Source organism: Accipiter gentilis, chromosome 18 (assembly GCF_929443795.1).
Source record: "Accipiter gentilis chromosome 18, bAccGen1.1, whole genome shotgun sequence".
NCBI classification, from domain to species: Eukaryota; Metazoa; Chordata; class Aves; order Accipitriformes; family Accipitridae; genus Astur; species Astur gentilis.
The window spans coordinates 7,260,001-7,325,208 of NC_064897.1; the positions used below are offsets into that span (position 1 = coordinate 7,260,001).

General features: G+C 42.0%; 3 protein-coding genes across 5 annotated transcripts; 1 reads left to right on the forward strand and 2 right to left on the reverse strand.

Moving 5' to 3' along the window:
- Positions 1-7,229: 7,229 nt before the first annotated feature.
- Positions 7,230-20,014, forward strand: TIGAR (TP53 induced glycolysis regulatory phosphatase). 3 transcript variants are annotated; one of them, XM_049822191.1, is made up of 6 exons: positions 7,230-7,339; positions 9,439-9,476; positions 11,652-11,773; positions 15,453-15,530; positions 17,989-18,099; positions 18,525-20,014. In XM_049822191.1, the coding sequence occupies exons 1-6, from the start codon at positions 7,308-7,310 to the stop codon at positions 18,981-18,983; spliced, it is 840 nt and encodes a 279-aa protein (XP_049678148.1). In that variant the 5' UTR covers positions 7,230-7,307; the 3' UTR covers positions 18,984-20,014. The 3 variants fall into 3 exon arrangements, with proteins under 3 accessions (XP_049678148.1, XP_049678150.1, XP_049678149.1); XM_049822193.1 differs by having other exon boundaries at positions 17,989-18,104; positions 18,525-18,637; XM_049822192.1 differs by lacking the exons at positions 7,230-7,339; positions 9,439-9,476; positions 11,652-11,773 and adding an exon at positions 11,798-13,228.
- Positions 20,015-32,594: 12,580 nt separating this feature from the next.
- On the reverse strand, positions 32,595-36,042 carry FGF23 (fibroblast growth factor 23). The gene is made up of 3 exons (XM_049822114.1): positions 35,820-36,042; positions 33,738-33,841; positions 32,595-33,214 (listed from the first exon to the last, which is right to left on the reverse strand). Exons 1-3 carry the CDS (start codon positions 36,040-36,042, stop codon positions 32,777-32,779), a joined length of 765 nt encoding a protein of 254 aa, XP_049678071.1. The 3' UTR covers positions 32,595-32,776.
- Positions 36,043-58,614: 22,572 nt separating this feature from the next.
- On the reverse strand, positions 58,615-62,213 carry FGF6 (fibroblast growth factor 6). The gene is made up of 3 exons (XM_049821972.1): positions 61,874-62,213; positions 60,857-60,960; positions 58,615-58,791 (listed from the first exon to the last, which is right to left on the reverse strand). The coding sequence occupies exons 1-3, from the start codon at positions 62,211-62,213 to the stop codon at positions 58,615-58,617; spliced, it is 621 nt and encodes a 206-aa protein (XP_049677929.1).
- Positions 62,214-65,208: the final 2,995 nt, after the last annotated feature.

Genomic DNA, 65,208 nt, shown 5'->3' on the forward strand with positions numbered 1-65,208 from the left:
TCACACAACTTTGGGACCTGTGGCTTCAGGCAAAGTCTCTTAAGACTTCCCTGCAAAGTGACCCGTGAGCTTCGTATTTCACAGGTTTTCTGCACCAAAGATAGAGATTTTAAAGCATAATGAGTCTGAATGTTCCTCTGGCCACCATTTAACAACATGACCAGCAATCTGCAGCATTTTGTAGGCGTAACTTGGAGCCTGTGAAGAACTGGAACTTGTGAGGGTTGTTCTTATACCTTCCATTTGTGGTTTAAACCTCAAAGGGGTGCTCCCTGGCCTAATTTCACATTTTAGGGGATTAATTCCTTTCCCACTATAACATCACCAATAGTCCTGGATGTGCTCTGCGGCTTTGTGTTTTAAAAGGGTTTACTAAATCTAGATGTAGCAGAAGAGAGATTTTCTGTTGTGGTTTAAGTAAAGGTATGTTTTTAGAATTAGTGGATATAGGGTGCAGAAGCTAAAATTGAAATTAATTGGACACGAGCCTGTTCCCTTCCTTTAAAGAAAGCTGGCTGAGTGTTGAGAAGCCACATACAATAGGGTTAAGTTCCATTATTATGTGGCCTGTGAAACCATTTTGAATTGTTGTCATCTTACCATCTGCAAACGATCTCTGCCCACCACAATCCTATACTTTACATAAGGACAGCCTGAGGATTTTAAGGAGGGACAACATCGCAAAATCATGCTTTAAAACAACTGCATGCTGGACTTTTAAGAAAATTTCCAAAGCAAAGGAAAGAAAGCTTTAGCACTGAGATTCCAGGAGAAAAAAAAAAAAAAAAAAAAGAACCACACAATCGCTTAGTGTTTCCAATCTCAGTATACGAGATAGATTATGTTTTATTTTATATTTCCCCAAATCTTTCTGTAGGGACTAGAAGTGCAGTTTATCTTTCTAAGCAGGGGATTTTCCTTTGTGTTTCAAAGAAGGTATCCTTAATGCTCGTTTCAGGAGTCTTTTCAAACACTTCTATTGCAATTGCTATATTTTTTAATTTGTCCATGAACTATGTAGCCACTCTTCATTCTGTCCTGCTCTAAAAAAGCAAAATTCCCTACAATCTCATGCAACCAGCACAAGCAGAATGAAATTCTATCCCTACTAAAGACAGTGGGAACCCTGCTGCTGACTTAATAGATTTAATAATTTTCCCACCAAGTCCAGTTTGTTCTTGCCTCATACTGTAAATTACTAGTCACATCAATAAATGTAAAGCTGATGTAAAGGCAGGTAGAATTTCTGCTAAGTCTGGCCAAGTCATTTCCTTTTTTTCAGCAGGAAAAGTCAGGATTTAGCTGCCAAGAGGTATGAGAGGTGTGGGGTCTGTCTTTCTCAATATGGAGTTAACCCTTGAGCATTACATTGGTGCTTCATCCTATTAAAATCAGCACACAGGCCTCCCTAGGTCACCGAAGCTCGTTCTCTGCAGTCACAGCCCATCAGTCATCCATACTCTGCCTGGAAGGATGCATAAATGACGAGCACTTTCAAAGATACCGTAAATCGAATGTCCCGTGGGTAGGCAGGGGGACAAACAAAGCATGCACTATCACATGGACTGCTTAATGGTAACGTAGATAATAAGGTACAAAAAGGTGTATTTTAATCTTACATTTCATGGGGAGGAAACAGGCCAGGAAAGCATATGGCTTTCCTCATGCGGGAGACTCTATTGCTGATACACTTTCACAGCCTTCTGCAGCCCCTTGCAGGCATAAACATAAGAGTAGTTGCATTCAGTTTTTGGAGAATTGTATTAGAGCCTTCTCTGTGCTCTTTGCAAATCGAAGCCAGCCAGCTGGCACAAAGGGAAACAGGCTATGCTCTACTTCTTTGCCCCCCACAGCACACTGAATCATTTCTCCCAATTAAGGGAAAGTTTATTTTAAAAAGACTTTGGGGATCCCTTTAGATCTTTGGAGAAAGCTAGCTGTACCATGTTTACTTTGTACCTCCTTGAAATATTAAACCCCCACACACACACACACTCTGTCCTTTTTCTTAATATAATGATTTATTTAAAAGGATTCCCAAAGGTGATTTGTATTTCAGCTGTGTGCAGCCGCAGGGGCACAGGTACCACAATATTTTTATACCAGTAGGAGTGTGTGGCAGCTGATGTTACTGCTGATGCTGCCAGGGGACAACAGTGAAACTGGTGGGGGTCTCAGGACGGATACTTGTCAGGGGAAACGTCAGGCCAGCGCTCAGCATGGGCTTCAGGTGCACTGTGGGGAAGGGCACCCCTCGGTAGCAGATTCATTAAATCAAGACCTGTTAGGCTTACAAGTTCAGGTGAGTAAAACTGAGGTATGAGCTCCGTATGCAGTATGTCTGGCATGAAGGACTGCTCTGAGTTCTGCTGCAACCTGGTGGAGAGAGATAAAGGAGCTGATGGAAAGCACAGTAAGAAAAGAAAAGGAAAATAAAAAGGGGAAAATGTCTGTCTCCTTAAACATCTGTCCTTCTGTGGAAATGATGTGGTGCCTTGTTATTGAGTTTTCTCTAAAAATAAACTGGGATGTTATTTGAGCTCTTCCAAAATGTAACATGCAGAAAGTACAAGAAGAATTAGGACAGAGCAGTGAAGGAGAGAGAGAAAGGTCAGCAGACTGGCTGCGTTTGGGACTGCGGCTCCTCAGATTACTTGGTAATGCTTCTTAGAGCAAAAACTCTGGTTCATCTGGCAGCAGACTAGCAAGCATCCCTGAAGAGCATTAGATTGACCTTTCTGATGACTAGGGTTTTCAGAAGTTGAACAAAACTGCGAGTGGGACATAACCGGCTGGAGGATGAGGAATGAATTCAGGATTGTTACCCAGCACACCCAAATAAAAATTTCTCTCAATTTTTCCACCTTCGTCATGTTCAACCTCTTTGCTTCTCCAAGAAGTTATTTATTTCAATTTCTTTGGGTTTGCTTCTTACACGCGACAAAGTATTAATCTTTCTGGACTGCCCTGACAGCATTTAGTTTCCCAAGTTTACGTATTAAGGTTTGGCCTAATGTTATAGAACTTTGCAACAGAAACACATAAAATTCGGATGTGATTCTGCTTGATGGCTAGCAGCACCAGAACAAAAGATTAAATATGTAATCGAAGCGAAACGCAAAGCTTGTTGAATAGGAACTGACTAAAATTGGACTGTAAAACCCGAGGGTGCAGACTGCAGAAGGACCGCTAGATGGCGGTAATGTAATTCCTACAGCTGCAGCTACTCCTGGAGCTCCTCCAGGAGCTGCCTGGGGTTTCCTAACCTGTCGGAAAGTAAAATGTTTAACTGAACCTTCTCACTTCTCCCACAGCTCACCTGAATGCCTTCATCAACCAGAAAGCCTGCAGCCACGACTTGAACTTTTACACATGGGGGGGCTTGGCCAAATCGGTCCGAAGCTCCGTTGCAGGAGCAGGGAAGGTTTTCCATTCAGCCGGACAGTCACAAGGGGCTGGCTCTGCTCCTGTCTGCAGCTGGTATATCACCCTGAAAACCATCTTAAAAATAATTGAACACTTCCCTAAAGTTACTTTTCCATGAAGGCAATTGATGTAGTTGCCACAAAGGTATTGCACAACCGTGTTCTCCAGCCCGTTCAGTTTGATAACCAGACACGGCATAATCTCTGTGCTTGGATTTGACCAAGTTATTAATTTCTCCATGCCAGCACATCCTTTAGATGCATATTACGTGGGGAGAGAAGTGGGGGAGGAAAGAAACTGAATAAATTCATCCTAGGTTTCTGCTGGGCTGGTGTACTTGTAAGAGCAGGAAGGAAGGTCAGACCCTGAATGACAAGTGGGCTGCAGGGAATATAGTCCAGCTGATGATTCCAGTTTTGTGTCCCTAATTGCCAACTGCTGTTTCATGGAGACTAGATAACCTGCCCTGGACTGATGATATTGTCTGATGTTCGTGATATGCGATCCATATCATGATGAATTTACTAGATTCGAGTTTTATTTTTATTAGAATAAAATTTTCTCATTCGAAAATTTTTAATTTCCAGCTCCACAAAGGCTTTTTCTTCCTAAGACGATTTCCTCAAAATACTATTCCTCATCTGATGAGGACATCTACTTCAATATTCCTAATCTGATGAGGAATAGTGCTCGTGTTAGCAGTTGTGCTTTATAAACACTTTGTTTCAATGGGTCAGTTTAAAAAAACAGGCTTATGAACACAGACTGACATGATGTGCTACACCCAATGAGAGAAATTACTGAGGAGGGAGAAATAAAAAATCAGAATGTTAACGCTTAGGAAAAAATGTGCACACACTATGAAGATGAAGACAGGAGCAAAGGTAAGAGGACTAAACAATGGAAAAGGGAAAGATGACCTAGTAGCCAAACCACAAGGCTGTAAGTCAAAAGCTGCAGGCCTTTTGAGCTGTTTTCTCACGCACCCAAACTCTGTGACTTCAAAGTCCCTTTAAAACTTTGCCTGAAGGGCTGTCACTTTTGCAAAGGGACCTGTATCAAAACACACACTTAGAGGAATATAGACACACCAACAGTGCTTGCTCATATTTGTTTCTTGTCCTTCTAAAACATGCTTGAAACACAGCTGGGGTCTTATCATTGTAGCAAAACACAGTTGTTTTTAATGGTGATACAATAGAAATAGGTCAGAGCTGAGTCATTTGGCACTGGCTCGTTTAGAGGCTAGACGTGTCACTAGTCTCACCCTTTGAAAATGTCAGTTCTGAAAGCTGTGGAGGAGAGGCACTGCAGAAATACAAGGTTATGATGCCACACTGCCAAAGGAAGATAAACAGGGAATGAAACAGACCCACTGTTGCATTAAATATTTAATTTAGCATCTGTTTTAAACTGCTATCAAATGAAACAATTTACGTTTTCATCTTCATGTAGAATGTGTCTGGTGTTAAAGCACAAACCAGTTTCAAAGTTAGGTCAGACCTCTGGGCAACCCAGAAGAATTTCTCTGATTTTTAGATAACATTTATTCCATCTGGTTGTGAAATCCTAAAGGATATACACTCAGCTACCTGACCAACTAATATTTTGGTTAATCAGAATGTCTGTAATTCATAAAACTTCAGCTTTCTAAAGGGAAAAGGGTGATTTGCAGTCACTTCTGTTACTTTGTCCATTTTACCAGCAGTAATTTCATAATGCTATTATTTAATAATAGCAGTGGGGTCATTGCTCTTATTGTCTATTAGAAATCACCATTAGTAAAATGATTAAAATATTAATTTTAAATGCTATTTTCTCAGTTCCTGTGTACAATTATATCTCCTTGGATATTTTTGTTCACACTTAAGTGACTTTCCCATTTCTTTCATTGCCTTTTGCAACCATAAAATAGTATTACCTGTTATTGTATTCTACATCAATAAGATAGTGATGATTTGACCAAATTTTTATGATTAATTTCCTAAAATATCAATCATTTTGAATCCTTAGCATTTCTGGCCAGCAGGACCTCTCCTGAGGTGAATGTTGTACTTCTGTGTTGAGGAAAACATCTTCTATGCCATATCCTTGCAGCCTGCTGAGATCTACATGTGTTTTTTCACGAATCTGCAAAAACAGGAAGTAGGGAAGGAACAGCAAAATAAATTTCTACTTTTGTAAGACTTTTTTTTTCTTTTCTTTTTCACTTTCACTAGGGAAAGTAAGAGTCTGAATGTCAAATCCTAGCAACTGAAGGAAGAGTCCCCTTACTCACCCAGCAAGTAATGCATAGGCAACAAGAGTGTGAACAACAAAATGCAGATGTGTCTTGTATCTTCCCACAAATGCTGTCAGCTGGCCCAGGAAGAACACTGCCAGGCAAAAGAGGAGAGCGGATTTATTTTATCTAGCTCAGATGTCAGCTTTACTCCCGAGTTTGAAAACATCACTGTGATATAGAGAGCGTGTAGGTGCTAGGTTTGTTTTTCTCGCCCCCCCCCCCCCCCCCCCCAACTGCCCCTAACTTGTGTCTCTGTTATTTCCCAAGTACGATGGTGGCTGCGGAGCAAAATGTGGCCTCTGCCCAACGAGTCAATCTGCAGCAGTCTTAATACGAAGCTCACCCATCCCAGGACTATGGAACCCAAGACAGTATTCCACCCATCTCCCATCTAGATCCCAGAAGCTGAAATGATTTAGGTAAGTAGGACCTGATGAAGAAGATGACAATCAGTGCCATTTATCAGAAAATACATGGAGGTTCTGGACTTCTGCTGTGCAGGGCCAGCACGGCCCCCGCTGGCTGTGGATGCCTACAGCACGTGCTGCTTTGCCTCTGAAACCGTTGCTCCAAAACAGGTCCCATCTTTGCTGATGATTACTCAGGGGAGTGATTTGGCTTCCAAGACTTTTAATCGACTCATAATTAGTGTAATTTATCCAACTATTGATATTACTCTTAGCAAAGTCCTGTTACCGACCAGTGTTCTTACTTAATTTAGTTGACCTAATAAGACTGAATGTCATCAAATATTATGTCTTCTGCAATGTGGTAAACTTACTCAGGTCTCTGGTCATAGAATCATGAGATTATGTGAATACTAGAGTTTTAAGGTGAAAGCCATCTGATTATAATTGTAAGTTAAGAACATAGAACCATTTAGGTTGGAAAAGACCTTTAAGATCATTGAGTCCAGCTGTTAGCACTGCCAAGTCCACTGCTAAACCACGTCCCTAAGCGCCACATCTACAGGTCTTTTAAACACCTCCAGGGATGGTGACTCAACCACCTCCCTGGGCAGCCTGTTCCAATGCTTTGCAACTCTTTCGGTGAAGAAATTTTTCCCGATATCCAACCTAAACCTTCCCTGGCGCAACTTGAAGCCATTTCCTGTCATCCTATCGCTTGGGAAAAGAGACCAGCACCCCCCTCACTACGACCCCCTTTCAGGTAGCTGTAGAGCGATAAGGTCTCCCTCCCCTCAGCCTCCTTCTCTCCAGCCTAAACACCCCCAGTTCCCTCAGCCGCTCCTCACAGGACTTGTGCTCAACGTGAGCCTCGAGACCTTAAAAAACCGCTTTTTTTTGGGGGGGGGGGGGGGGGGGGGGTGTTGTGCGTGAAACACACCGGACCTGAACTTCCCGCCAACCCACCACAGCGACGCCTCCACGCGCACGAGACAAACCCCCTCCCACCTCAAGCGCTCCCCCCCCCCCCCGCCCTCCCCGCTCCGACAAACCGCCCCGCCCCGCCTTCTCCCGCCGCCGCGCGCCGGGGCGGGGCCGTGACGTCACCGGCGGGCGCGGGGCGGCCGGGACGCCGCAGTGCGGGCGGGAGGTTGAGCGGCTGGGCCCGCGCGCACCTGTGCGACCGCGCCATGGTTCGCTTCGGCCTGACCCTCGTCCGGCAGTGAGTACCGCGGCACCCCCCCCGCCGGTACCGGTGCCGGTGCTGGGCCTTCCCCTTCCCCCTCCCCCGTCTTCCCGCTGCCCGCCCCCCCCCCGCCTTCGCCGGTGCCGTCAGCGGAGTTCCGCCCCCCCCCCCCTCCACCCCCACCCCGGGGCTGTCCGTTAGGCGCGCGCGGCTCCCTCAGGGGTAACGGCTTCTGTCAGTCCGTCCGTTAGTCCGTCCGGCGTGGCGTGGCGTGGCGTGGCGGGCGGGGGTGCGCCGTGAGGGAGCCCGCGGGCGGGGGGGAAGCGCCGGGCTGGCCCTTGAGGGAGGCGGCCGCGCTGTGCGCCCCGGGGGTCTCGGTGCCGCCTGAGCCGGCGCGGCTGTCCGGTTACCGTAGGCTGGCCTCTGGTGTGGCCGGGTCCGGCTGGGTACGTGAGCAAACCGATACAGTTTGGCACTGAGGGAAGTACGGGGTGATACGTAACACTAGTAAGCGCTATTTGTGAGCTCTGGGGTGAGGGCTCGTAAGACCTTTCTCCTGCCAGAAGCTCTCTGGTGGGGCGAAGAGCTCGTTTAACATTTCTACTGTTAAATGTTAAAGCACTGGCGTTTGTGACTTAATTAAAGTTGTTAGGGTGAGGTTTTCTTTCAAGCTACAGTGGATATTGAGAAAGATTTGTCGTTAACTAGGCTAAGTAGATCCAGCTTCCTGCAATTGACAGGTATTAGTAGTACCTAAAGTACTTAAAAAGTAGTTAACTGTTTAAATTTTACGAAAGCTAAACTTTTTCCCCCTTTAGCATAATGCAGTTTAATACTTGATCAGTGCAGCTAGAGCAGTTACTTTATTTTTTTCCCCCTGATTTTCGTCCTGTTAAGAGTTACTCTTGTGTTCTCCTAAAGACCTGGATCTGCTGACTTGGTGCTGTAGTTGCAGCCTAACTTTTACATCTGGTAGAAGACATGAGCCTGAAACAATTTGTTGAACTTGAAATCTTCAGGTGGGACTCTTGCAGACACTTCAGAAAGATCCCCGTTCATTTACCAGCAAGTGGTTGGGAATTCATCCCTCAGGCTGTGCTTGCGTACACTGTGCTTATCTTAGTGCTAATTGGAAAACAGCACGTTCTGCTCTTCCCCCACCTGCACCCCAATTGATGACCAGCAGGATGGACTCCAGCCTGCTGCATTTTCCTCAGGAGGCTGGAAGTAGCTGTCAGGACATGGAGTGAGCCTGAAGAATTAAATTGCTGCCCCCTGTGCTGGGAAGAGTTTAAAGTGTACTAAAATACAGTGTTTTGTCTTAAAAGTACTGGCCTTCTGTGATCAGTTACTTAATTGGGGCTTACCTTGAGGACTTCTGCACAGCAGCGTTGATAGCTCTCTGTATAAAAGCCAAGCAGCACGCTTGGCCTTAGTACTGCAAAAACTTAAGCACGAGACATTTTGGCCAGGTGAGGAGTCTCAACAAAGTCATCATGCTTAACTTTGTTCGTGTCAAGTTTAGTTCTTAGATTTTTCCCTACTAAATAAATCAGCACATGGGTTTAGTTGCTCTTCTCCCGAAATACTGTCAGTTATGGTTTTCAAGGTAGAATATTCCAATTCCTAAAGAAGGTGATGTTCATTCTGCTAGTTTTTCTACAGCTCTGGCTTCTTATGCTCTGCTTCTTCAAGGAGTGCAGCCTGCTCTGCTGCTATCTTTGATAATCTCTTGAACTGGCTTCCTTTTAAGGTGAAGAGGTCCAATTGACTAGCACAGGCTTTTAATAACAGGGCTCCAGAGTCTTCCTGCAACTTCCCTTGCTCCAGCATGGAGAAATTATGCCGCATTTATGATAAATTTAGGAAATTACTTCCTTTCATTTTATCTCAGGTAGGTTTGTCTTAGTAAATATTGATGGCATGCTTGGGGCTGACCACTTGAAAATGTGGTTTTTGTTTTTTTTTTATTCTAAAGTCTTCAGATACATCTTTTTGAAAAGAAGCTGTGCTGTACTCGATCTTCATTTTTCATATTCAGACTCTGCTGTCTCCTGTTGGTATCTAATATAACAGTGTTTTTGAACATTCAGTAAAATTACTGTTAATTGGTTTTTGTTTATAATCTCTTTCAGTGGAGAAACAAGATACAACAAAGACAAGATATTGCAAGGTTAGTATCAGTTATTCTGCTCGCTTGTTAGAGATGGAAAATTATTCTTCCCTGGAAAATGTGAAATCCTGTAACCAACTGCTGAAATGTTAAGTATTGTTACGGAATAATATTGTAAACCTTAAAAGACTTTATTTGTAAGCCAGGATGTTAGCTTGAAAGCTTTACAGAACTATGAAGATTCTAAGTTGGTCTCCACAGAATATCAACAAATGGTGGTGTGTTTCTGGTATCAGCGGGAGTGTTAGGATAGCTCCTTTTTCTAAACAGGGGGAAAAAAAAATTAGCTGTAATCAAATAAAGCGATAGCAACACTCGTTACTAAGGATGCCAGAGTGTCCCATAGCACTGTGTTAAATCTCAGTGGTATGAGCCTGGGAAAAGGCCTTCTGGGGCTCAGATGAGAAGTGGGAGCTGCAGCTCTGGTGAAGAACCAGCCAGGTGCACACTTGCACGATGGAGTTGGTAAGGAGCTGCAGAAGGATGGATAAAGATCGTTTTGTGAAGGAGGCTATTGCCTTAGCAAGGTAATCTGTCACTTGCAAAAAAAGCAAACATTTGAGCAAGGAAGAATGAAAAGTAAAGATTCTGTAAATGCTTGGATTATTCAATCCCAGCTCTTTCTAGGAAGGCAGTCTTTAGACACGACATTTAAAACCAGACTTCTTAGTGACTACTGACTTGTACACCCAGAACTGAAAACACTGAGCTGCTTGGATGTCTGTTGTAGGAAAACCGAGGCTCGCCACTACAAGGAACCTAATGGGGCGGTTCTCTGAATAAATAAGCTTTATACAGTGTGATGTGCTGTGAGGAAGAATCATGCTTCCAGATTTTCCTACCTCTGTTTTGACATTGCAGTTTACAGTTCTTGCAACATGACTTTGTGCTTATGATAAAGTGAATAAAGAATATTCCCCTGCTTTATGTTCTTAAAAGTACTAATGATGTCTTTTAAATTCCTAGCCCTCTGTGTCAAATGACATGTAGTAGATTCCTCTCCCCTCTCCAGTGTAGAAAGTGAACATTGCCTTGTGTTTTGAGAGGTGTTAAGACCTATACCAGCATGGTGGGGTCTGAGGTCTCACATGGCTGAATTACAGATGAGGTGCTCAGAACTCAAGTTCGGGACTTCTGGTGTCCTGTCTTTTGCTGTTGGAAGCTTATAAATGGTTGTGCATTTGCTTGGTGAAAATTGCCATTTTTGTTGTTCTGGATCTGATGAGTATTGCACACTCTCTGCTTTGACTTCCTACAAAAGTAAAATAGGTGATAGAAGTGTGGACATAGCAATTTGTTACAGGTTTGTCCCTCTGCCACAGTTCTTGGTTCTCCTACAGACTCTCTGAGCTGTGGCAGGAGCACACCTATTTCATTCAAGTTGGATTACCAAAGTGCTGGTTCTCTCTACGCTGTCCTAGAGCTTTATGACCAGCTGGTTTCACAGACTACTCTGGCTGAAAATAATTTTTGGAAGGGTTGCTGCTTTTCAGCTAGGTTTGTTCCATCAACACGCTCGCCATGCAGCTGCATGAGGTATTAGTGTCAGTGTGCGAGGTGGAGTAGGGGAGAGGAAGAGACCACAACAGATTGTGGTTACACAACTGTAAAATTCTTGTGAAACTGTGTCTTTGGCAAAGAGTGTGTGCTGCTTTCTGCATTACACACAATCCCTTCTTGTTGCCTCATTTCTTCAAGGCATTGTCAACGTTAGGGGATGGGGAGGAGCAGGCATTTCATATTTGTCAGGACTTGACTCTCCTGATGTGCATGGGGTTTTTCCATATATGTAGTTTAGTATCAACAACTTTATCTCAATTGTATTGTCCTTTTTCTTATTTACAATCAACAGATCTGTTTACAGAGCTTCAGTTTCTGTTGTGAGATTCCTCTTGCAGGAAGCCTACCAGTGACCATTCTAAAAAGAACAAGTGATTTGAAATGACTACACGCGTTTAGAAAACATAGGCCTCTGTTTTACTTTTAAGTTTGTCATATGTATACAGTAATATAAATATAATCAATAATGATCCTTCTGTCTTCCTAGCCTGTACTCCCTTTTTTCATACTTTTCATATTACGACTGAGCAGATTCTTTATTGCTGCTGTGCTTGCTCAGCTGCTAAATGATCTAAAGTACACATGTCTTAATGTTCATGGGTTTTTATTCTGTAGGTCAAGGAGTGGATGAGCCGCTCTCTGCAACTGGTTTCAGACAAGCAGATGCTGCTGGTTTATTTCTCAGTAATGTGAAGTTTACTCATGTCTTTTCAAGTGACCTCCTTCGAGCAAAGCAGGCAAGTGCTTCTTGAGGCAACTGGAATGTAAATACTAGCTTCAGAATTTGGTATTTATTTGCTATTGATGATGAAAAAGTAATACAGTGATGGAGAGCCAAAAGCTATTTTGATGGTCTTAGAAGTGCAGTTTGAGTTGTGTAGAATTCAAGAAGGCCTGACGAGTAAGGAAATTTCAATGAGAACAGCTCAGTTAAGAAGCAGTGAAGGCCAGCTTGCTTTGCAGGATGTCATGCAGTGTTGTTCTTATGGATTTGCTGTTATTTTAAATGCGCATAGGTTCTTGCTAAAGAAGTAATCGGGACTTAGGGGTAACAGACTGAAGTCAGTTTTTCTTTGAAGAAACAAAACAAATTAGCTGTGATATTGTTGTACTGTCTTATGTGTTGCGGCTGTATGCTGTGTTTTCCTGAGGAATGCAGACCAATATAGGCAAGATCAAGTTTTGCTGTAAAGTCAGTACAAGGATCATGAGATGTGCAGAGAGGTTGGGTTTTGGCAGGAACATAATAACACACCTCTCGCCTCGATGCATTATTTTAATAGGTTCATTAAAGAGGAAAAAATGTTAATTACTGGGTGGGATTACCTGTGATTTTGTGTGCAGGATTACGAAATACTCAAAAAATTAGGGAAACAGAACTTTTAAAGGTAGAGGCATAGATCAGCTGCTCTAGGAAGGTCATATCTCCTGCGGAAGCTCTGTCCTTAATTCTCTCTTCTGTTACTGATGCTGTGATTTCAGGAGACATATAGGCTTCATGTGATTGAAACTACTAAACGATTCTCAATAGTGCTGCTGGTAGCTTGCTTTTTTGCTCTGTTGTCCTGCTACAAAAGTTTGTGAAGCCTTGCTGTAAACCAGATCAACAAAATCTGGCGTAAATCCCCTTTTTTTTCCTTAAAACATACATGATCAACATTGCTCATCTGTTTTGCAGCACTATCCCATAAACTGCTGTAGCAGCACAACTTAGGCAGAAAACAAGCGAGAGAGGGAGGGAGGAGTGTAATAATTAGGTATTTTTAAAATACATAATAACTGCCTGACAAGTCATTTCCTTTAAGTGTGCGAATGGCAGTGATTATATTTAAAAACATTAATAGTGCTTTGTAACGTTCATAAGACTGTCTGTGCTATATGCCTGCCTTACAGTAATTGTTTCTGAATGCTCAGCTGCTTGAGAGTGAGGTTGGTGATTTTTTTCTTTATGTTGGAGACAGCCTTTTCCATGAGAAGCATTTGCACTCTCATAATGTAGAAGACAGACCTGAATTTGTCCTTTGCAGAAAGGAAATGTGTTTTGCCATTTGTTTGACAAGCTATCCAGACTTTGTGGAAGCTTTTCCAAAGATGTGTAAAGCTGCAGTTTCCATTTGCTTGGAACTCCCTTTTTTGGCAGCTGCAAATCTATGAAGAAGTGTCCTTTACTACGCTGTCACTTCATAGCTCAGGTATGAGAGGAATGTACAAGTTTCCTTGCAAAAGAGGGCGGGGGGGGGGGGGGGAGGTTTTTAAAGAAACTGTTAGTGATGAAGTTTAGTTTTCCTTGCAATGTCTCCTGCATCAGCTGTAGTCAGGGTGTGTACTGGTTACTGGAACCAGGAGTGGTACGGGGTCCTCTGGCTACCGCCCATGGCTGACAGCTGAATGTTCGAGCCTGAGCAGGATAGGAGAAAACGGGGATGTGTGCAGAGAGTTGTACTAGCTGGGCAGGAATTCCAAGAGCTACAGGAGATGCAAAGTGAGCAGGTATAGGAAATGCAGAGAGAAGCTTTGCAGGGAAGCCTGTTTGAGAGAATAAGCCTAGGAGGCAGGGTCTGGAAATTAGCAGTGTAGAGGAGAGCAGGCAGACCAGCAATGTGAAAATAAAAAAAAAGACTAGTTGGGCAGACTGGGCTGTGGTGTGAGGCATAACTCCCTAAGACTTGTAAGCTTAACAGAGCATAACGCCAAAGTCTACAGGGGAATATGGGGCCTACTGTGAGATGCTCATGCCATTGGGACAAGAGTTCTGCAGCAGTGAAAGTAGGTTCAGAACTGAGACAGGCTGGGGCCTGAGAAGGATGAGAGGAAATCTCTGAGGCTTTTCCATGTGTAAAGTGGGGCTAATATCGCTTCTCTCACTGGTACTGTGAAGATTCAGGAACGTTTCTGAAACATGCTAGTATTCTAGTAATGGATGGTGTAGGAAAGGTGTGAGGAAGTTAATCTCTTCTTCAGAGCAGATTTTGGTTTCAGCACAGTAAATGAGTCACCAGCCCTGCAGGTATTTAAAAGCAGTGTAGATGTGATGCTTAGGGACCTGGTTTAGTGGTGGACTTGGCAGTGTTAGGTGAATGGTTGGACTCGATCTTCAGGGTCTTTTCCAACCTAAATGACTTTATGATTCTATGTTAGTATTTACAGTTCAGAGTATGAGTTAGTGCTGAGTAGGTGAATGTTGTCTATTCTATGTACTGAACAAGATCTTGGTCCTGGAGAAATTTCAGGGTGTAATCATTCAATTAACTGTACTATTTATATATACAAGGAAATTGATTTAACCCTATCTGCATTTTTACACTATTCTATGACAGATATTTAAAATTGCAACATAAAGCCTTTCCTAAGCAATATATATAATAGGTCATAAAGTCTTGTTAGTACAACAAGGCTGCTCATTATTTGCCAGAATCCAAGGAGCCTTTTCAAAATCAGTTGTTTGAATGTCAGTTTGATTGGATGTGGACATTTGCACAGGACTTCCAGCTGATACTACCAGTCACGACTGTATGTGAATCCAGTACAGCCTTCACACTTCGATGCATATAAGAACAGGAGCAGGTTAGCGGTCCTTTAGTTCCCATTGCTGGCTGTGGCAGCCAGACAGCTGTATAATACCCAATACGCCAGAACCTGTATTAGGCAATACTTTTTCCAAAGTGGTATCAGAATTTCCTCTTGATCAGTTGTCTTGCTCTCCCTGCACCCCTAAAATCACATGCTTCCTTGGAAGGAAAAAAAGATACATAGCACAAAACTCAAGACATGCAGACTGTTGTTAAAAGCAAACTAAGACCTTTGGATTTTCTCTGTCTCTTGGCCATGCTATCAAAAGACAGGTGAATACAATAAGCTAGATTATTTTTTTTCCCCAAGTGTATCATCCAGTGCATTTCTCCCTCGTAACATCGAGGCCGACACTTCAGTATGTTGGCAGCAAACACCCTCCTGCCTCTTAACTATTTCAAGAGTATTTGATTTCTGAGGTGCACTTGCCAGAAAGTAATTTAATTTTTACATGCTATGTTTTTCACAGTCAGTTTAACTGATCAATTTTTAGGAACGTACTGCTTGTGAGTCTGACTCGGGTACTACATATAAAGAATGTAGGTGGCATGATTGCTTTGTGAGTAGCAGTATAGTCAAGAGAAGATGTGGCTTTTATCTTGGTAAATTGGTAAATCCTGCTGCTGCTGTGCATCTTGCTGCCCACCTTTCATGGGTGCTAAGTGTCTTCAGCTTCAGGCCATATATCCAATTCTGACAGACACTACTAGCTGGAAAAGATTTATCTTGTTTGTTTGGGTTGTTGGGCGCTACTAATGTGATTCACATTGGCTGTGGTGTTGTAAGATGGTCTAGCTGTCCCATGAGAAAACAGCCCATTGACATGACTGTATATTCACCTTTTAGACTGCTGCCACAATTCTAGGAAAAAATAAGTTTTGCAAAGATTTGGAAATCAAGTATGATGCAAGACTTCGAGAGAGAGTAAGTGCCAAAAGAGCTTGTTTTAATATTGAACATTGACCCATTTGAAAATGTAACTTACTGCTGATGGATATCTTGGCTTATTAAATGGTAGATTTAACAGTGGAGAGCACTATTTGATGTGGTTTTAATCAGGTACTATAAATTGTTTGCCTGACTGCAGAATTGTGAAGCAAAGCCAAAATTCAGTGATTAGTGCTGTAACTGTGATGCTCTAATGATTTAATTCCCCCTACATGTAAATCTTGCCTTACTTATCTTAAACGTAATAAAAAGCTTAGCTCTGTTTGGTAACCCCATGTATAAAGTGTTAAAGATGCTCCCTCTGCCTACCTGCTCAAGCCTGATAGCACAACCTGATGTTGTCTTTTTAGGAGTTTATACCTTTTCATTTGCACAAAGACTACTGAAAAGCTTTCTGCTGCCCATGGAACAGTCTGATTTCCTGATTAGCCTCTCTGCCTGATAACAGGCATAATTGTACCTCCTGTCTGTTTTTAAGTATGTCTGATCAGAATAAACTCGGATGCTGGCTGTTTCTGCTAATATGAATCACCCTTCAGATGCTACACTGAGAGTGTCAGCTGAATTTTAAATAAGGAAATGCTACAAAACCAAAATTGGAATGGCATATTGCCAGCAGACAAATAAGTGTTTAAGGAACAGAACACAATTGTAGCATTTCCTATATGGATCTTCTTTTTCTGTCAGAAATTCCAGTTCTTCCCCTGAAACCAGCAAGTTAAATGCCTCCCCATCTTCTTTAGTTGCTTTACCACCTGATGTTTTTTTAAAATATTATGGGTCATGATACAGAATTTTAGAAAGAATAATCTTAAGTCTCTGTTACTTTTTTTTTTTTTTTACCCTTTCATGGCATTTGTATGGATGTATAGAAATGCCAGTACAGTGTCTGCGAGCCACAGCTTGTAAGTCACTACTCTGGATAACTGGAATTAAGTTTGAATTGCATGAAAAGAAGCAAAGTCCTTTAAAAGGACATATGTTGTTGATCCTATTAAGAAAGTATTATTCTCTAAGTCTGGAAAAATCTTTAAGATTAGGATTTAATTTTCAGTTGTTTCAGAGCACTTATTTCTTCGCGTCTGTCTTGGTGTTCTTAAATTGCCAATATTTTGCTTTAGAGAAGGGGTTGAGAGGCTGAAGTAAATGTGTTTCAGTACATTTAAATTCTGAAGACTGTAATAAATTAGTTATTATGGCAGCTAATTGCATATCCACAGCAAGCGGATAGTGACATAGAAGTCAAAAAAGCCTCAGTAATGAGTATGTGTCTGTATCCTCGTAATGAACATCTGGATTTCTGTAATGCATGTAACTGAGTGTTTGACAGTATAGCATCAGCTCTTACTTTCTCAAAAATACTCATCATAACTGCAGTGTTTTCACTGGTTTCAGATATTCCAAGGAAAGACCAAAGCTTTCCATTTGAATGCTTTTTTCATCTGTTAGTGATAGTGAAGTATTAATCTTAAGAGGGAGAAGGATTAATCTGTTTTACCATTGTTAGAGATGTGCCTTGGAAAGATCTTCAAGGTCAAAAATGGTAATGCACATCCAAGTGTATCTCTCTTGTAAAATACATTACAAGTGATAAAAACTATGTTTGATAATGTGACTTCTAGTGATCCAGAATAACTACCTGGTATATGTGGGTTCTTACTGCTGTTTATTGTACGGGCCTTGCTTTTGGAGGTCTCAGGAATAAGCATGTCATTGAAGATAGTTAATTGCATGTTCTCTGAGTCCATTAGCATATGTTTTTAAGGTCATTTTTTTTGCCACCTTGTTTTCTGAAAACACTGTCCACAGGAGTAATGTGTGTCCTGAAAAAATGGGGGGAGGCTTTACTGTGTGTTTCTAATAGGTAGAGTACTTGTGGTTTTTCATCTTTTTCTTGTCTTTTTCAAAAATTCTGATTTTAAAATGGACTCCTCATCTGTTGTGGAGATTTCAGAGGTCTGTAGAGAAATTACTTGTTTCTTACTTGTGAAAAGTAGTTCCCCGTAGTCTTTCTGCAAATGAAAAGTAAATGGGGTTTATCCTTGTACGAACAGCTACATACAGAGGTGTTTGCAGTGTAACCTCAGTTACAAAAACACTTGAATTTTGTATGCTAAGAATGAGTGTCAAGAATGTAGGAAAAAATCTCAGGGCAAAGATCAGGCTGAAGGTAGTGTTTTGAATGTTAGTACTTTAAATGAGATGCTGCTCTTAATGTATTCCTCTACCCATATATCTATGCTGTAACTTAAATAGCAAATAGAAAGATACCTCCTCCCCCAATATTGCAATAAAATGTAAAAGGTAATTAAGCCTGCACGTTATACTTGAGAATCCAAGAAAACAAAGCTGTTAAGAGATGTTTGCGTTGGAAGCGGTACTGGAGACTTGATCTATCTTTCTATACCCACTCTTTGTAACTTGCCTCTTACAGAAATACGGTGTTGCAGAAGGAAGGCCTTTGACTGACCTCAAGGCTATGGCAAAGACTGCTGGAGAGCAATGTCCTTCATTCACGCCTTCTGGAGGAGAAACACTGGATGAAGTATGGTATTTATTTATTTGTGCCCTACTTTCTAGGCCATTTTATCAGTGCAGATGCAGCTATTGCATACTTAGGAACATCTTATTGAGAGCTTAGCCCAACTGAAGGTAGATATTTTCTAAGCTAAAAACACTGCTTGACCTGATTACAGTGGCTGCCAAGTAGGGAATCTCTTTAGAACTAAAATATTGATTTTGAGATTGACTCCTCATGAAGCTGTCATTTGCAGAAGGATGATGGCAATTATTCTCAACCTCGGCTTTGGAGGGCAGCGGAGTTTTTACAGTGTTCAGTAACTTAGCATTGATTTCTGAGACTTGTCTGTGATAAATGTTTGCCTTTTAATTGAAGTAGTTATATCAGATTTCTGAAAGCTGAAGTGTCTTGCATTCTTCACAACGTACTCCTCTGACCTTTCTCTATAGGTAAGAGAACGTGCAAGGGATTTTTTTGAATTTCTGTGTCGGCTAGCTGTTGAATTGGAACAGAAGGAGCAAGACATGCATGGTGCAGCAAGCAGAAGCTCAGGAACAGCTGAAGAACAGTTAGTTTTCCCTTGGACAAACCACTGTAGTGAAGCAGAACTTAGCTCTGGTAGCGGTGGAACTTCTGAAATATTAGATGCCAATATACTAGTGGTGAGTCATGGAGCCTACATGAGGAACTGGATCGGTTATTTTGTTTCAGATCTCAACTGTACTTTACCAACAAATTTAACAAAGTCTCAGTTGTCTTCTGTCAGTCCCAATACAGGAGTTAGTCACTTCATTATAAAACTTGAAAATGGAAATTTGTTAAAACCTGAAATCACATGTGTTTGTCTTAATCAAGACTCTCACTTAGTGGATGTGGGAGCTGAATGTGTAGCTCCAAAAGTGTTTTAAGAGTCTTTGTAGGGGGAAGTGGTTTTAGGTCACCATTATACTAAGCTTGGGAAAGGTATCTGTAGTAATTACTGAGATTGACTGGAGTTATTGACACTAAACTGCAAAACTGAAGACAGGCAACTGCTTACCCTCTTAAAATAACACAATTTGCATGGTCCTAGTGCCTGATATAAGTTGGCACTAGAGAAATAACACAAATGTTCTTTATGAACAGAAACATACTTCAGTCACTTGCATATCTGCTCCTAGAGTGCATATTTTTAAAAACTTCTTTTTATTAGTCCATAGTTATTTTGGCTATCTACAGGTAAAAGAGTTGGGGAGGGGAGAGGGATGGTACCTCAAAGATGAGCTATACTGTATTCTTGTTTTATTACAAAATGCTATATTGTAATATTAAACATATATGTTGTCTTAAAATAACTTTTTTGAATGCAATAGTATAACCTGAAAAGGAGCATTGCCTAGTGGAAAAGGTTTGGTACAGAGTCAGGGGAGGTGTTCCTGGCTCTGATACTAAATAGCTGTGAGACTCTGGGCAAATCTCTTTTCCATTTGTAAAACAGGGATGATGATATACCTACCTCGCAGGAATGTTTTGTAAGAAACTCTTAGTGTTGTTCAGACCTCTGTTAAAGAGTACTGTACACAAACATAACGTATTTATTTCTAACTGTAAGCAGGATGAGGAACCTCATATTCACATAGCTGAAATAATGGTCTCTCTTATGAAAAGGAACCTTATCAATAGGGTGAGTTGTACCCAACTAGAATCCTGTTGTCAGTTGCAATTGTACACTTGATGGACGAATATTTTTGCCTAGAATTAGGCAAGTTTGATTGCTTTATGATTGCTTATAGTTGCTGTTAGTACTGTATTCCTTCCCCACTGGGGTGTTTGTAGTGTTACTGTAAAAGCTTATCTGATTTATGTTATTTATAATATCCACATATTTTTTCTTCATTTGCATATTTTAAGCCTGTTTAAAAAAATAAATTAAAAAAAATATTAAAGGCTCCTGAATAGAGCTCCATTTTGTTTGTGTTTCTTTTGAGGTAAAAATCTGTGTTAATATTACTCTATGAAGCTTTGTTCAGATCATATAACTTGCTTTTTTTTTTTCTTTTTTTTCTTTTTTTTTTTTTTTTTTTTTTTTTTTTTTTTTTTCCCCCTGAAAAACCCCAGGCTGGTCTTTTACTGTGAAAAAGAGCCCTTCTTAGGGCTGATGGATCAGTGCTATACTGACTTACCTGGAAGAACCACTGATGTTAAAATGTTAAGGACATAGTTAAATTGCTTGCAACTGTACAAAATTAACTGTTTGACTGAAGTTGTAGTTTTTTGTAATTTTTAAAAATATTCTGTCTTGTGTGCTTTAAACTACTTGGCTTCTTTGCCTTGAAGCAGCAACTTGAATTTTGAGGAGGAACTTAACTGTGGCCCTACTGAAAAACAGCAACAGAATTACTTAATCTGGCTGTAGTGACTTTGCTTTTTTCTATTCGCATGGCTGTCATTCAGTAGGGAAGTTTTCTTGATTCCTACCTGCACACAGAACAGGGATCTGCTTCCGTTCTCTGTGCTGTTCGCCCCGTGCTGGTACTGCAAAAATGCAGAGGGTGAAGCAGGGAGTGTTCAGCCGTGCAGTGACTGGAGGTGCACCTCTGAGGTAGTGTTCTCCAGAAGCTGGAAATGAACCTAAGGCTGTTTACTTGCAGCAAGGCTTGTTTATCTAGCAAATACGTGTGAAACCGTCTGCTGCTGTGTCTGAAAACTAAATTCCATGGAGAGGAAAGCGGCTTACCTGATGTGTTAAAAAAAAAAAAAAGGATACTAGAAACTGGTGTCAGCAAGGATTCAACTTCTGACACATTCTATAATGTGAATGACTGGACACCCTTAAGTTGGGTTACCAAATTTAAATTAGAGTTTTGTACTGAACTTCGGCATCGATAGGCTAAACTTTTTACTTACTGATCAGCTGTCTTCCATTTCTTTACAGAAACAGAGGAAAGCCGCTTCATTATGGCTCCTCTTTCCCCATATGAGGCAGTTCATAAATGTACAGGTGTTATCTGGGCAAAGTTTTGTGGCTAGGGGTTTTCCAGCAAACACGAAAACTTCATAATATAGAATCCTGGGAAACTTAAGATATCTCAGTAACATAAAAACAAGCTTTGGTCAAAATGGCTCTATTTCAAGTTTCAATTTTCTGTAAGCAGCCTTTGTTCAAAACAAAGGTATTCTTAAGCAAAATGTTTCAGTGTTACTCAGAAATAAAAATTTCTGAATTCAAATAGTAACAATAAAATATTTAGAAAATGAGTAAAAATTTTTTCTGAGAAAGCCAGCCAACTGGAAAAAACCTTGGTTGGCTAACCATTAGTGACATTATGCACAATTACCACCCAAACAGTAAGTTTGGTTTTGTGACATTAAAAAGGGCCTGTTTCAAATCAAAAGCACAGAGATGACAGTGGTAGCTTGAGGAACTGCTCAAGACTCGTTTAAAAGTGTCCATAGCTCTTTTTCACAGATAAAAGAATTCATTCTTAATACACTAAAGGAAATAAGTTGTGTACACAGGAAAGAAAAATTTGCACAGACTCCTCGAGCTTCTTGTGAAATGCATCTTCCTAGAGGGCTCTGGAATACTAAATTGATGATCACAGCCAAAGAAGGTAGAAAAGTTTTAATTATGACTACTAACAGAATTAATGGCAGAGGGTGGGAGGGGAGTTCATTTTTAATTTGCCTGTCCCTGGTAGTGCCTGTTTATTTCAGGAAGGCTAGTTATGTAGCAGGAGACTATCCTGTTGGTGCTTTAAATAGCTTGAACTTTCCTGTAATTGCCATGTCCTGAATTTGGTCAGTCATTTCATTAATACTTCTTGGAACCAGATTAACCAAGTTGGAGGTGTGCATCCTTCATCAGCTAGAAAACTAGTGGAGACCTAACACGTTTTCCTCCCTAAGTCAGTAACTTTTGTCAAATGTTTCACAACACGCTATGGATTTGTGCGCTTCCCTTAGTTTAAAAGGCTTCTTCTTCTTTCTTGCCTACCCTCAAGCAGGTTAATTAACATTTTGCTCTTGCTGGTGAGGTAGATGCCTTATGGGAACATCTACTTATTTGTTAAATGCTTTGCCACTTCTTGAGTAATACTCTTCCCATAGGGATTTTTGACTCTTCCTCTATAATGTGCTTCACCTGCTTTTGATGTATTTGTAGGTGGTTAAAATTTAGACCCATCCTAAGAAACCTGTCTTTATGATTGTTTTCTTTTAGTTATTGTTAACAAATTCTTTTATCTTGTGTTCACTCTTACATAGGGCAAGCAGAAGGTACAATAGTGTCTAACGGTGAAAAATATCAAAGGGCAAAACCATTCAAGTTTTCTAAACTGCTTCTATGTTAAATGAAGTATTTTTCAGTGAAAAACTTCAGAGCCAGAATCTCCTAATTAAGCTTTGTAAAACACCCTAAATTAGTGCAAACACATCTGCCAGTGGCAGGGGGAGTATAAGCAGTCAAGCGTGTTTAGCAGTTCCCCTGTTGTGTGTATCTGCACTTGGCATTGCTGGAGACAGGATACTGGCCTAGGTGATTGTATAGCCTGCCCTAGTAAAGTTACACTTTTTATTTCAGATGTAAGCATCTCTGTGCGTTAAAAAGCAAACCAGGGATTTTGGAAGCTTCTGAAGTTAATCGTAAGCCTTTTTTCTTTAAGTCTGTGTATAGTACTGGTCTTTTTAAGTCTTTGATTCGACACTGAGATTAAATCTTCTTCCTGTTCTTTTAATAAAGTGACTCGTGTACATTTGTACAGTAATTCCTTACAGTTTATTGGGATCATGGGAAAAGAGAGCTGCAGTTATAGATGGTTCTGTTAGGAATAGTAACAGAACATAAATATTTGAGGGATTACTCAGTAGTGGGCAATGAATGTTTTGTCCTTGTGAAATGCCAGTCTCTAATTAGCAGCAGGAGACAAGGCCTTAACTACAGGGTGGATTTTCAGCAGTAGCTGCCAAGATGAGGCTGTGAAAGCAGATCAAGCTGTTAAACACATTACCAGGTTGATAAGAATTTCAAGTGATAAGAAAAAGGTGCATTCTTTTTGAATACCTTTGTAGGAAAATAATGCTGAAATAAATGTTAGAAACATCTCAGCTTGCCCACTAATGGCCTGTAGTCAAATCTGAGAGGACAAATGTGTACTTTAACATGATCTTTTAAACTGGTGAAGGTTAAAATAAATGCTGTCTTGGCAGGCTTTTTCAGCTGAACAATAGGGGAAGAAAAGGTGACTGTGGAGATCACCGAAATCGAGATGAAATTCAGTCCGCTCCTTTCTAAGCGAATGTTTTCTTCTGATGAAGAGTCCAGTGGTATTCTGCTTGCAAAAAAGCAATGCTTCAAAAGGTAGGGGAGTTGTGACCTCCATTGATAAAGTTGTTGTTCATGTTTAAGCAGTGCTTTACCAGGTTGGGCTTGATTTGGAAAAGATGAGACAGGAGAGACAAAGAGGATTTCAAAGTTCCCTGCATGGTAGCACACTTGTTCCTCAGTTTTGGCTCCACCAACATCATCTCCTGGCAGGTCTGCTAAATGTCTTGCAGTCACCAGGCATGCACTTTGGCAGAGTGCGCTGGGAGTATCACAGTTTCCTTCCTCTAAAGTATCGGCCCTTTTTCAAGATATTTGCTCCATTCCCACAGTTCTCTGGTGGGTTTGTTTTCCAGACGCAGTCCTGTCTTTGCAATAGGAGGAGTTGGGGTTCCCCCCCTGCCTTTTTTTTTGTTTGTTTTTTTTTGTTTAAGTACAGAATTCAGATCTATCCAAGTTTCTGGTATTTCATGAGACTGCCTCAGATCCACAGCCCACATGCATAAAATATGTCAGATTTTCCCCAGATGTGTCCCTCTTGTGAGGGCTTTGGTCATGAGCCTGAGGTTTTTGGATATATAGTAATCTCAGGCAAATGGCAGCTGCATGAGCACAAATCAACTGCACAGTATGAGCCGTTTCCCTGACATGCGCATCCACTGTGTGGATGGTCTGTTTGTGCACGGTAAATCCAACACTGTGCAGGCAGGTCTCCTGTGCTGAGACAGCACTAGTGTCACTTGCAAACATCTCTGGGATTTCCTGGCATGCAGGGAGCCCCGTGTGAGTCTGCAAATGTCCTACCTGAACACCAGAAGCACGTAGTGGGGCCCCTGAGAGCACAGTCAGAACAATAGCAGAAGCCTTGAGAATATGGGCACAGGAGAATACCAGGATAAAAACACAAATCCTGAATAGGCAATTACCTGTCACTAAAGGAATGCGCTTGAGCTCCAGGCAGAACCCCTTTTGGGGCATGATTGGATGTGATATTCTCTCCCTCTGATGCCCAGTTGGTTGATCAAGCCATTGCTGAACTGAAAGACGGGTGATGCACTGGACTTGGCTGTGATAAGTCATGAATGTATTTTGGAAGAGCTAGCTATTGAAAAGTGAGTTTACTTAAGTTAAAAGTTGAGGCAAAAAAGAAAGTTTTATTTCAGAAGGGCAAGAACCACAGAATTAGTTTAATAAGGTCAGCTATGCTTAAGAATAGAATCATAAAATTAGTTTAATAAGGTCAGCTATACTTAGGAATCACAAAAGTAGTTAAGGTCAGCTATACTTAAGAATCACAAAATTAGTTAATAAGGTCAATGGGCTTAATATGGAAGAAAGGGGGGGAAAGCTTTGCTTGTTTAAATCAGAGATGTAAAAATTATCTGGAAGTTACATCCCAAACATGCCAACATTACAGGGAGGGTCTCTAGGCCCAGTTAGATCAACAATCATCTCAGAACAAATTACTGATTCTGGGAAGAGAACCTATAAAGAGTAGAAAGAAAGTGGTATCATATAGCATATTGTATCTTAGATATGAAACAATGAAAATTTACAAAATAAATTAAAACAAGTAGCAAAACCATCTTGAGATGTATATCAAAATAGAGCACAAGAAAAGGAGTAACAGAAATGTTGCAGTGTGTCGATGGAGTAGAGATTAGATAGTCTTAAATTACATCCCCAAAATGCATTATTTCATTTACAGCAGTATTGAACACAAGGGTAAAAGAGGATGGATAATGGGAATGAGGGTAGGGAAAATACCACATTTTAAGCCAAGAATTAAAGAATTTAATATGCTCCTGTCAGGGGAAATGACTAATCTTTATCCCAGAATTCTGAAAGCACATCTAAAATTACACATCCGTAAGCAACTATTTTAAATAGATCTGTCAAGTTGGGTGTGGAACCATATGACTAGAGAATAGGAAATAAAATATTTTTTATTTGAGAACAGAGGACGAAGTAATCTTACAGAACTGTTGGTTTAACCTTAATAACATTCAGGGCTTTAGAACAAATTCTGAAAGAGAATGTAATTACAGACAAGAGAAGTAAATGAAACCTGGAATATAATTAAATGAGGTTTTACCATAAGTAGTTCACAGTAGACTAGACTGATAGTTTTTTGATGAAATAACTGATGTCTAGGCAAGGGAAAAATAATGGAATATGATCTAGGTGAATTTTAATTGAAGGCTTGACACAGTGCCACGATGGAAACCATCAGCTCAACTGGCAAAGATAAATGTTACTAGGAAAAAAAAAAGGTGAGGTAGGTATGCAAGCAATTTATGGGCATATGAGTAAGTAGTAATGTCCAAGGTCAAGCACTGAGTAAAGTTAATATTTAAGTTCCTCATGGGGCAATTTTTTTGTAATGACTTTGAATAAAAATACAGGAATGTGGAAATGTTACTGAGGAAGCATCATCAATAACTACATCACTGATGTTATGATGTAACAGAATAATGTCAGAATATCATGCAGAGGAAGAAATGATGAATTTGAGGAGTGAAATTAAAGATGTGGCATGAAACCACCTACTACAGACTGTGAGCTCAGGCACTTGGATACCAATGACAAGAACATCCTCTACAAGCTGGAAGAGAACTGTTGAAAATAACAAAGGAGGAGAATAACCTGGGCTAATGTCAACCTCTGACTTACTATGGGTAGTTAGTGGTGTTGCATTTAGAAGGACAAGCCTGATCCTGAAACGTGTCTGGTCAAGGTAAGGAGTCAGTAATGCCATTGTACTAGCACTGATGAGATCTCACCTGCAATGGGAGGTGTAATTCTTGCTACTTTCAAGGAGGAGCTGGAAAATGTAACTATCTTGAAAATGGGAAACAATGACCCAGGTTAAATAAATCAAAACCCTTGAGTTTTTCAGATAAACACCAACAGCACTTTGTAAAAGATTTTGTCTTATCCAGGAGTTGGTGTTTAATGCATGGTTAGTTCTGGGAGGAACGAGTAGGCAATATTTCACTTAGGAATGTTGCTGTTTCTAAACTGTGCCTTCCTAAGCATGTTGCTTACCCTGAAAGCTGACAGACAGGAATGAAGTTCACGCTTGGGCAGATGAACGGTGCAAGTCCTGCATCTCATTCAAATGCTCAGAGTAGGGTTGGAGAAGGGGAGAGCTACTTTACAGGAGGATTTCAAGCTCAGTAAAACACCAAAAAAAATCATAGAAATGGAGGTTAAATTTAGTTAACTTGCCAATCTTACTACTTCTTGAGTCTTAAAATCAGTTCTTCTCCCTACTGAAAACATTTGGGCTGTATCTAGGATTGTGCCTTAGCCTTGGCAAATAGACTCCTGGCTTACGCACCAGATGTTGTTCAAACACAGTGAAGGATTTTGGGGGATGAGCATTTGCTCAGAGTTCTTGAATGGGTTTGTGGTCTTATTCAACCTGCTGTCCACAGTGTGCTTCAGCAAAACTACATAGCCCTAATTTATTGAACAAAATACTCAGATTTCTGTAAGATATTATCCAGATCAAGCATTTAACAGAACGCGGAGTAGAATGGGATGCATGGTAGGTTAATGAAGTTTTACAGAATTAAAGGAATAAAGATTAAAAGGAAGTGCAAGAGTGCTGAAAGATGCGTGGATCATCATGCTTTAGCATCTAAAACGCTGTCAGGTGCTACGTTATCATTATTGGGACCATCCTTTCAGTTGCCTGGTACTGGTCACTCTCAGGAACAGGAGTCTGGACCAGGTGTGACCCTTCGTGTCCTGTCTTCCTCTGTCAGAACAACAAGTCCAGGTAAAAAAACTTAAGGGTTCTCTTCTTTCTTTGAGTAGCCAAATATGCCTCATAATCTTCATTTCCTGGTAGTGCCTGAGACCTGTGTGTGACTAGCACCCTACTCTGCTCTTCATGCTTGTTTTGCAAGCACACAACTCATAAAAAGAAAACTTCATTCATCCTTGTGAAAAACATGAGTGTTAGGGTGAAAGGGGTGCAGAAACGTTTTTTGTCTTTTAACTTCAGCACAAATCCTCCATATGAACCCCTTTCTCTCCTAGCCATGGACTTTCTCTGAATGTCTGTGATCTTCTAAAAAGCACAGAATCAGGTAAGAAATATAAAAAGAGGGTGAATCCCTGTTACGTCAAGCTAAGGGATGAAGACAAGGGTAGGGAAAAACAGGATGGTGGGTGATGAAAAGAGCCTAGCAAGACCCTGTGCAGCAGACCGGAGACCAGAACCTGTGGTTGTATGAGCCCGTGTTACACTCGGCAGGTGTGGCTGGTGCTAGAAGGTACTTAGTGCTTCCCTGGTACGCCCAAAGCACTAACAACCTTTGAGCTTGTGCTGGCAAGTCCACCAACAGCCTAGCCCATGCCACAGGAAAACGCAGGGGCTGATGGGTGTTTCGCAAAAGCCTTTTTGTTCTGGGCTTTGGGCAGCACTGCTGCGTGGTACTGTTATCAAACGAGATTACAGGATTATTACTGAAGAGCAATTTGTAAAATTACACAATTTGCAATGAGATAAAATCTGGCAATAGAAAGAATAGCTGGGGGCTCTCGAAGTGGCCAGCTCAGTCTCCTCTGCCCCTTGTCCTTGCAGCCCCTTCAGCAGCCCTGGAAGGAAAGAGCACTGGCCAAAGGCAGTGTGAGGATCTCTGGAGGGAAGGTAGAATGTTACGTCAAGGCATCAAGCTACTGTAATTCCAAAACCCCACCCAGGCAAAAGAAACAGGGGTGAAACACAGATGGGTGATGTCTACCTGGCACGTTGTTCTCCGTCGTGAGAAATGCTGTCTGTGGGTGTTTTGCTCCCCTCACTTTGCAGGCACATGCTACCTGTAAGAAGGCCAACGCACCTGATTCTGCTGACTCTTTAATTTGGTTTTACCTGAAAAATGAAAATTGAAAAGTATCTTTACAAAAAAATGTTTCAGGTGTGTACATACATACACGGACTAGTTTACATACAGTCCAGCTTTCTGCTGATCCTTTGTTGCAACGTGGGCTTAAAGAGTTAGATGATAAAGCTTTCTGTATCTAGTAAATAAATAGACAACACCCAGTTAAACCTTTTGAGATGTTTTCCAAGAGTCTCCATTCACACTGCTGTTCAAATACTCTCCTTTAATGTCACCATTTACAGACACTTCTAGAAAAAAAGTCACTTCACTTTGCAGTTGCATTTCCTAGAATTTGTTTGGCCTAGAGATGGGGTTCTAGTGCTTTTTTTGGGAGGTGTCTGCTTTTGGAAGGACACTAGCAACAGGCAGTCTGGATTTCACTGATTGTCCTTTACCATTATCATCCATGCTGTCCCCTTCAATGCTTGTGCTGAGGTACCTTGCACTTGCTTGGTGTTTTATTTGGGTTACTCCATGGAGAAAATGGTCTCAGAAATTATTTCTAATATCACCTCATGATCCATAAAATGATAGTCTTTGGATTGTTCCTCTTTCTCGGCATTTTTTCCTTGCTTTAAAATCCAGTTGCAGTTTCAGTTCCCAACAGAGCAAGCTTGCTGGACAAGGAGAGACAACAACTGAACAAACCTTCATGTTTGCCCCGCTCTTGGAAAGAGGGAGGTGGCAGCGGTGGTTTCTGGGGCTACAGTTGCCCCGCAGCATGCTTTCTTCTTATTTCGCTGTGCGCAGCTTACTGTGAATGAGTTTGAACAGTCCCAAGGCAGTACTGAGATTTCAAGTGTGGGGGAGACTAAAAGACACCAGCTGATTTTTTAATGATACCTTGGCATCTATTAAGTTTCCCATATGCTTCAATACTGTTGCACATTCCTGCTGTGCTTCTTCCTGCTTTGAAATCCATGGACCTAAACTTTAGTAATGGGAGGAGAAAGGGATCTTGGAGAAGAGAGGAGAGTTCCCCACCTACCTGACCACCCTCCCGCTGAAGACCACTGTCCTCTTGCCCACAAAGTGCAACAGTACTGTGGTACCTAGTAGTAATATGATGTTTCTCTTGGTATTGGCACCATAGCAGATGCAAATGACGCTACTGACTACAACAGGGCTCCACAGGGTATCTGCAGTGAGGGGAAGCACGGTGAGGAGATAATCTATCAGACCTATGGGCACTTGCCATTTTGTAGCTCTCTGCTGGGTCTTGGGTGGCCTGGGGACAATTGTAGGAAAGAACTATGAGGATGGTATCTGCAATTTATTCAACCTGTGACCCATCTGCTGCCAAACAGAGCTTTAGCATAGCCCTAGGAATGGAGTTAGAATATTTTGTATGAGCAGCAGTAAGTGAGCAGTAATGGTAATGGTAAGTATCTTTTACCCTGAGGTTCTGGAGCCAGGATCACACATATTTCCTAGCAGGACTGAATGGCTAGACCAGTGGTTTTCCATTGCTTTTGGGTTGCAGAAGTTTCCCAGTAGAAGCGACAATGCCTTCATGGTCAGTCTAGACCTATTAAGACTGTTTTTCTCATCATCTTTGACAGAACTTTCATGGTTGTGGTGCATGAAACACCCAGGAAGCTGCAACCTATGATGCTGAAAATCACAGGGGACAGTGGGAGACAAAAATTTGCAGACACAGCTAGTACCATTTGTTCACTCAAGTCCTTCTGGAGTGGGGAGATTGAACAGACGTTGCAGAATCCACAGTTTGGAGAGAAGGAAAAGTTTATTGGTACATTTATAAAAGGAAACAGTCTCTATAATACATTGTCATAAATATTTATAAATATTATGTGGGACTTAAGACCCACTCAAATAAATAAATAAATATTGCAATATAAATAAGTAATGCTTTCTTACTAGCTGGTGATTGCCAGCATCTCCTTTGAAGAATTAATTCTTTTGACGTTTTGATACAGTTCTCTATAGTTACAAAAATGTTTTTTGATGCAAAATCCACTGTGCATTCACTCTTAGCTTAGGGTCTAAATCCCCTGGCTACTGATGGAATGAGCAACCCTTCTTACATTGTTCTAAGGTATGAATATAGAGATGGTTTAGAGATTTAACCCCACCAACATTTGTCATCAAAGTTTGATATGGGTTGAGACAGAAATTTTCATGATTCAAACTTTTGGAGGTCCATTAACTTTGAGTCCTAGAGAGCTCTGTGGAGCTTACAACGATTTATGCAAAATGAAAACTTGCGCTCCAGAGTTCTCAAGGACAAAAAGCCAAGAAGAATGGTATGGGATTCAAGTAAAATTACTAAACTAGAACATATAAATAAAATCACACCTCTCCACTGTATAGATAGCAAGGTTAAAAGTCTTGCTGTATTTTGAATAAGCAAGAAAATACACAGCTATCCACCTGCCCTGCAATTCTCCTAAATCTGCTAGAATCACTCCTTTCCTTTCAAAACTAATAAAAAACATGATGAGTTTAGAGGATGGAAACCAACAAATTATGAGACAGAACTCTTGGTCTAATCCTAATCATTTGGCTTGTCCTGTGCTCCTAAGAACTTATGTGAATTCGGAATCACTCCACGCAGGAAAACTCTTCGAACAGCAGAATCAGGGCCTATGAGTTTTCTAATGTAACAACTTGGATGTTGTAGATAAAGAGATAGCTTGTATATATACATATATGGGGGAAAAAAAAGAGATTTTTTTAAAATACTGTCGGCAGGACAGACCCTGCACTAAATCCAGAACAATTTCAATGAAAGCAAGAAACACAGGGGGCCTTATTTTGATTTTGTTACACTGCTGTAACTCCAATGGCTTCAATGAATTACTTCACGAGACAGAAAAAAGAACAGGACCAGAATCTAGCCTAATGTCTTTTGCATTATTACTATGAGCACACTTGGGACAAATGTACCATTTTCAGCCTGTTGTCAGGCTGTTAAATATACTAAATAAACAAAACAGTAGAACCTGCATCTTGATGTGCAGAAAATGCACACACACCAAAATAAAAACCTCTTCTCAGGTATCTACCTCACTGGATTTTTGTGCAGCTCATCAGTACCTTGCCATTGATTTCTGCAGACTACATCAAGAATAACTTTCAAAACCACACAGATTTAAGATTACAGGAAGATTGGATCAAAATGAAAAGAAATAAGGGAGAAAAATAGCCAAGTATGTACACAATTTTCAGAGTCCTTGTGGAAATGAATAAAGCTCCGTTAAAACCAATCAAGCTATACTGAATTCTACCAGCTATCAATTTGACACATAAATTACAATAAAAAGCTCTGCTCTGCAGATATTGCATTTAACTAAAGATTTGTAAACTTCAGATGTATAGATGGAGGTTAGATTCTGGTAAGTAAACTTACCCATAACATATACCAATCTAGGGAAAAGCTTTTGTCAACATTAGAGATCTCCTGGTTAATATTAAAGTAATTTCACTCTTACAAGTATAAAGCATCTGATACCTGCTCAGAACTAAATAGAAACATGGATGCTAAACTTAGATTCTCCTTTTCTAAATACAAACCTAATTTTGACTCATTAGATGAGAGTCTTCATGAGCTATTAATAGTTTGACGCCTGCGAGGTATAATTTTTTGCAATTTTTTCCCTGTATAGTTCAGCAGTGTGCAAAACAAACCATCCTGTTAAACACACTATTGATTATTTGTGATCCTGGTACTTCTCTCAGGGTTGGAACTATGCAAAACTAATGAAAGTCTTTACATTATATTTCTATATTTTGATGCTAGAATTTAGTGAATATAGAAGTGTGACAGAGAAGCACTTGAGACACAGTGAGACTCTCCTTTTTTTATGCCAAACCTCAGCCTGGATGCAATAAGTGTCAGAAATGACTCTTTCTACCCAAGACCATTTGATCCTGTCCTGTTCTCCTATCAGTTACTCCAGTTTTCCATGTGTGTTGTTCCTATGACACCAGAATGGTCACTTTTTGACTCATATGGGTGTGAAAAGCGACTGAAGCTCCAACTTAACAGCTAAAAACATATATAGTAATTTATATATAATAATATAACACACCCTTGGTCGGTTTGTCTGCTGTGCTTGCACAGCCAAGGATGGTGCTAGTAAGAGGATTCCCTGTCTCTGTTGGAATCTCAGATGCTCCAGGTCTCTTCCCAGTTACACCAGTAATGTAACACCAGTTTCTCAATTTATTCAAGGGCATTCTTTTTTTCACTGAGGCATACTTCAAGTGATTCAGAGCCTAAAACATTTGGATTGTATTATTCTTTTCAAAAATGTATCTTCTTTCCAGTAAAACAGAGCCCCAACTGGAAAATGTCCAACTTGTTTTTTCAGTAAACTGTCATCTGTAAGTACAAAATTTGAAATTAAGGATTTTTTCCCCCAATGTCTTTCAGGTGTCTGATAGCCATTTTGACATTCAGACTGAGTGTGCTAGACAGTTCCTTTTGCCTATGATATTTGCCCATGTCTTCAATTTGCAAGTGGCAGGGCCACAGTTATCCTGTAATATAAAAGCGAGGACTTGCGTACCTCCTGGCATCCATCATAGCGTGTGGGTCATCTGGGTTGACCACGTCGTTCTGGTTGATTCTCATGGGTTCTCTGGGCATGTGGGAAAAGTCTGCTTGCTGCTGCAACTGAGATCCAAATGCGGAGATCTTTCTCTGTGGGACCAGGATCTGGTGAGGATCCATTGGATCCATATCTGCACTTCTAGTATTTCTGTGGGGCTCAGGTGTGTTGAATCGAAACAAAGGGATTTCATTTCTCCTGGACAAAAACTGGGAGTATGGTGGTGGATTCATACCAGGGAAGAAAGCTTGTTTAACTCTCCCTAAGCTAACCAGGAAGTTGTGTTTGGGAGATTGGTACACATCATAGCCATTTTCCAGCGTCCTGTGGTTGAACACACAGTCCTCTTGACTGAAGTAATGCTTAGGGGAAAAAAAAAGACACCTGTGAGCAGAGGGACTTGGTGAATGACAAGTGCCGATTAAAGACAGAAAGAGGGAGGAGATCTTGCAGCAGGTGTTTTTCTGATCTGCCAGCTCTGTGACTCAAACAACTCAGGCTTAGTCAAATGTAGATCTGAGATGTATGCCCATGTTTTCAGCAAAGGTATTATAATGATAACATTGTTTTCTTTTAGAGGGCTGCATTGCTTGCGCTACTCCCAACCCATGGCTCTATGCTACAGTAGGAATTCAGACTGGTCTGTCACTGGATCTCATTCTGCCCTCGTTTACCCAAGCAGGAACTCGGATGCTTTTTGTCAGCTCTACAACTCAATGCAATCAAAGAAGAGAGGAAAGTTTAACCTAAGTGGCAGGTCCCCAGCTGACTTAAGTCTGCATCCTCTGCTGTAGTTGTACAGATTTGCCCTAGGTGAGGAAACGGGCACCACAGTAGCGGACTGCACCTGCCTTTCAGTCTTGAGTCTTAGCAAAGGTCACTCACCGAACCAAAAATGTTTCCTCTCATGTCCATACATAGGTAGCGTCCACTCTTCACGCCTGTGATTATTACTGAGCCAGCACCCTCAGACTTGATCATTAGGGCACCTGTTTAGACAAGCAAAGATGTCAAATCCAAGACCCAGTTCAACACAGCACTGTTGCCTTACAGGTCCACAGCTGCTCTGGCTGCAAGTGTCCTCTGGGGATCTGCACCAGCCTCCCACGTGAGCTGGGACTATTGCCCACCCACAATCAGCTTAGCCCTGGCTTTGTCTATCTGAGTTTTGGGAAGCTCCCAGGATGCCACCACATCTCCAGGAGCCCTGTTCCAGTGCTGCACTAATGTCCCAAAGACAACTTTTTTTCCCTATCATCCCCTCTGAAGTCCCAAACCACAGGCTGGGGACATTGCCCTTAGTTCTGTCATCAGCCACTACCAGGGGGAATTTGTCTTCCTCATCTCTGTGACTGTCCTGTGGTATTAGACTATCCTTAACCTCCTTTTTGCTATACTAAACAAGCCCAGCTCCCTCAATTTTTCCTGATAAATCATGCTCCAGGCCCTGACCATCCTGAAAACCCTCTGCCAGAGCAGCTCCAGTTTCCCCACATCCGTCTTGACCTGGGGTTGCTATAGTGCTCCAAAGGCAGTTTCACCAGTGCCGAGTAAAGTGGGAATAACAACTTTCCTTGATCCACTGACCACAGCAGGTGGTTTGCCTTCCTCTCAAAGTGAGCGTGCTGTTGACTTATGTTTGACCCCCTACCCAGCAGGGGTTATTGCAGCCCTGGTGCATTTATCTGGCATCTCAGTGGTGACCTGGCGGAGATTCAGTCACCATCCCTTTCATGACCCCTTTCGTTGTCTGATTTCCACCCTTCCTGCTCCACCATCCCAAATACCGGTGTATTTGCTTCATGGCAGCTATAGGAAAAACATAATACTTTGCTGTCTGTTGTTCTCTAAAACATCACACTGGTTCTTGGCCAACATACCTAAAACGAGTTTTATAACACCTTTAAATACACAGGAAGAATAACAACAGGACAGTACAAGCATTCCTGCAAGTATTTCATTAGTAATTTCTAAAAAAATAATATAGAATAGTAGAACTTGATCCTTTTTTCTCCTCTATTAAATTACAACTTTTAAAAACATCCTTTCCTCCCTATATGCTTATGTAAAAACATCATTACATATGCTTGCATTTTTAATTGAGTGTATGAAGAAGACGCTATGCAGCAATAATAATAAACACGACTTTATAATGCTTAGCTACTTGTGATTTGATTCTTGCTAAAAGAGAAGTACTTTTGAAATGCTAGGAAAGAATCCTAAGTCTTAAAAAACTCCTATTTTTCTACTAAGTATAGTGTTTGAGCCAGGTATTCAGCAAAGGAGGAAGAATACCTTAGTTTTCGATGAAAACAAACTATGATGAGACAATTTGAGAACCTTTTAGTTACAGTAGGGAATAGTTACTTCTCATGAACCCCAAAGGCTTAGCACTTTTTTTTATGACAGTCTGGCCTTTTGTAGTTTCCCCCTTTTTAACCGACCTTTGCATGCCCATGTTCTATGCACATTAGAGTTAATTTTAGTAGTTATCAGCTCTCTACCCCAAAATAAAGATTTTATGGGTGCTATCAGTTTTCCACCACTTCTGTGGTGAGTAGCCTCAGTGCACTTCCTTTGGTAATACTGTCACTGTAGTGGAAAGTAGCTATTTGGGGGATGTCATCACCAACCTCTGATAGGAACTTCCACAAGAAGCTGTGGGTAAAATCATGAAGTGAATGATAATTCAGGTAGTTTTTGCTTTCAGAGTATTACAGGTACCATAGGACTTTACTTCTCTTAGGCGAAGGATGAAATTCCCCATCCACCAGATTTCTTTGGGGCAATTTTATTTGTTAAACAAAAGGAGGTTCATAATTATGTATATTTTCCATCCTGTAGCTACACTCCTCTGTCTGCCTGCCTAACGAGAGGAGGAGGTTTTCTATAGGTAGTGAGAAAGCAAAAGTCTTGTTCTCCCTCCCCTGCTCCCATGAAGACTAAGGGTCCAAGTAAGCTACTTACTGTAAATGGTTTGGTGAGGAACACCATCGACGTAGCCATCAGCGTTGATTTGGAGATGGAAGCTGTTCCTCTCCGTATCTGTGTAGAGGTGCGTCAGGCGATCTCCGTTCCCCCAACTGGGATTCAGCAGCGGAGAGGAGTTGGGAAAGGCGAGGGTAGCCTTCAGGCTACAGAGCACCAGCAGCAGGTACCCCAGGCAGCTGTAGGGACTGCTCGGTGGCATGGCTCGCTGTTCCTAGCCGTTGGTCGGTATCTGCAACTTGATACGCCTCTGCGCTTCTCACTTGCCCTTGGTCGCCTGTGTCTGGAGTGTGAATCCTCAGACAGGTTCCCTTCTTTTCTGCAGAGGCTTATAAAGAGCAGCAAAGTGACATCACACAGGAAAAACTTCTCCACATCCTTGATTTTTGCCAAAGCAACATTTTAAGTGTCCCGAAACCTCAAGGGAAGGATCTCTGGCTAAGGTGCGGGGGGGAAAAATGTAAGGTTTCTAAAGACAGCTCACGAAAGCTAATCATATGTTCAAATGTTATCTACAACCCTGTGACATCTGAAAGCTTCCCACGCCCCTACCGTTAGATCCAGGAAGAGCAATCCAGTGCACTTTACTTTTGCTGAAGGGAATGACCCTTCAGACCTGAATTATCTTTTTTTTTTCAGATGTTTATTCAGATTCCCACCTCCCCTCTCAGTTTCCAGACTACATTCTGATTTAGTGGAAACATCAAATACTGCTAAATTTTTTTGCAAATGTATCAAAAGGTGATATTAGGTTGTCCTGGCCCTGATTCCCCCTTCACTATGGTGTAAGTTTAGCAGTGAGCCTGTTGGGCTGGTATTTGTGGCTCCGTTTAAGCAAAGGAAATTCGATATGAGCAGAACCCACTTCAAATAAGCTGTCCCTTTTTTTTCTCCTGTTTGAAGTCACCTAAATAATTCAAAGTTGGCCAAACAACTGAAAATTACCTGTAAAACTCTTAAAAATTGCATGTTTCTCCCTGCATTGCACATCTGGCTGGCAGTCTTTTACAAAGTCATACAGGTTAGCATGGCCAGTAGATCTAGGATCTGGATCAAACCTGGAATCACTCACATTGGCACATTTTTATTACTTCAGGTACAGCAAGCAAGCTTGGAAGAACTACAAAGGGACACGACCAAGCGGAAAAGTAATAAATGGACAGCTATGGTAAAAAATGTTCCAAGATACAATACCTGCTTTTCAGTTCCCCTGCCAATGTTCTGCATCTTTACAAACAGATTTTCTGATTTAAAAAAATATGGCTTCATTTATTGTATGAAAATGCTGTGCTAATGGGAGGGACGCTGTGTATATGGGTGAAACAATGATGATAGGAATAACAAGTTATAAAACTAGACTGTGCCAAGGTTTCTTTCAAAAATTAATACAAAACTGAAAAGAGTACCAAACAATACAGTTTTTAATAGGTTTTTTTTTTAAAAAGAAGCCTGAGGACTGTAATTGTAGCAGTCTTAGGTTCAGTTACAGTCTCTAGTTGGACGCAGTATGCAAAATTCTTAGTTTCATTAACAAGCTGTGGCGTAATGCCATCAGCACCAAACACATTATGGATTGATACAACTGTAACCAACTGCAAAAGCTGAACTGATTTTTTTTATTGTTTAAAATTAGCAAAACTCTGCCAAATTCTTCTGTCACACCTGTGTAAATCTAGAGAATTGCATCACTGTATATACACCTGTGTAAATGACAGCATTTTTTAGCCAAAGTGTATAAGGGTCATATCTTAAACTGAGTAGACTGACAAAGCTGTCTTCACTGAGAGGCAGCCTAGGCTACAGATGTTTTACTGGTTATAAATCTGAAATGCTTTAATTCAAAAGATAGCTTGGAAGGAAAGGAGGGTTATTATTTCTTCTCTTTTTTAAAGCAATATATCTATTTATTGTTGAAATTATCCACCAGTATTTTTCACTCTGGTACTAAAAGAAATGTTTGGGGTTTTTTTGTTGTTCGTTTGCTTTGTTTTTCTCTTGCTCCCTTTCATTGGACTACCATGGAAACGTGGATATGTATACCTCAGAAGCAGTTGCAAAAGTTTCTGCAAGAGGCACTTATAGGATAGTGTATCCTTTTGGAATCTTTTGTGATTCTTCTGTGAATGCAGTTTTTCTGGTTTGATATTTCATATTCATCATCACATTCTTCTGTGCTTGCCATTATGCACTGATCTGATCTCTCTCTGGTGTCTTAACTGCAGAGAAACTCTTCTCAGATGTTTGAAAAATTTATTCAAACCCCATTTTAGCACGTGCCAATTGTAAGCAGCTGTTTCATTTTTTTATATGTCCAAAATGCAAAGACTACTTTCACATGCTTAAATTGTTTGGCATTTTCAAAAGTTTCCCATAGGGTAAGCAAAACTCCAGACTTTGCTGAGTTCTGTTTAAACTGCTGGGCTAAAGCAAATTTATTTAAGTCTCTGCTTGTGAGGATGATAATGCAAATTTTGCCTTTTCATAGACATTTTTTGTTTGTTTTAAACCTATAAATGCCCACTGTGTATGGTTTCTTTAACAGTCCATTTCTTTTGTATTTCAGGCTGATTCATTTATTTTTTCTGTTGGTATGCCACTTGCCTTCTCCTACCCATTCAGCTGTTGATGAAGTAACCAGGTATATGAAAGCTTGTTTACTTCTTCAGCTGTGTCTGTTAGTCTACTAGAAATGATGACGACCTTTCTTCTCATGTATAATTATGCTGTTGCATCAGTAATAACAATATTTCTGCAACTTTTACCGCATATGTCATTATTGCTTTTTTAGATCTCTATATGTTCTGAGATGTTTGACGAATCGAGACAGCTTTTCTCAGTTCTCAGTAAAGGATTAGCTGCAGAGCCTTACAGATTCTGCTGGTTTTAGAAGAAAGAAAACAATGGAACTGAATTTGAAGACCAAAAAACATTTCAGCAAACTCAGCACTGCTGTTCTTTAACTGCTACCTTAGTCCAAATGGATAATTCAGGTAGTACTAAGTTTTGTACAAATATGAAAATAGGTTAGTCCCTCCTGTGAGGAGCCTACACTTTTCAGCAGGTAAGAAGGAACATGGGTGCTGTGAAAACGGCAGTGTGAGCACATGTGGAGCCTGAGACATGCTGGTGGGAAAGGGCAGGTCTGACCTATTCCTCAGGGCTGAACACAGACGTTTCTATGGTCAGGATGGCCACGTTGCCACATTTCCCACTTCCCGTTGCAGGGATGCTACACAGCCAGTGTCAGGTGCCACGGTGGCAAGGGCTTTCCTTGGAAGCATCCTGCAAAGGCAGCTGCGAGACAGCCCAGAGGTACCACCCATGGTGGCTGTTGGGAACCACTGAGGTAAAGTGAGGAAATTCCCACTTCAGAGCAAGCTTGAAAGGAAAAGATGGAGAAGACAGGCGCCAGCTTGCTTGCTGAAATTTATTGGGGAAAATAATTGATGCTCTGCCCCTTAGTGGGTCTCATTCCCCTCCCTCTCTCTGCCATGCCTTCATCCCAGGCCTGCTCCGGCTACCTCCTTGCTACTTGCTTCAGGGGCAGCACAGGTCTGGCTGAGCCAGTTAGTCTGGGCGCTGGGCTGGGCCAGGTGCCTCGGCTGTAACGCCTGCGATGCTCGTGCCTCGCTGGTATGGCATGTGCTAGGCATGCTAGCCCAGGACACCCAGCAAATGGGACACAAAACGCTAAATACCTGTAAACGAACATCATAACTTTCTGTGCTGAACGAAGCAAATGTTCAGTGGAAAGTTTTGTGATTTATTTAAATACGATCTTTTAACTGCAAATTATACTGAAAACTGTACACAGAAGGAACTGAGTTAGGGTCATGGGAGCAGCCTGGGATCTGACTTTCCCCCATTTTGACTGCTTTGAGTTTCAGCCTTAGGTCATTGTTTGATCAAAACTTACTGCTTCAAATCTGTAAAACCCTGATCTCAGCAACTCTGTGTCATCCCTTGTCCCACTGGTAGCAAAGTAACTCCTTTCTTTTATTGCTTATCACTTCAGTCAACTGCAGAGGACTTATAAGGGAAAGGCAAGCTTTTTTACAGCAAGCGTAAGTTACTACAAGTCATTTGCTCTCAGTTACCTTTTGCAGAGCCCTTGAAAGTGCTTTATGCACTATCACAAATTTTCAGGTTAAAAAAGGTGTTTCCTACTCAGTATAATGGGGTTGCCTTCCAGGATCCTCCTACGAGTAAAAATGCACATACCCTCACAGTGCTGGACTATCTTTCATCACGTAGAAGCACCTGTAACGCTGTTGCTTAATAAAGCATATTGACTTATATTTAAACAGGTGTATGTCTTGTCCTTTTGCAGAACTCTTTGCTATCTGGGTATCTGCCATGGCCTCAGGAAGCCTCTTGCTCTCTGCTGTTTCAAAGATCACAAGGGAGTTTGGGTTGACAGATTTGAAACTAGCTCTGCTTTTAACAATTTTCTTTGCACTGCATCTCTTCAAAGAGGTCAGAGAAATCAGGGTCCCTTCTCTCTGCCTCCCCTTCCTTAAAATCACTGTAATAACTGGCTCTGGGACAATCACATCTTCAGTGTTAGAAATACAAGGGTGGAGTGCCTCTCCAGAAGTTATTCTAGGAATAATGACGCACTAAGTCAACGGTATGTACAGTGGATGCTCTGTGTGTATGTGTGTGCATGAGCCTTTGCCACAGACTTTACCCGGTGTTGTTAAACACATCCTGAGTGACCTTATTTGGATGTCCCATTCTTGTCACACTGCCCACGACTAAAGAAAACATCCTGGCTAGGTTCACCTACGTGAAACAAATGAGGTAAGCACAGCCCACTGGGTCTTGGACCGCAGCATGTACTAGCAGTTTCTGCAATGTGCATGCCAAATATATTGTTTGGGGTCTTCTATTCCCCATCCCCCCCCCCCCCCCCCCCCCCCGCCTTCTTTATGTAGTAGACATTTCTGAAATCCATTTCCAGTTTCAGAAGTGCTAAGTCACCTGCACAGGCAGCTCAGACAGTGATATTGCCAGAGCAGCTTCCTCGATGCTTTTCTCTACAGGATGCGGGATGTATGGTCTTCTTGAGAAGTGCCTGTCTTTTCTTCTCAGCACTTTTCTTTCCAGTCAGACAGAAGACTGGTATAAGCTTTCAGCTCTGGTTCACAAGTCCAAAATGGGGGCAGCTTTTTACCAGTGGCTTTAGAGACTGTGAGCTTTCAAAATTTAATGCAACAAAGACAGGCAGAAAGAGAAAGCCCCAATATTTCACTGTATTCTGAGGAGGAGGTAGGTAAGAAAACAGACTTCCCTGCCTGTAAATGTCCCAGATGGGCATTTGTGATGCTGTTTGTGTTGTTTTCCTCTAACTAACTGAACTGAAGGGCCTCATTCCTCCTCCAGCTGAAATCCTTGGCAGAGCTCCCAGCCAAAGCAGAACCAGTCCCTAAAAGGTTTTGTTTTCTGAACAGAGAGTGTTTCTGTCATTTTAAAGGGTCTGAATTTTCTTAGGTATTGTGGAATAGAGTATGGTTACAATCTGTGATGAAAGCTGCTGATACCCTCCATTTCCAAAGAGATGCTTCTAGTTTATCGAAACTGCATCTCCTGGGTTGTGGCACCCGTTCCTCTGGGGATGGGAAGACCCTTGCACATGTAGGGACCTGCTTCTCCTGCAGCTCAGGTCAGCACCTGGACACAACCAACGCCATAGATCATCTCATATGCTTGGTGGTAGGTAGATGAAAGGATGCCCTTGCCCTAGGGCAAGACAAATGAGAAAAGTTGGTGGGGATCTGAGGGTGGGTCCCAGCACAGAAGTAAGTGGGGGACAAGTGGTCAAGGTCGGAGGTATAGGTGTGAGGGGGTACACAAGGAAAGTGAAGGAAGAGGGCACGAAGACAGACCTTTTCTCACATTTGTCTGTGGTAACTGCTGCTCTCTGTATATGAGCAAACTCTGAGGTAATCTGCTTCAGTGATGCAGGTGGTTGAACCAAATGCCCTTTCTCAGTGCCTTGTGGTATCAAGTTCTTCTGATAATCCATGGCTTAAAATATGTATATATATTTAAAAACACATAATTTCATCTCTTGGTTTGCAACTTGTAATTTCATCTAAGGTACCATAAGAGTGAAAGAGTTTCAAGTTAATTCTGCTCCTACACACATACTTGTATCAGCTGTGAGGTGTTCTTTCTCCTCAAAACTAGACAGCCCAATGCAGTCTGAGCTCTCACACGGAGATCTCTGCATGTTTTCTCTGAGGGTCCTTTGATTGTTGCTCTTGCTGCTCAGATCCCACCCTGAACACCTTGATTCACTTCAGTCCACCCTCTATAAAATAAAATCCACATGTGCAACAGTAAGAACCCACAGCACTTGTCCATCCCTTGTTTTGCTGCACAACCCTTCTTTCTTCCCTGGATACTTCTCCATTGTTTCCTATATTCCCTGATGCTGTATAGCCAAATGCTCTTTAACCTGTCAGACCTGAGAGGAGAAGGATGTTAAACCTGTGCCAGGCAGCTTTTACTGGCTGGGTTTGCCGTGGGTTGGGGTGCAGGTCCAGGGGTGGCAGAGTCCTGGCAGGTGTCTGCAGGGGTGAAGAGCAGCTGAACCAGCAGCTGAAGTGTCTTGGTAGGCAATAACATTGGGTAGGCAAAGAATCAATAAGGTGTTCCTTTTTAAAAAAAAACAAAACACAAAAACCCAACACAAAACCAACAGTAAGATAACTATAATATCTTCCCTTTCAGCTGCAGGGGACAGGAGCAAAATGATAAAATGCAGCCTCTGAAAGACTCTTTTTGGTTACACTCTAAAGGCTGGCGCTTAGGTGTTTGTGAAGCATTTTGCTGACAGCAGCTCTGGTGTCTTTCACTTCTGTTCAGTTCTTCTTAGTACTGGAAACACAGTCAGTGTAAATAAAAATGTACCCTTGGGGAAGCCTTCTTTTCCTGTGCTGTTTTTCATACTTGAAAGAGAAGCATTTGGGTACTTAGGGTGGAAGGGAGCTTAAATTTCTTGATGCTCTTATCACGTTTGATGTTTCATTATGGCTGCTATATTGAATCCAAACCCTCATAGTCAAATGCTTCTGAAATAGTGTTGCTATTGAACTGGTAAAGGAATTTTTTTTTCTCCTGTACATTAACACACTGAAAGTAGAGAACTCAGCTTTATAGATACTTCTTTAGATGTGTGAACTCCTTGTCTCTTGTAAAAAATGGGGGGGGGTTGGTGGCCCTTAGGTTGGAGTCCAATGTTGTAAAATATGCAGTCTTTGAAGGACATTTGGTTTCTCAGTTGCAATATGAGTATACTCTTGAAATGCATGCCCTTACACAGGGGGCTAGGAGGGATGGAGGTGGCAGCCTTATAAGCAGAAGCAAAAGTTTTAAGAGACACTTTTTTTTTAAGCGATTGTTTTCTTATTTTGTGTTTCCAAATCTGTTTGGGGGAGAAAAAATTCAGTATGCCCTCCACAACCCTTAGCTTTTCAACTTTACAGCAATGATATTTGATCTAGACATAAGTGAAGATAATGTTTAGGCAGTCTAATCTCACCAGTCTACCTCCACAGCTTTGCACCTGAGTTTTAGTGATTATGCAAGTTCTGAATTTTTTTCTGGAGGAGAGATGACATTTTAAAAATGAACCTCTCTAGCATCATTTTGATTTCAGATGTAAAGAAACAAAGAACAGCCTTGCAAGATCTAAAAGATACACTGGTATTACAAAAGATTCTGACAAAGAGATTTGAAATGCAACTATAAAGTAATTCTGAGTAGTGTTTGCAAACCAAACAGAGTGACATTAGATTAATGAATGGGACTGAAAAAAGGAGGCATTAAAACTAATAAAGCAGGAGCAGAACATGCAACATACTTTTAACATTAGGTAGAAAGAAAAAAAAGGAAAAAAGTGAAAGAATTGGTTCCCAGCCTTCTCCATGGATAGTGCTTTATTTCAAACAGACTGCTCTAACAGTGCTCTGTAATGTACACTTTCTGTACAAAACCTGTACATGAAAATTCATTAAGACTGAGAGTAAGTATCAGATATTTAGGGTAAAATATGCTATGGTCACAAGTTGCAACAAAGGAAATTTTGGTTGGAGAAAAGTTAAAAATTCTTCCCCTGAGAGTGATCAAGCAGATGCCCAGAGAAGCTGTAGCCCACAGCCTTGGAGATATTAAAAACTTGAGTGGGCCAGGTGCTGAGTGAGCTGATCTAGCTTGGGACTTGGTGCTGCTGTTGTCTCAGCTTGGACTAGAAACCTCCAGGGGCCCCTTCCCACCTAAATCTTTCTCTGATTCTGTGACAATGGGCATGGTAATGTATGCCACTGCATTCATTGACAGTTTCCACTAAACTAATAGGATAATTTCCCCTTGTTAGATAGACGATGAGAATAAATGATAAACTTTGTTCTAACCTTGTTTTAAACTTACTCCATTCTCTTGGGTTCACATGTTTCACTCGGTCTGTCTCCTGGAAGAAGAGATAAAAAAACTTAGGTTAAAGAAATGAAGAAAGGAAAATGCAAAGAGGGAGTGGGGAAAGCAGTGAAACTGTCAAAAGGCAAAATATGCAGACAACCTCATCATCAGCCAAGGGCTCTTTTGCCGTAGGACAATAATAACATACCATGTGACTGATATGGTTAGAATTGCTTCAGTACAGTTGCATGTGTTGCTCTTTAGCTCTGAGACTTATTTTTTAGTGGGATCTCTTTGAAACTAAAATTTGATTTGAGAAACATTTGGTCTATAACTTTTTAGAGTAATTTTTCAATGCAAAAACCTAAACAGTAAATTAAGAAGCACATGACTGAGCCAAGCATTGTTCTTGTACCTAGTACTTCCAATGCAAGGAAAGTAGAAAGATTTCCTAAGCTACTGCAAGACTCATATACAATTCTGGGCTCCTTTAAAGCAACATGGAGATCAAACTTTGTAAAGGGCAGGGCAAGTTAAGTAACAGTGACTTCATTTTTTCACCTAAAACTGTGTTAGCTCAGCTTTGCTCAGAATCAGGGGTCTGTTTGTTGAGGTGTTTCTGTGACAGGGGCACCTGGAGCACATAGACAAGGATTTATTACATTGAATGGGAATCTGGCAAGGATATGTCTTGAACTCTGCCTCTGATTCAAGTTTTCCAGAATTTTCCAGAATTTCACAGAATGGATCTTCAGGTAGATTTGCAGCTACAATATTTCATTGTGTATTGCAGACATGATAGTTCTTCATGTTGTATTCTCAGCCTGTCACACTGCTGGCAAGGAGGAACTTGAGTGACACATTGTGACCTGGATGCACAGGTTCATCAGCTGCTGGGACACTGATCCTGCACCTGGGCCCTACTGGTCTTTGGCCATTTTCACAAATGGCACAAGCTAATGTCATGCCAGGGCTGGTTGGGAAATGCATTCTCTTTCAAAGAAGACAAGCAGGCTGGTTTCGTTGTCTTTACTGAAGTTTTGGACTCTCCTCAAACTGCTCAGTTTTCTAAAAACAAAGATTTGCTGGTTGATTTTTGGGGTTTTTTTTAACTTAGAAATGCAACCTAACACTTTTTTAATTAAAAAAATGTTCTTTACTATCCTTTCCATAGCCCTAATGGACCTTCTCTACATGCCAGAGGCTGGTTAGTCCCCCCTGCATAGCCTGAACATGACTATGTCTCTTCGACACTAGTGTTGCTTCAAGACCCCTTGTTCCATGGTTCATTCATTCCTCAGTCTCCACCTCTGGGCAAAGAATGGAGGTGAATTCAAGTTAACACCTTCACGACAGCTGATGACCAGCTCAACGGAAACTGAGGTTATACAGAATGCAAACATAGGTAAGAAATTTCATATAGAAGAAATCTGACAGTCACCCAAGTGGGTTGTAGACCTGCATGTTCATTGTTATAAGGGGTGTAGAAAATAAATCCTATGTGATATTACCCTGTCTTCTTCTGAAATCTGCAAGTTCACCTTTAATATCTGCAACACAATGTCTACAGATTTGCTCAAGATTTACAGAATGTGGCACCCATACATGCCCCATACGTGCCCCCTTCCCTTTCTCACATTTTCTATCACTCTAGTCATTGCCTTTGCAAAATGTTGTTTTCTGGAGAGCTGGCATGGAAGGGCTGTAACTTATCTGTCTAGATTCTGAAATCTGCCCTGTGGTACAGTTTTCCCGTCGCTGGCATATACAGTTCTGCTGACCTGCCTACCCAGGTAGTGTGTCTTGTGTAAAAAAGTGTGTTCTTTCTTCTGGCGTGCTTGCTTCTATGTCCTTAGGAATACTGAGCATCCAGATATACAGCCTCAACAAGAAAATCGTTCATGCATCCATCTCCTATTGCAGTACACTGCGAGGTGGCTAAAAGTAGGCTGAGTGACTTTTATTTTGGGAAAATTCTTTGTTTTATGTGAAGTCTCCTCTTTCCCAACATTGCTGTTAGCCTAGCACTGGGATTTAGTGCTTTTGCATAAGGTTAACTACATGATTATATTAAAGTACTTAACATTTTCACTAAGGGACTGTGGATCAAACTAAGCAAGATCATGAAGTTAGAGTCAAATAAGTTGCTTGTGCTACTTGCTGTTCCCATCAGCTCAGCCTGAGATCTGAAAGCCTTGCTGTGTGTAAGCATTGCCAAGAGTCAAGGCAGGGTAAGGATTTGTCATGTGTCCACTACTTCGCAGTAACTGCTTGTGTTTTGACCCTGTGGTAAACGTAAGCTGGCTTGTCCCTCACTGGATAATGAGGTAGTTAAAGTGCCATTGAAAAAGATGATGATCTCACTGAATGGCACCTATGCTAGTTATCATAACTACCTTCCTTACGTTTTCGCAGCAGATCTGTTGCCTCTTCACTAAAGTGGAAGATTTGTGTTGGCCCAGTGAGCCCTGGGCCCAGGTCACAGAAAGACTAACCCCAAGAAAAAAAAAACAAAAACAGGCTCCAATCACCTTGAACGACTCAGGATAGAGCAGTTCTCATAAGAAATATTTAAGAAAAAAATAGATGCACTTCTCTGGACAGCCCTGAAACAAATATAATTGCAAACAACTCTGTTGGTTTATGCATTATCACTAGTAATTGCTCATTTGATGTAAGTTGGTATGGTCACATTGTCCTTGGAGGAGCTATTCTAGTGCTGCAAGCTCTGGTCCTTGAAATCATAAGCACACAATAAAATTATGAATTGTAAACAGTTAATTTAGGGGACAGAAATTTAGTCTGATCAAGGCATTTTGGTCCACACCCTGTAACAAAAAATAACCAACAATAATATGAATGCACGCAATCTAGGATTGAATAATACGTTCACATCTCATGATCCAAGGACACAGCTTGTTCAGCTCATTTGGACTTATTGGCCCCTTGGATTTTGGCCAAACACTTTTCAGCAGACTACAGCTTCCAAAATAAACATGCTTTTGGGTTGAGCTGGATGCAGAGCTTGGCTAGAGAGAAAAAAGAAATCTCCGCTTGTGGCTGCATACTTGGTTGTTTGGTTTTAGGATTTTTGTCCAGTGACAGCTATTTCATCAGCCAGGATTGGTAACTGCAGTTAACTGTAATTCCAATTTGCATTATATATATTAAACCTAGAGATTCCCACATTGTTTGTCTTAGCCTCAGTCTCCCTCTCAGTTACCCGACAGCTGGAAGAGATTTTTACTTCCTCCTTTACTCTTGCATTCTGACAAAGAAACCAAATGTCCTCTTGGCTTCTGCTGAGTCACTTGTGATTCCAAATGTGAGGCACAAGAGCTTGAAGTTGGGTCATTTTTCCAAGGAACAAAGTTATCTCTAGTTAAATGTCTGGGACCTAATTCTGTCCTCCATTACTTAAACTGATGCAGAGCAGGGTGGCTTCAGCAAATGCCAAAAGTAAAACCAAAAAAATCAGAATGCAAAAGAGATTTGGGGCTGTTTATTTCCTTTTATGAGCATATCTTAAGTTACACGGCCAATACTGACCAGCACTCTGAAGTCACAGAGACACCTTTAGATCACAGCCTGCAAATGTCTGTCAAAGATGGTGAATATCCTCTGCTTTCCTTAGCAACAGTGGGAATGGAATTGAGCATTGCTGAGCTCCATAGGGACCAGATTGTTTCACAACATTTTAATTTGTTTGCAAATGACTTAATGAAATCCAGACAACAGCCTCACCCCATTGTCATGCGCTTACACAAAACTGTCTTAAATGAATGTCTGGCAGTTCCCTTGAGAGGCTGGAGGGGGAATCCCCGGGTTATAGACTCTCTGCCTTTGCCACTCCTTGCCCTCTGAGACTCCTTAGTGTAAGAAAGACTATCTATGCAACCATTAAAAAAACAATGGCATACTGGGTTGCATTAGCAAAAGCACAGCCAACAGATCGAAGGAAGTCTTTATCTCCCTTTTGTGAGGCCACATCTGACACCATGTCTAGTTTTGAGCTCCACGTTGCAAGAGAGTTGTTAACAAGCTGGAGCAAGTCCAGAGAAGGGTCACCAAGATGTGTGCAGACTGGAACACGGGATATACAAGGAAAGGCTGTTGGAACAGGGTTCTTTCAGCCTGGAGAAGAGGAGGGGACAAATCTGGCTGCAGTTTCTCTACATAAAGGACAACATAAAGAAGTGATTATTATTAGGATTCAGAAAATACATTGCCGAGGTATTTGTCCACTCCCCATTTATCAGAATTGTCCCAGTCCAGCAGGTATGGTTAACAGTTTTCTACATCATCAGTTTTGCAGTGTCCCCTGCGTACAAGAGACAGCGCAGAGAACTTCAGTGCATTTTGTCCACGGTCACATAGGAATCCTGTGGCAGAGCTAAGAACCGAGCCTGGGGCTCCCAAATGCTAGTCCAGCACCTTGTACAATGTTCCCTGCTGCCTCCCCAGTTACAGAACCCCAGTGCGAACCTTTTCCCAGAGCTGTCTTTCTCCTCCAGTTCCAGAACCAGAAAGATTGTACAGAATTACAAAAATTCATGCTAACCTCTCCCTAATATTGCCAATTTCCGGACAAACATGTTGTTCATATCCAGAGTGATGATGATGATGTATCGCAGTCTAGGAGGTCGGAGGTGAGGCTGGTCAGGGCCATTAAGGCCAATTAGTGCCCTCAGGGCTCTGGCAGCAGCCTCTCTGCCCAGCCAGGCGTGTCCTCCCACCAGTCTGGGACCACTTGAGGGAACACATTGCTGTGGGGCACTAGTGGGATTTTATGGGGTGCAGAGCCAGGACAGAAATAGCAAAGTGGAAAGGGAGGTGACAGGAGTCACTTAGGGCTGGGGGCTGGTGGTGGGGTTTGGGCTGCCTGCCCCCGATCAGCCCCAGGGGCCGGGTGGGCCTGAGGGAGAAAATGGCGCCGCTTGAGGGCTTGGCGCTGTGGGGATGCCAGAGCCCTGGGGCAGGCTGGTCCCTCGGGAGGGCCTGTAGGGCCCGGGTCCCCCGTGGTCAGAGAGCAGCTCCATGGCGCTTGCCTCGGGGCTTGGGAAGCCCTGAGCTCGCTCTCGGGGGGGCCAGGGGTTCCTGTGGCCATCAGCTCTCCTGTGATGGCCGGGTAGGGGCAGAGGGGCAGGCCCACAGCTCGACGAGGAGGGTTGTGGTGCCTCATGTCCTCACGTGTCCCCATCCAGGCTGGTTTAAACAAGATGGGGGCCCAGAGGTACCCTTGGTCAGACCATTGGCCTGGCCTTCTGCAAGGCTGAGATTAGCTGGCTGATTTACAACAGGGTCAGGCAATCCCTTTGCTTGTGTGGCATTTTCCTGACCTGTGAGAAACTGGGCCCAGCTCTCACCTTTGCTGTGGCTTCTCCTCATGGTTCCTAAAAGACAGGCTTTCCAGAGCTGCTGGAGACCCCGTGAAGTCCCCGCTGCGGTCTCTGCCGTGCAACACCAAGTTTCAGTACGGAGAAAAGGACCAGGAGGTAATTAGGTCTTCAGGTCCCCATGAGATTTCAGCATTGCATCCCAACCCCCTTCTCCCACTGCTAGGATCAGCGATGGGATCCTGCGCAGAAAATCATAGAGACTGGACTGGGGGCTTAAATACACTGGGCAAGCCTGAACCTGCTTCCTACCTTCCTTATAGCAGCATAAATGTCAGGTCACATTTACCTACATAATGTACAGGCTGGCCCTTTGATGTCAGACTGTGTCAACCGGTTACTTCCCAGTAGATTCACTTTTAAAAGAAAGAAAAATGTATTAACACTAGGATGTCCCACACGTCTATCATTTGAACTAGGAAGAATATTTTTCTTTTCCTACAACACAGACAATAAGGACCTGTTAAATAAAATTTGATATTTTCTGCCATAAACTTTCTTGATCTAAAAGAAATGGGTGAAAACTTCCGAAAATCAAAATGTTTTCAGTTATCACTTTTCTGATGTACCTGTTTGCATGTTCTAAGGAAAGTAAACAACTTATCTGAAAGGTTTTGTGGTTTTTTTTACTGAATTGAAAGCCGATTCTTTTCCTTTCAGGAAACCTCTGGCTACATTTTTTCATGGAACTGTACTACAGTACCTGCTGCACTTCTAGAAAAACTGCTGGCTCAGTAGTTGATGGAGAAGTGGCTACAGGATTTGTATAATGCTCTAGCTTTTGCTGGTGAGGTAAATCTCTGTTCAGCAAATTTCTTAACAATATGCTTGTTTCTAAATGTGAGTGACCCCTCCCGTTTTTGTGATTTTTTTTCTTTTTCTCTATTTTTTTCCCCCCGAGTTATCATTTGTGCAGGTGGCACACAGTCCCCTGGCAGTTACAGCACCAGCACCTTCCCTGGGGCTCCTGGGCCTGCAAAGAGCATCTCCGGTAGTTGATGAACTGGAGACTGTATCATTTGTGATCACTTACGGTCCCACAGCACTATTTGTAATAATGGGCTCAATGAGGTAACAGGGGAAAAAAAGGGATTTCTTAGCATGCTTTAAAATTGCTGTCTTCAGTATAATTTGGAAAAATGCTGCTGCTTCCTGCTTTCTCACTCAAGATGTTCCATGCGGCTGAACAGTATTTCCTGCCACAGGTGTCATGAGGAATAGCAGGGAGATTCAATGAGCCTTGCCATTTTATGTCACAGAATCACAGAATGGTTTGGGTTGGAAGGGACTTTTAAAGGTCACCTAGTCCAACCCCCCTGCAATGAGCAGAGACATCTTCAACTAGACCAGGTTGCTCAAAGCCCCATCCAGCCTGAACTTGAATGTTTCCAGGGTTGGGGCATCTACCAACTCTCTGGGCAACCTGTGCCAGTGTTTCACCACCTTCATTGTAAAAAAATATCTTCTTTGTATCTAGTCTTTAGTTTAAAACCATTACCCCTTGTCCTATTGCTACAGGCCCTACTAAAAAGTCTGTCCCCATCTTTCTTATAAGTCCCCTTTAAGTACTGGAAGGCTGCAACAAGGCGTCCCTGGCGCCTTTTCTTCTCCAGGCTGAAAAACCCCAAATCTCTCAGTCTTTCCTCATAGAAGAAGTGTTCCAGCCCTCTGATTATTTTTGTGGCCCCCCTCTGGACCTGCTCCAACAGGTCCATGTCTGTGTCCTTTAAGGCGTTCTGTGTGGCACTGCCTTTGATGCCTAGGCTCAGGTTTTATGTTTGCAAAAACCTTGACAAATCTTCAGGTTGGAAAATTTGGAGTAAAAGCAAAGTAGTTTTCATGATCCATTTACCTGCCTAGTGTTATGCAAAGTTGCTCATCAAGAAGACACCTGAAACAAAAATACCATGTTCTGTGGCTTCCCAGTTCAAATTGTGACTTTCCTGTATAAGGGTGCAACAGACACTAACACGCTGGGGGACTGAAGCCTATATCCAAGCACAGCCATGAGGTGGTAGCCTCCTTTCCCCCTTGTGCCCAGGCCCGCGGTACAGAACCCATGCCTGGTCTCTGACATCTGGTTGCTAAATAACAAAATAGCCACCAGAGGGCAATAATAATAACAGCCAATAAAAAATTGCAGTAATCAGCCTCAGGAGGTCAGACTCTTTCTACCTGTCCCTAGTACCGCAGGCGTTAGGTGGCATTCAGATTTCGGAATAGCACAGCTGCCACGCTTTTCCCCCAGTGATCTGGGGTTGCACTGAAGCCACGCAATTCATGTAGTTGCCCCAAATCTTGTGTACCTATAACTGAGGTAGCCTTGCATCTGTGAATTGTCCGAAAGCCTTTTTTTTTTCTTATTTTCCTTTCCCTTCAGGGGATTGAATCATTCAGATGATTTCTGCAGCTATTTGTGTTGGTAGGGGTGAGTTCCAGTAGGAAAAACATTTTCCGCTCAGTGTGCAGGACAGATGTGATTTGTATCAAGGCCTGATAGGAAGATGCCATCAGCTCTTAGACTGCCTTCCAGCAAAGCACGAGCTGTGCTGGTGGCCCCTTGAGATGTCTGTCTGTGATTGACCCCTTTTGAGTTGCTATCCAGAGTTTCATCCAGGGCTTAATGAATCATGAGGCCATCACTGGGGCTGTTGGAGGGCATGGGTAGAGGGGATTCTTCCTGATATGACCTCCCTTATCTTTGAAGTTGATCCTGCATTGAGGTAGAGGTTAAATTCAAGCCTTTCCCATCTAAATATCTGATTCCATGACCAGGATGTTCCCAGGGCAATACCTGTTTAGCCCTTAACTTTCTTTGAGCAGAAAGTGTTTCCTGCTCTTTCATATTTACTAGCCCCTCCACTGCTCCCCCCCCCCATCTTTCTACAATTTCTGGGCAGTTTTTGCTGGCTTCAGGAAGGTGAAAGCTGCCCGCTTTCACCTGTGCTCCTCACACTGTAACCTCCAGCCAGCTCAGGGTTGGCATGTCTATCAGGAGCTATTGACAACCCAGGCTCATCAAGCTAATGAAAACAGCACCTGCTGCCTCATATAGATGGTGGGTCATCAGAGAAGCCAGAGCCTGAGTAAGTGGACGGATTATGGGTCTCTGCCAATGGCTTCAGGCCAGGGGACACAGAAGGCAGCATGACTGGGGGGAGGGGGGAGAGAAGGGACATGCCAGGATACTCCTGCTCTGCTCTGGGTGCAGGGAGAGACTTTTCAGAGGAGCGGTTATATTTTCAGTGACAGATCAGACAGAAAGACTTGGGAGGAAAGAAGAGACTAGAGGAACAGGATTAGTGCAGGGAGATAGGACAGGTGCCTTTTTAATCCATTTGACTAATTTTTTTGTTTAAATTGCATTTGCCCTTGTCTGTTAAAGCTTCTCCTTCCCTGACAAGCATCCTACAGCTTGTCCAGGGCGAGCAGTGGAGAGTTGCTGAGGCAGGAACCCAAGCTGAAGTGGTGAGGAGAAGGATAAGGTTACAGTGTCACAGGTGTACCTGTAGAAACAGGTACATCATTAAGTTTCAAATTACCTGGGAGGAACCAGAAAATTACGTAAACCGAGCAAAGTTCAGCCAAAATTTTTTCCTGCTTTTCATAGAGGTATGGGGCTTAGCCACCATCTCTTGTCCCCCAAATTACCTGAAGATTTCTCATCCCTTGAGCTGAGACCACAGAGTGTGAAGGGAGCATGGGAACCATCCGTGCCTCCCAGGGCACCTGGGCACCCACTGAGGTGTGTCTGGCCAGCATCACTTTTCAAAGTGCAAACAGTGATACAGGGAGAAGAAACTAGCCTGTGTCTGAGGGGGTGTCTTGTGAGCTGGCCATGTGTAGCCTCTCCCTAGCCTCTGCAGATGACTCCTCACCAGATCATTTCTGTTTCGGTTTTGCTGGGGCTAGGCTGGTTTACACCAGCTGCCAGTTTGTCCTGCTGTTTCCAGTCACTGCCTGTGGGCTGTGTATCTTCTCCCGCTCCCAATTCCACCTCCAGTGACTGCTCTTCGAAGCTGTAAACAAGGCACTTCTATAGCAGACAGAAGCATTTCTTAACCCACCAGTGAAATGTAGTCCTCTCTCAGAGGAAATGTGGCACATACGCAAGGCAATGACGTGCAAGGGTTTACTACGACTTGTAAGCAAAGGGAGTTATTATGGGGGAATGTAGGCAGCTGAAACACAAATGCAGAGAATGGCATTTAGCCAGCATGGTGCTGCAGATGTTCTTATGCTCCTGAGAAGGGCTGCCAGCAATCAGGGCTTTGGAGACCTGTCCGCTCTGCGATATCATGCTGGTATGGATTAAACAGCACACTAGAACCAAAAAGCGGGTGGCACACTCCCAGCCATTGGTTTCTAATACCTTAGTCCATGTCCCCAGGCCGGTAGAGGTCTGTAATCATTTAACTAACCGAAGGACTAATTAAATGACAACCTGGGAGTCGAGAAAGGGAGAGCAAAACTTACCAAATTACTGAAATGTAGCAATGTTTCCAAAATACCCAAATTTGAGGCATAGTAAGGCAAAACCCTTCAGAGATGGCTGCAGGAAGCTGCTCCCCCAAGTCCCGGGCAAGAAGAAAATGCCATTTAAAAAAAATAATCCTTTCTTATTTAATGAAGTAAGGGATATGCACGGCCAGTTACGCACTGAAGAGCACTGGCAACAAGAGAGCAGCACTAGAACCTCCCGAGGTAAAAAGCGTTGGAATTTAGACAGGTGACTATGACAGCTCATCTTTAATCACATTGCACTTTTATTTTCCTTCTCTTCTGTGAAACTCCCAGGTTCTCTACAACAAGCACAACTGTCTTATGACTTCCCAGGCAAGAAGTCTGAAGAACACAAAAGTCTACCACAATTTTAAGTGCACCAATACATCCTCTGGTTCTAGAGATGAATAAAAACTGTGTGTGGGGGGGATTAATAGAGCAGCTCTGAAGCAAGGAAAAAACCAAATGTTAAGAGGGATTTGGAGTCAAAACACTACCAAAAATGTATAAAAGTTTATTTTATGAATACATTAAACTATTGTGCGCAGCACATACATATAAAAATAGAAGCAATTTCACAAACGATTGGACAGTTTTGTGTTTCTTGCAAATTTACAGTCTCAGTTGTGAGTCCATATGGAGTCAGAATATGAGGTATATTTTAGTGAAAAAAAAAAATAACGTGAGAACTTTGGCACCATTTTACTGTGCAAAATAAAATCTTGGAATTGAAATAGTTAGTGAGGTATACAAAAATTACTCTGCTTTTCCACTGTGTGTGTGTCTGCATCTCTGCATGTTTGGGGAAAATCAGATTATTTAAGAACATGATTCAGTTCCAGTCAAGACTGTTTTCTAACAGAGGTGGATTAGGTCTTAAATTATTATGGGATTTGCCTATGGAAGAAGAAACCTTGAAACTAGGTATCAACTCCACAGGAGAATCCCATGTGGAAAATATGGGTAAGACAGGCTGGTGTGGGGCATTCACAGCAATGCTTTCAAAACTTGTAGCCCGAGATGAGATATGCCTTGAAGAGGACCACTGCAAGAATTGTTAATAATAGGTTCCTGATTTGGCCCTGATTTGGGAAACTCCTTTACTGTCATGAGTTTTCTTTATGTAGTCATGTAGCCATGGGACTATTCTTTTGAAGAAAGTGTTATTTGAGAGTTTGACAGACTATGCCCATATTCTCTCCATAGCCTCTGTATCATGTACATTCAGCTTACAAGTGGTTTGTTTTGGGTTTTTTTTTACCTCTGTGCCAACTCAACAAATTTATCCTGGCTTGTGTAAAATGAGTGGTGGTCTTCCTAAATCCCCCTCCCCTGCAGGTAATAAGGGCCTGAGCAGGAGGAGGTGGAATTTAGCTGGTCAAGCACGAGGCAGAACAGGATCAGGCCATTTCCCAGGCAAGTTGCATAACTTCTTGAACACTGCCACAGTGCATTCTGCTACCGTGAGCTGCCCCTAGACTGCTTGCACACCCACAGCAATGCGTCAACACGTGCCTTAACTCCTCTCTTGAAAGTAGCCATGCATTCACTTAAGAAGCACCTCTGTCAAAGTCTCATATCCAACTAGTCTAAACTTCCACAACAGTTCAGTACTGCACTATTTGTGCTGGAGGGGTTTCCTGCCACAGTTATCATTCCTGACAATGGCACCTTTCATTGTCACATCTGACAATGATGTGATTCACTCTCATATTAGTCAGCATTCCTGGCACTGGGAGACCATTTTTGATTTCAGGGTTGACTTCAGTGCTGATCTGGCTGACACTGATACGTAGTAGGGAAAAAGCAGTGGTATAAAGAGTAACTCAGCAGAGTGACTGGTGGGGCTTTCCAAATGCCCACCAAAAACGCATCCGCAAAGGTCTGCAGTTCTTAAGAAAAAGCTCAGCCCAGCAGGCTACATCCAAACAGGCTTCTTGTGACCTGGTCTACCATTTGTTCTTGCTGTTGACCAGTATGTGCAAAATGGAGTCAGTGAGTCTGATTCTCACCTTTTATGCCAGCTATCCCATTATTCATCAGTACTGGCAACTGCAAAATACTCTAGACTGCACTGGTTTAAGAGGGAGCAGACTTCATCCCATCCTAAGGACACTGGTTTAAGCTGTAATCAGAAACAAACTTGTGTGTCAGCATTCAAACTATGATTTCTTCTACATCCACGTACTCTTCCATCCTTCTTCAAACTTAATTTCAAAGACAATTAGGAATATAACACAAGGATACAGGTTGCCAGCTATGTATTTCAGCACAGCTGTAGTCTTTCTATCTGTACCTCTAGGGACTCTAGGTCAACGTAACTGTCTGATATCCTCCAAACTTTTCTCTGACCCACTCTTCCCACTCAAAGCATCCTGCTTTTTCTCTTAAAATGCACATTTGTCCAAAGCAAACTGCTGCACACATTGTGGATGAACAAAGTGTGCCAACTTGTCTTCTCTCTACATACTGCAAGATCAGAAAATGAAGAGTAACTCCTTTCCTTCACCATATCCAAAGTGTCCCGTTCATGTACCGTAAGCAGTATTCTATTCTTTTTTCTCTTCATTTACGCTGTGATCACCACTTACATTTGAGCAAAATAAATTCAAGTATAAGTCACAAGGAGCTGGAAAACTGTATCTTGTTCACAAAACAATTGTCCTGACAATTCTTCAGAAAGCGTGGCTGTAGATACATCCTTGTAGGTGAGGTCTTTGGGCCAAATCTTCTGCAGCTATAAACTGGTAGCCTTACTAGGCTGGTTTACTCCAACTGAGGATCTGGCCCTGACAGTGTTTTTCATGCATGTCAGAAGGCTCAAATTCATCATGAATAGACACCCCCTGCAAATAGAATGGCATGTCAAGGCTGGACATAGCCACATTTTGGCTGGACGTGGGAGATTATCTTGCACTCAGATGTTCACTTCTGCAGCAGCATGGTCCATCTATGCTGAAAATGCTCATGCTCTGACATTGCATTGAATCTAGTTTCAAATTTAGGAGCACGCCATCAATGCTGGAATCCCAAGGCTTCTGGTAACTGACATTTATAGTGACTATTGACTTAGGGCCTCTTAAAATACTCTTTCAGAGGCACAGAGAATGTAGCTTCATTGGTGATCTGGAAAAAGGTTGTCAAAATAGTAAGGCAGAGTTATGCACCATTTGTATGGCTTCTAGGAGAGCTTTGGAGAGTAATTCATACAGCTTGCTGTGTTGTCTTTGAAACTGATGTTTTGCAAGTGACAGAAATTGGAATTATGGCACAAATTTCTCTGTCCCAACCCAGGAAGGCATGCTTATATAGCCTCCTTCTTCCTCTGTCCTTCATACCTCAGTGAGGTATGATAGAGAAGAACAAAATAGATGTAAAGGAGTAAATAGAAGAGAATTCAAAACCGAAGTTTTCTAAAATCACCCTTTGATGGAAGCTTTCATGAATTTCTTACATTTTATAAAATGCATCCTGCAGACCAGTTCTAGTTCTTAGAGATTAACAAGGTTCAGCCTAAATGAAATACAGTGCCTTTAAGTGTTTATGTTCTTTTATGTGTGTATGCATATAAAGGCACCTGGGCATCTAGAGACTGGGATGATTGATTCATTAAAAGTATGTAATTACACAGATACACACTCACACATCCCATGTCTATATATAGACATGTATTTATATTAAAGATGTACACATCCGTATTTGAGGTGAGTCTAAACTAAGCTCACAAAATGCCATTCAAAATCCTCAGCTCCAAATATATTTTGCATTTGGGACCCATCTGTGATTTATCCTGTGGCCCTTCCTAAGGGAAATTGATTGTAGATCTTCATTTTGCCAACAAGTCCGTGTGAGGAGACCCTGGAGAATGTCTTCAGAGACAGAGGGGCTCTGAGGGTAGACATTTCCTTGTGTAGAAACAGTTGTGGAATTGGCACCCTAATGATCAAAACAGATTGAGGACTTTGCAAGACAGGACACGGTGTGTAGAAAGGGAGGTGCAGGCAGATATTCAGATGGAGTGAACTGCCTGTAGGTCTGGCGAAGCAAAGTCATCTGATGATTTGGCCCATGATATGTAAACGGCTCACTATGAAAGGTTATTATCTGAGGTAATTGATATTATTTAGTAAATAAACTATGATTGATTAGATGATTACCCACAGCCATTCTATGTCTTCTAAATACTTCCGTTGCACTCCAGCTTGCACTTTTCTCTGTTCAGCACCAAAGGAGGCACACAGCCATGTAAAAGTTGTACAGAGTAGAAGAGAAGCAGCATCGTAGTACATATGCTATGTGATGAATCTAGTACAAATATTTTTATCCAAATATACACATACATATATAGATTTTTTTTCAATGAACAGTATAAATACTTTACCTGGGAGATTATTCCCATGTGCAAAATGAAACAGTTTTTCCTGGGATTTAATCTTCTGCTTTGCTCATGTTCATATTCTTGGTAAAAAGTGGGTCACAGTCATAGCAGGAGAAACCTTGTTTCCTCTCTTCACTCTCCCATGTTTGCTGAGTGCTATGTAAGCCCCACTGTAAGCATTTGATTCATATGCGTTGTAGTTATTGGGCAGCAAGGTTTCTTTGAATTTGCACTCATCTTGGAAAACAGCCTAAAGAATAGGAAGGGATGGGGGAAGAACAAAGCAGGTAAAATAAATATGTCATGAAGACTCAAGTCATTCTTCTTACTAGCATTTTTACAGAAGAACTTGTTGTAGTGCGCAACAGGTGGTGCCACAGTGACGGCATCCAACAATAAATCTCCCTCCTCAGTGCTAATTTGGTGTCAGATGAACTCAGATGCCACCTGTCCAGATAATGGACTGTGTACTTCCTGTGACAGATCAAGTTAATTTGTCATAAATCATGGATTTCTTCATTTTATTTGCAAGCAATAATTTCTGTCAGCGTCATGCCCTTTTGCCCAAATGATGTAGCTTTATTTCACACCTCCCTTCTGCAAGAGGTCGTCTAATTTATAAAAAGAATGTTATGCTGGCTGTCAAAACCTTCAGTTCTCTTACAAACAGCAATGTCCAGGGAGAAGTATTTGCTGGAATAAGGCGTTTGAATAAGACCTCAGATTAGCACTACATCTTTTCTGTTGTTAAATCATTAGTGATATGATATTTGACTGCTAGTGAGATATGCAGAACGTTCTAAGCCAGGAAAACAGTTTTATTTTTCTTCATGTCACATCACGTAAATCCAAGGAGAGGGAGTTATTTGGGAGAAGAGGTGCAAGGACAAGCAGGAGACAAATGCAGAGCAGCAAGGAAATTAAAAGAGAAAGCAGAACAATTCCCCAACATCAAATGTCTGGCACATGAGACACCACCAGTGCTGTTCTATTTGGACATCTGTGTAATAACACCATTCAAATCCTGTAAGACTTCAACTTCGGGCACTGCACTGTGCAAGGGAAAATGCACATCTCTTACAGCTTTTAAAAATACCTTTGAAAATAAACAAGAGTGGATTGAAACTGGGGGAAAAAATCAAAGGGAGCTCTGAAGTCAGACCCTGCATTTCTTTAGAAAGACCTAGTCAAGCAAAGCAGTTGGGCTTGCAGCACTGTTTAGGTGCTTGAAATCAGACATGATTGTAAGAATATTCCTGGATTGGAACCTTAAAATGTCCCACTGTCATTATCTGTGTGAGAAGGAATCAGTCAAATTAGTAATGGCTATGGGTCCTTCACGACATTTGGTATTTCATTAAGCAGCTGAAAGGCTTTGTTGAAATTACAGCTGTTTCAAAGAAAATGACTTTGTTGTTTCTTGACAACAGAGATGAATGCAATCAGTGCCATTCATTACTTCGAGAGGGACTGCTTTTGCCTATTGCCCAGAGCCAGCCTCTTTCAAACACTCTTCCTAACAAGCGCCTTTTCTGCTGAATGTTGGGACTGGAGATGCCTTGCTCAAGCCTCAGAGATTAAATTGCATTTAGATGGCATAGCTAGCACTTTTTAGATGAGGATGATGCTGATGGTGTTTCAGTATGACTTGCATACCATTGTTAATAGCTCTTGCTGTTTTCTCACCCTCTGGGACTGATCTCACAAAATTGGTCATTAAAATAACCCCCGGCACATATGTTGACTCTGTCGGCCAGACTTCCTATTTATTCTTCATGGTGTGGTTGGTTTTGGTAGGGGGAGGCATGTGGTCATGATGTTACTAACGATAGCTAGTATAGATAGCTCTAATTGTACCTCTCCTACACACACCTGTACGCACACACATACGCATGCAATCACATACACACACACACATGCTTTCCCTCCTAGGGGTTTTTGCAGAGCACACCCTTTTGCTTTACATACAATGCAATGCAAAAGGGAATCAACAGGGTTCAGCCCTACTAGCACGTGTTTGCAGTGCTGAGCCCTTAGAAGAAGCCACCTAATTAATCCGTACTATTTGCAGAATACATTCATTTTCCTAGGGTGCTCCTGGTACAATCTTATTGGAAACCTTTAAAATAACAGACCTCTAACAGCCATGCTGTTTGTTGCATTAAATAACACAGATGACACCAGCCTGGGCAGGCTCCCTGTAATTGAAAGGCTATTTTCTCTGCTTGTAATCAGAAATTTCCAGGAGGAAAAAAAACCCCAAACCTTTGCAGCCTTTGTTTAAGCCTTGAAAAACTTTTTGCACTTGTACTCACTGTTCCATATAACTTCCCCTTGTTGTTCATTGCAATGAAGAGAGCACTTTTCACACCAAACAGGCTAACAACACCTCTCTCTACAGTGGATATTTCAAAGAGACCTAAAAAATAAGAAGTTCAATAGAAGTGTTATCACAGAATTTAGAGCTAATCAGAAGCAATTCAGATACAATTTATTTATTTTAAAACACTAATGAACTTGTCATATTTGCTTTATTAGCGTTACCTCCCTAGTCCAGCAAGATAGAAATACAGAGAGAAGATCTTGTTTTTTCCTACATGCTGTAGGATTTTAAAATAATTATTCTGGAATTGTAGTTACATGCTGTGTAATCCTTTCACTCTATCAAACTCTCTTGATCTGTCAAACTCTTGGGCTTTCTAATAGGTAAATGATTTTTATCTAAAATGCTATAATTACAGAGTGTTTGTTATTGAGCTTTAGAGAAGTGTGGCTTGCATTTTGAAGTCCCCCACGATACCTTAGCCGCAAAAGATTTTAGCAACTGCCCTCTACAGGAACTTCAGATCCATAGGGCTAATGCTTTTCTTTAATCTTATGGTAACAGAACAGCACCCATAAGAACAAGCAAACCAGGAACAGCAAGCCCCTTCTGTGACTGAGTGTCCCAAAAGTACTAGTCGGCTAGGATTCAAAAATCATGCTTTGGTACTCTAAGCTCAGCGACAACCTCCAGAATTCAAAAGGCAAATGAGAAGGTGAGGAGTGAGCAAATGCAGCAGAGAGACAGTTTTCAACCTGGTTTGTCTTTTCTCATCTGTGCAGTAAAGCAGAGTAAAAATAAGTTGTATCTAATTTTGTCTAAGCATTTCTAACATGTTTCAGCCTGGAGGGTTCTAGTGTTTATTGATCCCAGAGACGTTTAAAAGGCAACAGATGTAGCACAGATTAATAATATCAAGTAATAACATTTGCATTCTATGAAGGGTAATTACGAGAGTTCACAGCAATTAAGTGACATCTATTCTATTTCATTTCTGGATGCAACTCACTGTATTGGTTTTCATTGTGAACTCCGCTTATCCTTCCGTCTGGGAGGATTTGAAGGTGAAACCCGATGCCCACGTTGCAGTAAAGCCTCCGCTGCCTCTTGATTCCTAGCAAATAGTCACTCTCCCAGTTCACATCTGACTTCTCCCCTGACATCCCAGCAATGGACCTGGACAACAGAGATTGCCATCCTCTTTCCAGCAATGTGCCATTAGTTCTGCTTACAACTGGATGTGTTGAAGCAATCCCAGCTAGAAAACCCAGGAGAACGAAAGCAGGCAACGTCCGGTGAATGCTGGCTTCGCAGGACATAGTGATGAGAAGTCTTTGTGCAGTGGCCATCCGGTTCACCTCCTGGGCACGTGGTCAGAATTAATGGCCCTAAAAATACCGCCCTTCTTGTTTTTCTCCCTTCAGCATGGTGGCAGAGGCTTATTTTTGGAAAGCAAATAGAGATTGCTGACATGAAACTAAAGCCTGATAGCAGTTGGGTTGGAAGCAGAGACAGGCCAGCAGGACTCAAACTGGTGGGGACCATGTTTTGTAGATCCTGCTCTCCGGTGGACATCCTCAGTTATATTTGATGGACCCATCTTTATAGTGCAGAGGCTGTCCCTCCCCACATCATCACTCTGACATCAACAGATTGCCAAAGGTAAGCCTGCCACGGCTGTAACACTAACCTGCCGTCCTCCGGGGCTGGCTGAGGTTTGATGAATGCTGTCACCCAAGACCGGAGGCAGGAGTGGGGTTTCATTGGCTCTTGAAAGCAAAGGAGTCAAATTGGTTGGGCAGTCGGAGGTCTCACAGGCGGCTTCCTTATTTAGAGAAGAAGGTGTAAAAACAGTTATGGACCTCATCAGTGAGCAATGAAAACTTTGCAGTCACTTCCTTGGTGGCATGATCACTGGGTGTACATCAAGGCAGCTCAATATTTGGGGAGAATTAGCTTCAAGTGTCCATTGCTCCTTTTGTATATACCCAGCAAATCCAATGCACGTCTTACTATAGCAGCCCAGACACTAACAGCTTGCCTGTACCCCTGAAAGGAGTGCTCCCAGCTGGTTAACAGACAGGTAAGCCCTGTTAAAGGGAGAAGAAGCCCCAGGTCTTCTCCTCCTGTTTTTATGCAAGCACATTTCTGCTGCTTGTAGCGACAATTCTGCTGAGCAGGGCATGCAGGCTGGAGCATTGATCTTGCAGTTACATGTAGCTGGGGACATTGATATGTCCTTAAGTACTGATGTTTTTCATTGAGGTGACTTCCAAATGATCACATTTATTTGGGGAGGGTGCGTGCCTCTTGCAGGGGTGCGAGTGTATTTGCGTTTGTAATTGTCTTGCAAACAAGACAAGGGCTTAGGTAATGCATTAAAGAAGAGGAAAAAGGGAAATGGCCACACCTCCCTACTGTTTCACTCTTTTCCTCAAGCCCAAATGCTGTCTCTTTTTTTAATAATCTATGAGCATCTTAATTTTCCTCTCCTTCCATTTGCTCAGACTGTCTTGTTTCCCCTCATTTTGCACCGGTGCTGTTTCAGCTTCTTTGGACCTGAACAGATTAGACTTTTATCTTAGTTAGTTTCATGGGACTTATAAACACATTAGTGGGAGGAAAACGGCTGAGATTTATGCAAATATTTTTGCCATTATGTCTGTCAGCTTCTCACAGCACAGAACTTGTGTCGTCTGTGTCATTTGAGATGCCTGCACATTAATAAGGAGTGTACCTGGAAGTGTAATTGAACTGAGCACACCCGGCGTGACATACAGTTTCACATTAACAGGGGTGTAATATGAGGCCTTGGATACTGCAGACACTCCAGCAGGATCACCATGAGCGAAGGGGAGGTGATAGCAGCCCTGAGGCAGGTGAGCAGTTAGATTTAGTGACGCATGAAATACTGATTATTCTCTTGAGAGAGGCTTGGCTATAAAAAGATTGGGAACCACTGGACAAGACCCTGGCTTGTGCCAGGTGGCGTTTCAAAGCCTCCCTGCCTTTGCTGAAGCAGCACTCGGAATATCTTCTGCCTTTTGCTCGCAATGAAAATCTTCAGACCCTTTTCTCTCCTGCCTTCTAGTTCACCTCATGATTTTTCAGCTATGCAAAGTGCATCTATAATTTCTAGCAAGGAATAATACTAGTATTTTACATCCCCTCAGCATAGCTGCAGTCTTTATGAGAGGCCAGCACTGGTGGGAAACAAAGCCCAGGGTCACTGTTATAGGGATGGAGCAGTGATTTCCTAGGTTGTCTTACGCTACAGCCTGAAGACTTGCCAGTTCCCAATGCATGTGACTCATAGAAACGTTGCCTAATCTCAGAGCCATCACTGTCTGTAAAATATGCATTGTAATATTTTCTTTCCAATTGATCTTTTTTTCCCCTAGAGAACACTTCAAGTGTAATTTTGCAGTTTGCTCATGATCAGTGTCCTAGGATGGAAATGAGAATACAGCTGCCAATCAGCAGGCAAAACAGCATTTAGTGGTTTCATGAGTTGAGAGAGGAGGGTGCAGGGCTGGCTTTCCGTCATTGGCTTTTGATCACTTTTGCACCTTTGTGTCTCGTTTGTCAGGTTTCTCATAGTAAAGCCAAGGCATGGGCTAAAAGAGCTTCTGTAACTTGTGCTGGCACATTTGCCACTGCAGATTCCCAATAAGCTATTCTGATGGCCCAAGCCAACGGAACACTTTGTGGGACGCACCCCATTGCATCCCAGTACTCTCAATCCTAGAGTGAATACTAGATGATGGTGCAAAAAACTGGGATAAATTCTGCCAAGTCTATGGGATGCATTGCTTTGCTTTTTAGTCAGCCCAGCTGGAAAGTGACTGCTGAGAGCTGTGGTGGGCCAGGGTAGCTAGACCAGGCGACAGCCTCCCACCTGCAGTTTCTCACTGAGCAAGTGGAACTGACAGTATACTGTATGGAAAAGGTGGCCAGATTGCTTGCTTGCAAAAATCAGGACTTCTCTTGCTTGATCTGGAAACCAAAACAAATAGCTAAAAATTGTGATTTCACTGGGACATCTGGCCCGCATAAGACCAAGGCTCTTGGCATCTGGCCTAAGACCAAATGGTGTGCAGCTGGGAGATGAAGTGTCTACTGTAGTCTTGTACTGCTCAGCAATTCTGCATTGGAGCTGAAATAAGCCTTAAACCATTCCGTAGTCTGATGTGGGGCCAGCAGGTTGCTGAGTTCCTGTGTATTAGCAAAGTGGTCTGAAGATGAACTGCCATGTAAATACTGGAGCTTCTGATTCAATTAGGCAAGCCTTGTATCCTCTAAAAGTTGTCTCATTCTGGTTAAACTTGTCCTCTTGGCCCATGA

Excerpts from the sequence above, each read along its gene's own strand:
- TIGAR (XM_049822191.1), top strand. The coding sequence starts at position 7,308 with ATGGTTCGCTTCGGCCTGACCCTCGTCCGGCA. Across the intron at positions 9,477-11,651 it reads CAAAGACAAGATATTGCAAG|GTCAAGGAGTGGATGAGCCG; the intron begins GTTAGTATCAGT and ends TTTATTCTGTAG. Across the intron at positions 15,531-17,988 it reads ATGCAAGACTTCGAGAGAGA|AAATACGGTGTTGCAGAAGG; the intron begins GTAAGTGCCAAA and ends TGCCTCTTACAG.
- FGF23 (XM_049822114.1), bottom strand. The coding sequence starts at position 36,042 with ATGCCACCGAGCAGTCCCTACAGCTGCCTGGGGTACCTGCTGCTGGTG. Across the intron at positions 33,842-35,819 it reads TCCTCACCAAACCATTTACA|GTGCCCTAATGATCAAGTCT; the intron begins GTAAGTAGCTTA and ends TTGTCTAAACAG. Across the intron at positions 33,215-33,737 it reads GAGGAAACATTTTTGGTTCG|CATTACTTCAGTCAAGAGGA; the intron begins GTGAGTGACCTT and ends TTTTCCCCTAAG.
- FGF6 (XM_049821972.1), bottom strand. The coding sequence starts at position 62,213 with ATGGCCACTGCACAAAGACTTCTCATCACTATGTCCTGCGAAGCCAGC. Across the intron at positions 60,961-61,873 it reads TCACAATGAAAACCAATACA|GTCTCTTTGAAATATCCACT; the intron begins GTGAGTTGCATC and ends CTTATTTTTTAG. Across the intron at positions 58,792-60,856 it reads AGGGGAAGTTATATGGAACA|GCTGTTTTCCAAGATGAGTG; the intron begins GTGAGTACAAGT and ends CCTATTCTTTAG.